This window comes from Perna viridis, chromosome 2 (assembly GCF_037379345.1).
Source record: "Perna viridis isolate PV_CMFRI_1.1 ecotype Kerala chromosome 2, ASM3737934v1, whole genome shotgun sequence".
In the NCBI taxonomy this organism is placed as follows: domain Eukaryota; kingdom Metazoa; phylum Mollusca; class Bivalvia; order Mytilida; family Mytilidae; genus Perna; species Perna viridis.
The window spans coordinates 29,577,128-29,632,063 of NC_142446.1; the positions used below are offsets into that span (position 1 = coordinate 29,577,128).

The following is a 54,936-nucleotide window of genomic DNA, read 5'->3' on the forward strand; positions in this document are numbered from 1 at the left end:
GAGTATAGAAGTTAAAAGTTTTGAAAGAGGTTTGGTGGTACATTTTGCAGATAAGAAAACGTGTTCTATATCTTTATCACATTGTATCAGAACATATAATATAGATAGTTTTGGTTTACATTTAAAAATTACAAAACTGTTGTAATGAACAATAAATTGATATCCTAAAAGAAAAAAAATATTGTCTTTTAATGGGGCAGGGGAATTGGTATGTTTTCATTACATTCCATTAGCATCATACCACAAATACTAAAAACAGGAAAAAAACCAAAGAATTAATAACAAAATTTTGAACAAAAGCTGATGTGTTTTGAGATGGTAAACCATGATGTGATGTAAAAAGTGAAGGCAGTTTTTAAGACATGTACAAGAGAAACTCTTTCTCAAGATATTTTGAACTTTGTACCTGTGGTAGATTTTATGCGATATGACAGTTGAAAGCATCACGGCGTTCAAGTTTTAAAGGATATAATAAACTTTGAAAATAATCGATTTTTCACATTTCAAGTTCAAAAACAAAATTTTCACTGATAACTTTTGGAGTTATTATAGGTTCCTATCACAGATTCCCAAGAGTATTAAGATTTTTGTTAAAAAGTACTGCAATAAGGATACTTTTGTTAATTTTCTGTAATTGGCACATTTCTTGAACAGCTTCTTCAAGTTAAAAAAAATAAGTTTTAATACAGTCATCTTATTAGAACCATATTTTGTCAGCCAGTAGAAAAATTGAAATGGGAAGAACTGTGAATCAGAAACTGTAGACTGTCAAAAATACTACATTTTAACAAAAACATGTTGTTCTGAGAGTTATGTAAGAAGTTTTCAATACAAAATACTGCATCGTATTATTCCTACAAATTCCTTCTTACACAGCATCAAACTAAAGCCAAGTAATCTGGGTTTTTTTTGGGAGTTTTTTTTTTGTAAACTAGATGAAGAAACCATCGAACATTTATTTTATGATTGTCATATCACAACAAAATTTGGTCATCATTTTTGCATCAAAAACTTTAGTACAACAGAGACTTTGCTTTTACTAAGCAGCAAGTACTATTAGGGTTTCCTTCAGAAGATTTATTTTTCTAATTTGTTGTTTATAATTGCAAAAAAAATATCTATAAAGATGTAAATTAAAGGTAATTTTACCAAATATGTTTGGCATCTGCTACTGCATTAGACAGTACCAATCTCTTGAAAGTTATGTCGCAAACAAAATTGCATATTTGACAGATTTGAAAGATATTGAGCTCCTTTACAAGCTATTTTTCCATCATAATTTTACTACACTGACATTTTTTTATTTATCAATTTCTCTTTTCTTTTTTTTTTCTTGATCTTTATTCCAATTGAATTTCTGTCCTTTAGGTACGTTGCAGTCAAAACTCATATATTATAATGAATGAGTGGTAGGTGAATGATGTGAGAAAATATAGAAATAAAATATATTTACTTTTTTTCATGTTATTTTGTAAATATGTTATATGTATCTATAAAATGTTTGTATGTTAGTGATTATTTCTGCATTAAGAACTCCCTGTACACCAAAGTCAGGTGGTGATGCAAGGTAATTGGGTAAAATCATGACTACTAAAATAAATAAATAAATAAATAAATATAAACATTTGGATTTTATTTTCTTGTTCTACGTTGAAGGATGGGTGGTTCTTTCTTGTTTTTTTGGTCCAAATTAATTGTCTGTAGTCTCATTTGATTCTCCTACCATCTTTATTTTGTTATAAAACTTGCGTAAAAACGTCGCAAAATTCAAAAAATTAAATGTGTTCTATAATTTGTACACGTATTTTTAAATACCTTATATTTACTTAATTCAAATAATCAACCCTTTTCGACAAAGTCTAAATAATGGCATATGTATTTCTTCTTTGAGACTCCCTCCTTCTACAGGAATGTTCTACAACTATAAAAAGTGCAGCTACGGGAAACCAAAAGTGGGATGGAAAAAAGACGGAGACAAAACCAATAAAAGTAGACAGAAGAACACATAAATAAAGATTAAAGAAATCACTGAGAAAATTACAATAAATTAACTGAACTCGGACTCCGTAAATATAACAATGTAAAAAGTTCGATGATGTCTTAAATTGTAGGGCAGTGTGTTCTCGTTTTAATACTTTTTGCGTACAACAGTCTAGGGTCGATTTGTGTAATATAAACGAGTTCTGAGCTGACGGATTGCATATGTATTTTAGAGGAATTTCGTAAAACTGGTTTGAAATAATAATTTGTCATTAACTCACAAAGATAGACTTCTTCTGAGTCGATATAACTGTTAAGAGTTATTATTAAGCGTCTTTCGTGTCATGTTTGTATGATTTTCAGAGTTATTGTGCAACCTCAAAATAAATAAAGAGTTCAATGCGATTCATTATACAGTCAATTAGTAAAGCTGATACACCTGTATAACGTCTAATGAATTACATCACTGTTGGACTCTATAAAAACCATTAAGATTTCAAAGTAAGCAAAATCATTATTCATTCAGGAAATAATTTCTTCGCTCATTTGTCGAGGACACTTGACTATCAAGGAGAAAATCTCATTGATAGGGGGACAACTGCGTGCAAGAACGGAAAATATATCGGAACCAAACCACGGGACACCTCAGTCACTCTATTAATTTCAATATGGCATAACGTACACATATACTTTTATGCAATTATCTCTGAATAAAAAGACGATAAAAGCGAATTTGATGTGTTTAAATATCTTCTTGTGGGTTCACAGAAATCAAATTAGCCCTTACACAAGCAAGAATTCTTTGATTATGGGAATGAAAACTGATGTTCATTGAGGTAGCGATTTGCTAAAATGATGTTTTATGATCTGTTTACCATTTCTGTATCAGAAAGGTATAGATACAAGTAGTATAATATCACTTGCGTCGTTTAGGGAGTGCTGAAAAGTGTATTAAAGTTAAATTGATAACAACTACAACATATATTTAGCAATGAATGGCAGAGCAGTAACTCTGAAAAGCGAGAAGTTAAAAAAATCATTAAAACACGATTTGTTTTCATTCAGTCGGTTACAAAGCAACAGAACGTAAGCACAACATAGGTAAAGTCTCAATGAATTTACACATGTCATCATTTGTATGATAACTTGTGAAACAGGGATAATCAAGCCGAAGTGAGAGAACTACTATCTACGTAAATAAATATGTTATATAAAAATTTGAATTTACAAATAACAAATATACCAATTTTTCACCGTAAATACATGTAATAAAATTATTACTAAAGGTTTTAATTGGAATCTGTAAGTTATGGTACTTTTGTTATTTCACAATTATTTCCCTTTCTTTCAAACTGAAAACGGTACAATGTATTTGAATATTTGGTCTGGACAAAAAAAAATTAATATCATAATATTTAGTAAAAAAAATATACCTCCGTTACAAATATTAGAGTGTCAATTTTGACCATGGTTGGTTTTTTTTTTCGTGTACTGTTAGACTATGCAGCATGACGGAAGAGGAAGAGACTGAAGTACCACCAATTATTCCTTTTTTTTAAATTTCAATTTTCGAATTAGGGTCGTCATTTATTACTCCAAGATGAGTCATATCAACCGTGTTTTGTATAATTATAAAACAGGCAGTAATTTTCTAAGGATTGTACTGTTTCCCTTAGTCAGATTTCAAGAAAGAAAAAATGGATTTAACATTTTTAATTATCTTATTTGTGACAAATAATTAAACTCTGCATGCTTATCTGTCTTTTGTAAGCATTCATCCTCTCGTCTTAAAATCCATTTAAACAGTAAATTATTGGTTTTTGTGTAAATCAGAATTCTTCTTCAACAGCTCTTTCTTTTTATAAACAATGATGTTGTAAAGTTAAACCGTTCTCCAATTTTCTTTTGCGTCAACAAGAAAACTTAGAAAAGACAAAGTATTTATCAAAAGATATTTGTTTGAGAAACCATATATTATAATGTGATTAGTTCATGTATTATCTTCCCACGACTTGTAAGTCTTTCTTTCTCTCATAAAATTCTATCACATCCAAATTAAAAAGAACACGATTGTTCCTTCTGATTAAAATCTGAGGAAGCGAGAGATTTAGTACAAAACTGATTAATTTAGGAAAAGAGCCCCTTATTAAATATAACAATCAGTGTCTTATTATGTGCCTCTTTGGGAAATAAGAATATTATATCCCTAAACAAATTTGGATCAAATAGAACCATTGTCAGACTTCAGTTTGGTTTTGGTTATTTGCTTTCAGTTGTTGTAATATGGCATCAAATTTCTATTAGACACAATTCTATCATTAATCCTTTTACTTACTGTAAACCCCATCTGATGTGCGGAAATGAAATACGGAGCGAAAAAGAAAATAATTCCTTTCCCTAAATGCGACTTAAAACCGCGGATGCAAATACCGGAGAAACCCAAGGCAATCCGTATTGTGTTGGCTTTTATTACAAATTGAAAGGGGATAGAGACAAAACTATTAATGAAACAAATTAGGAAACGCATTCTGATACTCTGAAGAGAATCAGGTGTTTCTTAGACACTGTCTATAGATCAATGACTATCGCCTGAATACAACTCTAATTATCAAACGAGTTTCCACAGTACATCAATTTGTCTCATATTGTTAAGCCCCATACAGATACATTTCTTTTCAGACCTCTAAACACATTAAATTAATACGACCAGTCTTTGATTATTTCTACATGAATAGAGAATAGAAAAGGCAGAATTATTGCCAACTAAATGCGGATAAAAATAATAAGTTACTACAAAAATCGTAATGACGCTTAATATTAATAAGAAATCATAAGGCATATGATCACACAATAAACAGAATGCATAGAAACCTTCTACTCACACGACATTTGAACGGGTAAGTTGCTATACCAGATTTCTTGATCAATCTCATTGGTTTTAGTAATGACCTAGTGGCGGATCCAGGGGTGGGGTGCGGGGAGTTGGCACCCCTACTTTTGGTTGGAAGATTTGTCATTTTCATGTGTAAAATTGACAAAAATGGTAAATGGTGTCCTAGCAACCCCCTTCCTCTTAGGACCCCGACTGGCACCTCTCCTTTTCAAAGTGTTTGGATCCGCCTCTTTGACTTGAAAACGTTCAATAGTCACAAAATTCAATTATTAATTTCACTGTATATTCGGAAGACTAAGTTGCGACATATGACATTGACAAAAATAATAAATGAAAACAGCAAAAAATAAATCAGGTGCGCACAAAGGCAAGAAAAAATCACTTTGGAGAACTTAAGTAAGCAAGCAACATTTTAGTAACTCTTAACAATTGGAAGCTCATGAGATATCGACTTTGTTCCACGCCAATATAAGGCAACACTTATCAAGTTTTTATGCTGAGTTTCTTCATAGGTTATGAAACTAGCCCAAGTCGTTACGCTATAAAGCAGGAGTTTTCATGGCAATTAGTTTTAAACATAGCCTAACATAAAAAATACAAAATCAGGAAACAGACGAGCATAAAGCAACTTTTTAGAAATTAATATCAATATGCAACAACAGACATTAAAGATTAGTGAAAAAATTCGTGTTCTCCCTTCCATGTTGGTTAGCCAAACCACAACGGAGTCATTTGCAAACTGGAAGTAAAACAAGAAAAGGCAAAATTTATTCATAATGAAAACTAAAACAGAATTTTCTTGAGGGCAATACCTAAAAATCATTCATATTTTTTAAATATCCATTTTCCGCTTTGAAAGAGTAATCAAGGGAACCAAGGTTATAGCGGTAATCAAAAGAATGTAATCCAGGGACAAAGACCAGACATGGAAAACAGACATACACAACAAAGAACATAAAGTAACTAAAATCATACATACAAAGTAACAAAAGTAAATGAGCAACTCGGACTCCACAAAAAACTGGGAGCACGGACCAGGTGCACCGGTAGGGTAAGCGTCCTCTGCTTTTCTAGAAACACCCGCCGAGTTGCTCATAAAAAGTCAAGTCCGGGGTAGACAAACGAGGAAAGGAAAACTATGACCCGTTGAATAAATCCGTTTTCATGGTGCTGATGGATACACCATAACGATCCACGAGTTCATGATGACCATTAAACTTCTGTAGTGATGACTTCAATCTTGTAGCAACATAACCCTGTTCCAGAAGCCAATTTGTTAGAGTTCTAGCGCGATACAAAAAGTCGTAGTTTTGGCAAGCTCTGGCATAACATATGAGTTGTGATATGAACACCCCATACGCAGGAGCCGAAGGGATGTTGCCACAGATGAAAGGGAAGTTGACAATTCTGAATGAAAAGTCATCACGTTTGTCGCAAAGTTTGGTCAATAGTTTTCCTTTACCATTGATTTCTAAGTGTAGGTCAAGATATGAGGCTGACTTCACAGTGTCTGTAGTATCTTTTATCTCAAGTTTTTTTGGGTAGATGCGATGCATCAAATCCCCGAAATTAGGATTGTTTAAAGAAAACACGTCATCAATATAGCGGAAACTGAGATTGAAGGATCTAGCCAAACAATATTCTTTCTTTCGGATCAGATCAGCTATAAAGTCAGCCTCATAAGAGTGAAGGAATAGGTCAGCAAGTAAAGGAGCACAATTTGTTCCCATTGGAATGCCGACCGTTTGTTGAAAAACACGTCCACCACACTGGACAAATATGTCGTCGATTAAAAATTCCAACATTTTGTAAACATCTTCCTCTTTATATTTGGAAGATGATTTGGAATTATTTCTTACAAAGTATGAGGAATCTCTACCAAGAACTATATATTTGTATCTAGGTGTACCATCTTTTTTGGAAAAACAACGATGTATAATGTTTTTAAGTTGGGATTTTAACTGAGTATGGGGAATAGAAGTATACAGTGTTGAAAAATCATAGGTTTTAATGCTATTATATTCAGATAATAGTCTTGAACTGATTGTCTCCAAAAGATCTTTTGAATTTTTCAGGATGAAAGAAATGTACAGACAAAATGTGTACCCCTACTGTCCATTTGAGTTAATGGCAAAGTTCATGTTATGCTAAGTACAAAAATACCAACTATATCAATACTGCGAATATTGATAACATGTGGTTATGTTTTAAAGATTTCACCAGCAACATTAGAATCAAATACATAAAGAAATCCAAATTCAAAGATGAATTTTATAATAGAAGTACTCAAAACCAAAGGATTAGAAAAAGAATATCCCAAATTTATTAAAATCAAAACCAAAATTACAGGCACACGATGGAATTACCTGAAAATTTAGAAAAAATCCAAAAGCAGCTACCAGCACATATCTGTTTCCAAGTCAGGACATAGCATACACAATCGATACTGTGAACAAACGTATCTCTGCTGCCAAATCAGGACATATCATACACAACCCATACTGTGAACAAACATATCCCTGCTGATAAGTCAGGACAAATCATACACATTCCAAACTGTGAACAAACATATCTATGGTGCCAAGTCAGGACAGCATACACATTCCATAATGTGAACAAACATATCTCTGTTGCCAAGTCAAGACAAATCACATACATTTTTTAATGTGAACAAACATATATCTGTTGCCAAGTCAGGACAAATCATTTACATTCCTTAATGTGAAAAAACATATTTCTGCTACCAAGTCAGGATAAATCATACATATTCCATACTGTGAACATATTTCTGTTGCAAGTCAGGACAAAGCATACATATTGCATACTGTGAACAAACTATCTCTGCTGCCAAGTCAGGACATAGCATACACATTCTTTATTGTAAACAAACATATCCCTGCTGCCGTCAGGACAAATCGTACACATTCCATACTGTGAACAAACATATCTCTGCTGCCAAGTCAGGACAAATCATACACATTCCATACTGTGAACAAACATATCTCTGTTGCCAAGTCAGGACATAGCACACACATTCTTTACCGTGAACAAACATATCCCTGCTGCCGTCAGGACAAATCATATACATTCCATACTGTGAACAAACATATCTCTGCTGCCAAGTCACGCCAAATCATACACATTCCATACTGTGAACAAACATATCTCTGTTACCAAGTCAGGACATAGCACACACATTCTTTACTGTGAACAAACGTATCTCTGCTGCAAAGTCAAGACAAATCATACACATTCCTTAATGTGAACAAACGTATCTCTGCTACTAAGTCAGGACACAGCAAACACTTTCCTTATGGCAAGCCAACAAATACCCAAGACAAATCATACATCTTCCTCAGAGCGAACCAATGAATATGTTGCTTCCTTAAGAGTAAACCAACAAATATTTGTTGCTGAGTCAGGACAAAACACATCTTTTTTAGAAACAAAACATATCAGTTGCCAAATCAGGATCAAACATACATCTTCCTTAGAGTAAACCGAACCAACATAAAATGTACATATGTTGCTAAGTCAGGACAAAACACACATCTTACATAAAGTGAACCAAAATTTATATATTGCGAAGTTAGAACAAATCATATATCTTCTTTAAAGTGAACCAAAATTTATATATTGCAAAGTTAGAACAAATCATATATCTTCTTTAAAGTGAACCAATATATATCTGTTGCCATTTCAAGCCAAAAATACATCTTCCTAAGAGTGAATCAAAATTTATCTGTTGCCAAGTCAGGACAAAACAGACGTCGTCTTTAAAGTGAACCAACAAATACCTGTTGCCAAGTAAAGAAAAAATACATCTTCTGTAGAGAACCAACATTTGTATGTTGCCAGTCAGGACAAAGCATATGTTTTCCTTAGAATTAACACATATCAGTTGTTCAATAAGACAAAGCACACATCATCCTTTAAAGAGTGAACCAAAATATATGTATTGCCAATTCAGGACGAAGTGTACATTTTCCTAAGAGTGAACCAAAATTTTTCTGTTGTAAAGTTAGGACAAAGCATACATTTTCAGGTGAATGAACCAAAAAATATATGTTGGTAGATCAGGACAAAGCACATACCCTCCTTAGAATTAGCAATCAAATATCTTTTCCTAAGACAGGACAAAACATTCTCCATAGAGTGAAACCAACATATATATGGTGCTAAGTCAAAACAAATCATACATCTAAATTAGAGCACACAAACACTCATCTATCCCTTAGGAAGAGTAAAGCTATATTTCTTACATGCTAATGCATCCTAAATTGTAAAAAAAAACATAACTCCTATCAATCACAACAATGCATACACATTCATAAAAATTGTGAACATTTTACATTGACAAGAAACATAAAGTATGAACAAGGCATGTTTGAGTGTATGAGCACATACGAATCACTATGGTATGAACAAATGTAATGAGAATAAATATATAGTGAATATTTTGAAGAGACAACAACCCAACCGGGATGAAAAATGTCAGCTCTAAGTCACCAACTAAAAGCAAAATTTGTAAGAGGCTAGTATGGATAATCTGATGTGTAACAGGCTAGCAGGGATAATCCAATGTGTAACAGGCTAGTAAGGATAATCCAATGAGTAACAGGCTAGTAGAAATAATCCAATGTGTAACAGACTAGTAGAGATAATCCAATGTGTAACAGGCTAGTAAGGATAATCCAATTAATAACTGGTTGCCTTGTTGTCATTATCAAAGTCAATCAAGATATTCAAGCATAAAAACTCATGTCAATTTATTTGATATTTATTAATTATAATAAAAATAAATTAAACAAATCATTAAATTAAATACATGTATGACCTTATAAAAACTGAAAATGCATGATCAAGGTAAAAATATATGAGAAACTTTGAGAAAATTCACTATTTTTACAAGATAACTTTACTTCTGTTAACATTAGTAACTTCTTAGCCAGATGTCACTCTAATTTTTTTCTTCAATATATTGACTATTCTTTCTATACCATTATGTTAAACCTTAAGATTTAAATATGCATTACATGTACCACTTTCTTCACAGTTTTTTAAAAATATCACAATTACATAATAATTTTCTACATGGAGTTTTTTTTATTTCACAGGTCATGCTGTATGTAAGAGTCACTGAAGGTACACAGATTTTTGTACTGTGATAAATTTCTTACATATAAGTTATTGGATTAAGGTTATGTTGCTACAAGACTACAAATAATCATCACATGAAGTGTTTTTTTATGATCAACATCATGAAATCAGTAATCATTTGGTGTGGCCATCTTAACTCCTCAACACTGGGTTTTTCTAGAAAAGCAGAGGGTACTACCCTACTGATGCACCTGGTACATGCTCCTAGATTTAGTGGAGTCCAGGTTGCCAATTTATTCTTTAGTTTCTCTATGAATTCTTTTCATTAATTAGAGTTCTCAATAAAGTTTTGTCTGTTTTTCTAAGTCTAGACTTTCTCTCCAGAACATGAATATCCTGCTCCTTATTCTAATCAATCTCATGGCTTTTTAAAGAAATTTCTAGTTTTTCCCAAACTTGCATTTAATCTAAACATAGGGTAAAACAATAATGTCAGCAACATCTTTTAAGTTGGTTTCTTACAAAAAAATTGAACAAAGAAAATTATACACTGTGTATAAAACTGATGCAATTCAATGGATTAAGTTTTATAACATGACACAAAATATCCCTGTTGTATATACTGGTCAATTCCCATGGCCTTAAATTCAATGGGACTAAAACCAAAACAACAGAAGTACACTGGGCCTATCATTATAATCATTCTTAAGAAAATGTCATAAATATCCACCTGGATTTCTCATGCTATGTTCTACTTAGATTTTGGTAATTATTACCAACCATTTTGAAACATTTTTTTTTAAATAAAAAATAAGGCTTATATATATATTAGACAGTATGTTTATACATTTTTTCCTTTTTTTTTTTGACTGACTGGCCAAACTGCTTTTGTTAAAAAATCAATAATACAACAGGTAAAACAAGATTCATAATTTGTCTGACTGTATCACCATCGTGTATTTGTCAGCTCATACATATTTTCAAAATGTATAAAGACACTAAGAAAGTTAAAAACTACAGCATGGGTTACCAAGTATGTACTAACAATAGCATATACTGTATAGAATAATGAATGAGTTTAATAGGTAAAATTTCATGTTAAAAATTACAACTTTGTCATTCTTCAGTATGAATATAAACACACTGTGCAAATTTAAATACTACCCACTAAATCCTTTTTGAACTATCAAAGACGAATTAAGCAAGCATTCAAAATTAACTTATACAAATGCATAACTCAAGAACATAAATTGAAGCTTCTTTCAACTTTTGTGTTTCAAATATAACAACTAGGCACAGGTTTGTCTTTGAGCCATACCTTCCATAATATTCTGGGCAAAATTACCTCCCCTTGATGAAACAAAATTTTCATATCTGAAAATAAAAGAGTACATATTTTTAATTATAAATTAAATAATAAAAGTGAAGACAGCAGAGACTTATTCAAGATCTGTTTTCTTCAATGTCATAGAAGTAAAGGGTATCTGGTGAGACACTGAAATAAGGTTTAATTTTAATTTGGAATTATTTGGGAATTTAGAAAATGACCCAAAAATAATTGGTAAAACTAACCCTTACTAAGTAAAAGTTTCAACCTTACAAAACTGAACAATTCAAAGAGTAATGTAAACTGATTTAAGTAGGGAAGCATTTTCATCAACTGATCAATGACTGTTTTCATAAAACAGCTGGGTTTGTTTATCCTCTATAGAAGTAATCTCTTCTGTAATTTTCTAATTTTTTGGCCTGTTTTTAAAGGTTTTCATTGTTAAATTGATCTCTTATTCATATTCCTCTCCACAAATTACAATCCAGTCATTCTGCAATGTCATCTGATGTTGAATTTCCTTGTTTTCCTAACAGATTAATTCAATGGTATATTGTATTAGGACAATGAAAGGCGACATTGAAAATGACATCAAATTAGATTTCATTGTTTGAGATGACACTTGAGTCAAAGACATCATTGTTCAGATGATGAATGGTTTTGTCAGTTGTGGTTTTGTTTAATATATTACCATGATTACAGCATCAAAATATCAGGAATAATTTTGTCTTATTGTATATTTTATCTAGTTTCCTGGAAAATTGGAAGAATATTTGCTGCCATGTTATGCATCACTTTAATAAGAAAGCATAATTTTTATTTACAAATAGAAATAATTATAATTAAAGTACAGAAAGTCAAGAACAGGATGGTTTAGATAATGACTTTAGAAAACTGTGGTTAATTTCACAAAAAGTCATAAATTTAAAATTGATTGTCCCTAGTGATGTCACAATGCTATTTCCTTCTATGATGTCATTACTTATGATCATATTTAAGTGAAATCAACAACTGAATAGTATGGATAATGACCTTAGAAAACAGATTAACTGCACTTGGTTAATTCTAGTTGCAAAGAAATGGAAATTGATAATGTGTTAAAAATTCAAACAATTGCATACATCATTTCCGACATATTATTCATGACATGTTTTATATACAGCCAGGCAACTTGTGTATGTGTTTTCCACTTCTTTTCATTAAGCCCTTAGGTAAAATTCTAAAATGACAATGTTATGGACAACAAAAATCATAAAGGATTCAAGTATGGTCTAACAAGTGAGACATAAAGAAGACCATCGACTGTACTTTAAATATTTGATGAGTCTCCCCTATTAATTGGTATATATCACTGTAAAGTACAAGATGAATTATAATATCTAAATTAAAAAACTTATTTCAGAAATTAAATAAAATTCAAGCCTAGAAAACTGGCTTTTGACATAAATAATAGAAACCAAAATTTTAGTCTATACTAAAATTCAATTAAACGCCCAATAAAATAGGCTTTGGTCCAATGCACAATTCAACCATGGTTTTATTTTGACATTCTGCGTATATATCAATTGTCTTCCCATGTCAAAAAGCATATCTCCTGTGATACTGCTACACCCTAAAGTGTCCAATTTCTCAAAAGACAAACTCAAATTACAGTTTATCATAGAAATTACTATCAATGGTGCTTGTGTCACTTTTGTTCCCTCTCAGAAAATCACAACAATAGAGTAACAGAAAAATTTGTTTGGTCATTAAATACTTCAATACAAGTTAACAAAACTGATTTCTATTAATTTTTTCTAGCTGCTTTTCTATACTGTAGGACAAACATTGGCGAGGTCCTGCAATACCAAACCAGTAATCAGAGAAACACTCAGGCTTTATTTAATTTCCAATTCAACAAAAGACTGTTGTGATTTTGAATTCATGAACTATTGTGTAACTCTGAATAGCATCGTTTTACCATTTGTCGACTGATGCCTGATATCAATAGAATTTTACAGTTAATTTTTGACTCTATTTGACATTGCCATTCAGCATCGCGGCAGGGTGTCAATATTTACCAAACCTAATCAAAAGATCTGAATTAAATTCTTTTGTGTTCATTTTTTCAAATAAGTTTAGTCAAAATCTAAACCTATTCATCTAGGAATACGCATTGATATTACAGAAAATTAGCCCTATTTGTGAAATTTACCAATTCAAACTAATCAGATATAAACCTTTAGAAATAATAAAATTCCTTTTTGTTAGCTTTGCTGATCAAATAGAATTGTACCAATTTTGACAAATTGATTTTTTAAATGAGTATTACAAATCCTTTATGTTTATCAATGGTTTGTGAAATGCATCAGTCAAACTTTATAATTACCTTCAATGATGATTATGTAAAATAAAATTGAGCACTGTTTCGGAGAAAAAAATAACCCTAAATTTAAACTATGTAAATTATCCCATCAAAAAGTCGGAACAAAACACATCATCTTAGCAGGAAACTATTCAAACACACCACATTCTAATACTACATTTCTTTAAACTGCCTCTCAAGTGATACAATTTATAATGCACAGATTGTGCTTGAATAATGTTGATCATTTTTAGGGAAAATGTCTTGCTACTTGAAAAAGTGAAAATAAATGTAACATTTAACGTGTTTGAACTGTGAACAGGAATGATATTCCTCTTTTAATACAAAAGTATGTGAAGATGTTTGCAACTAAGACTGGTCAACAAACTCCTGATATATAAAGACCGTGCTTGTCCTCAGTACCAATATTTCTTGAAGTCTTAGCAACAGTAAGTGCCAACTGAACTAAATTGGACTTACTGAATCTTTCTTTCAATCATTGTATATAAGATCTAACAACACTCTATTCATCTTTCAGTTCAGATTACCTTTCTGGGAAGCTGATCAGTTTTCAGCTTTCATGATTATGAAAGTATTTTCAAAGGGAAAAACACTAGAATTCAGGAAAGTTCAAATGAACACTGTTTTGATAAAAAGCAAAATGGAGTGTTGTTAAATCCTCTATGAAGTGTGTGAACGGAACATTTATTTTTCACAGAAAATTCAGGACTTGAGTGTCCAAAAATAAGGGTATGTTAGATATGTGAATGTGATCAAAATCACTTCAACTTTTGCCAAATCTGTATGAAGCAACATAACACATCTGAAATCAATCCATTCATTGGAAGTTAAGAAAATCAGGATAAAATTCAGAATGACAAAGAATGGATGGACAAGGTCATTCTAATATCCATCAACTCTTTAAGTGGAGATATAATAAATTTATCAATTATGGACCATATATGAGGTCCATATTTAGCATACTGACAGATTAAAAAATCCTGAATTGTTATATTACATATGTAAAATATAATAAAACAATTTTTAGTTACATATTTTGAATATATGTAAAAAAAAATGATGAAATATACGTAAAATGGAAAAAGAAAACCGAGTTCATTGCTATAAGCAAAAATACATAAAATATTCTGATATTTATGTGACTAGTTGAGCCAATGAAAAACAACATACTACATACCATATGTAATATTTACACATATTTTAAAATTCTTCCTATGCTCACTGTAAATCATGATAAAATTAAGAATGGTCAGTGCTTGGGCACTGTATTAATTCCCCAATTGGAATGAGGGAATTTTCAATTTTTCAGACAATTTCTCATTTCCATAGAAAGAATGCTAAATGATGATGTCAGACTATCTAGACAGGTGAAGTGGATTTTAATTGCAAATTTGGCTCAACTGCTCGTTAAACAGGCACATATATGTTTAGTTTCAATGCCAAATTAAACAGGACCTTACTGGGTTCTTTTCACTTACTAAATCTGAATTTTATGAATTTAAGTCAAAAGTACAAATAAAATCAAAAGGATTAGGGTACACTACATACATGTATTGTCTTCTATTTTAAAGAAACTTATGGACAGATTTCAGAAGGCTACAAAGCAACTATGTATGATAGTGATAACCAACAGGAACAAATAAGTGTGTCAGTATATCTGTCTTTTTTTTAAAAAGCAACATATATTCAATATTAGACACTGATTAAGTTTTATAAAAGGTTTGAAAGTTTAGTATACTGGAGGAAGAAAAAAAAACTTACAATAAAAGCATTACTCTTTTACATGTGTACATTATCAACAGTGAACAAATCGTTCCGAACAAAATATGTGAGTATTTATTTTTATTATATTTTACTGCTTATTCTGCATCCAATACTGGTACACAGCTACTGATCAAAGGTAGATAACTTGATTTCAAAAAGAAGTCAGGGAAAAGTATGGTACATTCAATCATGTCCAGCTTCCAACAAAGCTTTAAAGCTTATTTACAAAGTAAATGTCAGTATGGTCATTAATTTTGTCTGCCTGAATATCACTAAGCATTGAACTTTTGATTTAATTGCATTTATGTTTTATTTTTAATCTAGAAGCCTACATATATTAAAAAACAAACCATTGTTTCCCATTTTACATTTTTTTTTAATCAAAGGCAGCTGAATAAAAACAAATGTTGTAGAGAGTAAAAAATAAATATAGTGCTACAAAATGTTATTGATAAAATCTTGCTACTACAGATTTTGCATCAATTTAAAGAACACCTGTATAGTGAGAGAAAAAAACATGAAATGATTCTTTTTATAACCAAGTGAGATACATACATTATTTGATATTTAAATCTCTCCTCAGCAGGGACTGATGGCCTGGTTTTAGACAAAGCTTTCATTATATCCTCCTCGGTAATAAGAATGGCAGGATTTTTAGCTGAAGCCACTGCAGGAGAGAAAAGACTTTCGGCAGTAGTCACATTCTCTGTTTTCTGGCGGACTTTCAATCTTGATCTTATTTGTTGAACCTGTAAAAATGTAAGGCTTAAACTTAAACTTAAACTTCATCTTCAGCAGGCAACTGCCTAAGCTTTTATAAAGAACTCATCTTTATTTAAATTTAGTGATGGCGTAATTACATGAAACTGTTAAAAGTTACAGGGTTATTGAACATTGTCATACAGTGAAATTATTACTTCCACAATAGTATAATATACAAATCACTTCTGAATATTTTTGCAACCATCAGTTTAATTCTAAATATGCTGTCAACATCTTCCTAATATAAATTTGATGTTTGTATGCTAACCAGATAAAAATAAAATAATCAGTCATTTTCAATACACATCCAATTCTTTTTTAAAGATGATTCCAGCTTCCATGCAAATACAAGGATATATTGCATTGTAGATTTTTCTGGCTTTTATATCAAAATAAACAAGAAAATATTTCTAACAATCATCTTTTCTTTTTGATGAACATTTTAAATCAAAGTGCTGTTAGCACTTGATGTTTTTGATTTTTGTGAAATTGTAGCATGAACAACATTACTGCAAGAACTAAATTCTCTGAAGGCAAATTTATTACTTAACATCTTTCATGGCCAAAAAGGAGTCCCTCAAATCTTCAGTTGATATGAAGACTAGATCTTAATTTTATTTGCAGAAATAATAGAATATTATCGAGCTGAATAAATGCAAGAAACATATTTACTGGTTACAAAAGAGGTATTGAATGATATAAAAGGAATTACATTTGGACTATATTTTTGTGTAGTGTTCAGAAATAGTAGGGAAGTCCCAGTGATTGACCGGCAACATACGGTATTTTGATCCTGAGGATCAAGAACCCAAAAAGCTCTATTACAGTCTTGTTTTTATTGCAGTAACATAGAACTCAGAAGAAATGTAATCATAGGACATAGATGCTTCAAAATCACTAAATATCACCAACAAAAACTGGAGTTGGAGGTGGCACTGAGCAGTAAGTCTCCCTAAAAATACCAAGTCTCAAATGGTACTCACTTTTTTGTGCAAAAGCAAAAAAATTTATGGGAATGACATATCGGTACATACTTACATATAGATAGAAGTAAAACTTGGTGCTTGGGCAGGGCATAAAAACAACAGATAACAACAAACATCACAATGATAGTATCATTCTTGACTAGAATTTCCCTCTGTTGTCATACTTCAAATATGAGAGTGATTTTATACCACTCTGTAGGTATAAATATAATAAATATTCACAAGGACCGCCCCTTTGGTGAGGGCGATCTATCATAAAGTGAAGGCCAGTGGCCATGGGATTGAATGATATTTTTTTCCATTTTAGTGAAATTTAAAAGATATTTCATTTTTGCACTTCAGAATATGCCACTTCCTTATTTTGCTTTTCAGATTTTTTTCACAGCACTTTAATAAGTGGTGGGGGCTAGTGTAAAAATTTAGCACATTTTCACATTGTTTGTAAACAAGTGATGGAAAAGGCAAAAAAAAACTGCATGACCCTTTGCTTCGAAAGTTGTAAAAGATAACTTGGCATATGAACCTGAAAGAGTACCATAATACATAAAACTTCTTGATTTCTAAAGTTTATTCACAAGGGGCATAACTTAAAACATGGGTTTGTATTGGAAGCAATGGGAGTTTTTTACTGAATTTATTCCTGTAATGTTTTTCTTTTTAATGTACATATTACTGAAAAAATAAAAAGCTTCACCGAGGGCAGCCAGTTGAACTTGGGGCAAATGTGGACACAATATTAGTTTCTAACACATTTAAACAGGGATTTATAGTTCCTTATGGACACGACAAATGGTTTGGATTAATATTGCTCAATATTTTGAAATTCAAATTCAGTAAAAGATTCTCCTTTCACGGTGCTTTCAAAGAAATTAACAATACAGCAAATTTGGAAGCACACTTTTTAAAATCCTTGTAATTTATAACAAAAAAAAAAACAGATGAAAAAATTAAAAAATACAGTCTTCCAAAAAGTGATTGTTTTGACTCCTTTGATCCCTTGTTACTGAAAATCAGTAAGAAATATTAAACTGCTGATTGAAAAATACAGGTAGTGGTTTCATTGAGAAGTCCAATGAAAAAAATTCAAAATTGGACCAGAAAATAAAAAAATTAAATTTTAGAGTAAGGCTCTACTTTGACCCTCTATAGACAGAAAATGTGAAAATGCTATTTAAAATCTCTTAAATATTCTAAAAACGGAATTATATAGGAAACAAATTAAAAAAAAAGAACTGTTAAAACTGAATGATAAACAAACATTCAACAATTTTAAATAAACACCTATTTTAGCCTGATTATTTTGCAGACCGATAGGGGCCAGTGACCCCATTTTAAATAGCACAATTCCTCCAGCAGCAACTAACAATATGGTCTCGGAAGGTTGTCAAAGCCAAGGGGTGGTGTTGGGAATGGGCTCTCAATATCATTTTAAATGCCCCTTTCCGCGTGCGTCTCAAACAGCCTCTGACAACTGAAGACCAACTCCAACCTTCACGACGGGTTTACCAACTGGTGGACCTGGTCCGGCCGTTTTGACTGACTGGAGAAGGGGCAAAGGGAAGTCACTGGCGCCTTAAAACCAGATAGCCTCGGGTAGATGGGGCTCATAAACCTTGGAGGATAGCCCATCTAGGACAAGGAAAACTCTGATCTAAAACCTCCGCTGCCTTGCGGCTACACCCTTCCACAGGGAAAAACTTCAGGAGACAACCTCGAGGAAAATCCAGAACTAGGAATCTGTAACTTCCTTCCTGTACTTCCAGGATCAGAACTTCTGTTCAGAAGCTAAGGGTGAGGTAACCCGACAGAAAACCTAGAGTGCTGAAGACGGAGGTGTTGGGCGATATATAGCGCACTCAAACAGACCACAACACCACGCACAAACAGCCAAAATGACACTTGAAACCATGATCAAACGATTTGGTGCTCGCCCTGTGGGGACCCACCAGGCAGGTGCAGTGCCGGGCTCTCTGTCTCGAAGGAGCCCAACCAATGCTACTGGATGTACCTTAGTTTCGTCTTGTGGAGTAAGGGGGCAAACAAGGAGAGCTACTGACTATAGAAAGATCAAACCGAAAAGAGCAACCACATATAAACATCGTGCAGTGGAATGCAGAAGGGGTGTCAAACAAGAGAGAAGAACTTACTTCATGACAACAATGTGAACATCTGCTGTATTGGGGAAAAACATCTGCAAGAGGACAAACCTTTTAAGATCAGAGGATACCAAGTCTTCAGGAGTGATAGAAAACCACCTTATCCTTGTCAACGATGCCACTGACACGCCTACTTTTTATTCTCGTCAATGGCATACAACCAGTACACCAAATCTAGCTTTCTGTACTGACGATATACACCAAAAAACCAGTAGAAAGGTATGTGACCAGCTAGGAGGCAGTGATCATCCACCTGTCATAATATCCATTGCAGAATCAACAACATCTGAGTATGCTCAGCTACCAAGATGGAATTACAAGAAGGCAAATTGGAGTATGTTTCAAGCTAGAATAGATGAACTTACAAGGGACACAGAAATAGAGGGAAAGAATATTAACAATGCGGTGAAAGCATTCAACACTGTTGTATTAAAGACAGCAAAGGAAACTATACCGAGAGGTGTGAGAAAGGACTACAAGCCATACTCGTCCAGTGAGATACAGGCAACACATGAGGCACTCACAAGGGCAAGGGATGATGCAGAATTCAATCCCAGTCAGGAAAATAACATCAAACTCCAAAAGTGCAAGGCCAAACATCTAAGAACAAAGATTTAATGTCAAACGAAAAGGTAGAGAGAGAAAACATCATCTATGGATATGGAAAAAGATACAAAAAAGCTTTGGAAATTGACAAAAGCACTGAATGATGAGGGAAGCAAAGGGGAAAAGATCACGCTAGAAGTTGAAGGAGAAACAACCATAGGGAAAGTGGCAGCAGATGAATTTGCTAAAGGCTATGAGAAAGAAAGCAACATTGATATACCACCATCATGGAAAAAAGAAGTAAGAACTGAATTGAAAGATCAAAGGTGCCAACACGTGAACTTATGCAGAGAGATATCTCCATGTTTGAGATGAAGGAAGCCATCAGAAAAATGAAAATGAAGAAGGCACCAAGTCCAGATAACATCACCTATGAAATGCTTCAACACCTTAGCACCTTAGCATTAACAACTTTGCTAGAGATTCTCAACCTGAGCTGGAGACAAGGTCAAGTCCTTCAATATTGGAAAGAAGCCATAATGATGCCAATACTGAAGAGGGGAAAGAACAAGTCGAAAGCCTCAAGCTACTGCCCAATTAGCCTAACAAGCAGTTGCTGCAAATTAATGGAGCGTATAATCAACAAGTGCCTACAGACATACTTGGGAGTCGGAGAACATTCTTGGTCATGAACAAGCTGGTTTTAGACAGTACAAGGGCACAGAAGATCAGACAACACATCTACTTCAAGTAGTCGAGGATGCATTTCAATCAAAGAAAGTAACGCTAGCTGTCTTTGTAGATCTTCAGAGAGCATTTGACAAAGTCTGGAAAGATGGCCTTCTTGTGAAACTTCTTAGATATGGAGTAAGTGGAAGAATGTACAAATGGACCAACTCATATCTGTACAATAGAAGGGCAAGAGTACTTGTAGATGGGAAGCACGGCCAAAAATACTTCTAAACAATGGTGTTTCACAGGCAGGATTATTGCCACCAACTCTCTTCATACTATATATGAATGACCTAGTTCCAGGGCTACCAAATGGTGTACAATCAGCACTCTACGCAGATGATCTTGTCCTCTGGTGCTCTGAAGAGTATGCAACTACTGCAAGGTACAGGATACAAACAGCATTAGATATAGTAGTCAAATGGGCCTATGAGTGGTGTGTTACCATCAATAGAGAGAAAACAACAGCAACCCTCTTTACACTCTCACCTAAAACCCAATCTGTCAAACTGACCATGGATGACATCCATATCACAATGGAAGATCAGCAAACATACCTTGGTGTAACCTTCGATAAGACTTACATGGAAACAGCATATAATGACAGCAGAAGCCAAAGCCAGATGAAAACTAAACATCATGAGAAAACTTGCTGGTACAAACTGGGGTCCTAATGAGAAAGTTTTGAAATCTGTCTACGAAGGAAATGTGTGCCCACATCTAGAATATGGCTCTAGTGCTTGGATGACAGCAGCTAAGTCTCACCATCAGACTCTAGATAAAGTCCAGAATCAGGCACTCTGCATCATCGCAGGAGCCATGAAATCAACACCTATTGCTAGTATGGAGGAAATAACAAACATACAACCATTAAGTAAGAGAAGAGAAAGTAAAGCTATGATACAGGCCACCAAATATCAATGCTTACCAAACCACCCAATGAATGAGAGACTGAAACAACCATCCTCAGGCAGACTCAAAAGATCCAGCTTCAGTCTAGAAACAAAAGCATCGCAAAGAAAACACCAAGAACATCTACCTAAGCATGTCAAACCTATAGATTTTAAAATGAATGATAATCTATGTGCAGAGAAGGAGGACAATGTAACCATTCAAACAACAGTTCCGTTACTCAGTAAGCAGTGCCAAAGATGAACAATCAAACATCGTCAGAAAAACCGTAACAATGAACATGCTGGAAGAAGAGTATCCATCAGAATTGTGGTCAAGAGTTTACACAGACAGTTCAGCCACAAATGCAACAACAAAAGGAGGGGCCGGTATCTACATAGAATACCAAAATGGAGTACAACAGTCAATGGCAATACCAACAAGATTACATTGCTCCAACTACAAGGCTGAAGAAGCACTGAAGAAGCAAATTACACCAAGGAAAGTGCAGCAAATATGCAAGTAGTATTCCCAACAGATGTCCTCTCCGTAATACAAGCACTGACCAACAACAAACTACCACAACTTGAAAGAGCTATTTATTCCATCAAGAGCCTTAAAACTTTTAAGTTATTCTTTACATATTCCATTTTATATTTAAATGAACACTCATTACCTGTTGATTTAATTGATCTTCCAAATCTTCTGTCATTTCCTGTACCCCGTCGGTTAAATTTTGCACATACATAAAATCAGATTTGAACTGTTTAGTCTCTCTTTCCATATCAGCAGTTTTTGCCAACATTCCATAACTACTACTTCTCCTCCTTGTCCTGAGATAGCTAGGACTTTTTTGAGAGGAGTAATCAAATCTGTCCATTTTTGAAGCACCAGTAACAGTATGGATTGCCTCTAATTGGGCATTGTATAACAAAGCTTTAAAGTCAGCACCGGTAAAATTCTCACAACTTTCAGCAAATTTATCAAGATTGACATCAAAAGCAACCTGGACCTTTCTTGTTAATGCTTTAAGTATGGATTTCCTCTCCTCCTACAAAATAACAATTTTGCTTCAACAACCAATGGGTTAGAAAACTGGAAAAAAAGAAGATATTCTATCAACCCAAGTAATGCTAATTTTATTAAACATAAACTACTAGTAAGAATATGACTAAAAAATTAACACTCATTAAAACTGAGATAATTAAACAAGTTGGCTTTCTAAATCACATTGTAAAGTATCTACTATTTTTATATGTATGTTATCCTGAACACAGGCTGTCCAGCACCTCTTGGCCAAAGAAATAAGGGTTAATTTTAGGGCTAATTTAAGGCTAAAATTAGTAATTTTACAACATAAAAGTAACTAACTCTGAGAAAGTCTTCCAACTTTCCTTCATTCTTTTGTGAATTTCTGATAGAAGAGCACCTGATTACAATAAAGAAAACATTTATAGACAATTAGGATGCACTCTCTTTATTACAAAACAAGGTGTCATTGAAATAAAAACTGCAAGGATAATTTTCGAAACTTTTTAGACAGCAGTGAAGTAACATGAAAATTTAAAAATTTACTTAAAAAAAATAAGGGCTCTTTTAGGAACTCCATTAGAATTTCAAGTTTTTTAAAGAAATTTTAAAGGATTTTAGGGCTGCTGGACAGCCTGTGGACAGTGATTTCTTGAAAAACTTGAAACTAAAGTGTTGGTCACATCCAACATGTCAAACATAATTTTTGTTGGCTAAGGTGATAAAAATGAACAAAAAACTTACTACATATAGTATCATCAATTAAAAGTTGAGGTGATATAGCCTGATTTCAGGTTGTTACTAGAAATACTGTGAGCAAGATCATAACAAACATATCCTCAACTTCACTTTGACTTACATCATTATGTTAAATTATTTCCCCTTTCAGACATCTCACAATAATTATCTTTCTTCATGCATATCTACACTGAAATCAAATCTTATAAAATGTCACCAAACTTCTTGGACTAGTTCAAGAGGTGCTTCCTGTACAAGATGTACACACATTAAAAACTTTAGTTGAATTATTTGGACTATAAATATCTTCCTCTATGCACATCTACATGTATTGCCAAAACTTCCTATACAGTTTCATTAAAAATCATCAAACAGTTTAGGAGGAACTGTGCTTATGAGATTTGAAAATGCATAACCCTCTAAATCGATCATCTCCCTTTCCAGAGACAAAAATATGATTATTTTCCTTCAGGTACTTCTACATATAATGACTTATTTTCCTTTAAAGTTTCATAAAATTATGTCATATGTGGATTAGGAAAGTTGCAACCTTAAAATAGAATATCTCCCCTTGCAGTTATCTGCATCTCTGTAAATCTACATTTAATATGCCTAAACATTCTATAAAGTTTCATCTAAATCAGTCATTCAGATTAGGAAGAGTTGGGCCTACATTGTGTGTTGACAGACAAATGAACAGACAGACAGAAAAAAATGAAGATATCATCAAAGAAAGCAAGCAATAACTAACTGTCAAACTGAATTGGCATGGATATATTGGTAACCTACCAATGAAGGTAAATTGCAGCGTAAACATTTATCTAATCGTCCAGGTCTCAACAAAGCAGGATCTATCAAATCTGGTCGACTGGTGGCCGCCAAGACGTATACACCTTAATAAAAATCTTGAATTAAATTTTCTCCTAGTGGACAATTATAAGATAAAAAAATTGTGAATTTAGGCCCTTTAGATATTGACACCATATAAGATTTAAGTACTGCGATACTGAGTCAGTTGAGATTGAATATAAAACTAAATACATCACATACAGATGTTTGATATTTCAACAAACTGACAAAATTGAAATTGTTAGGGTACAAGGTGAAAAAGTATGACTACTTTAAATATTCTGATATTTCACAAATCTTTCAAAATATTTCTTTCCCAAAACTAGCTACCGTATTTAAGTCAAATTGCCTAATTTTGACCAAAATCGATGAAAAAAACATAGATAAGTCAAATTCGGCAGAAAAGTCATGGGTAAGACGTGTGCATTTTTATCATACATGTCAGTGGAGATCCAAGTTGAGCGGTTTGTTTTCAACAGTGTATTATTCCAGCAATGTTACTAAGTATAAGATTTCTGAATTAAATAAATATCTGCGTTTTTGTTAAAGTGTAATTTGTCTGTGAGTTCAATTATTTCTATTGAATGGAATGTCAATGGCTCTCTGAAGCCAAAGATCATCAAGAGTACGAAATCATAAACATGTCAAATGTGGGCAGCCATGTGTGAAATAAGCGGGAAATTCGTTTGATGAATTGGTCATATTTATGTGCAGTAATTAGTAAACAATATTACCTGGTATTACAAAATACAATAAAAAATAATTGTCACCTGCAAATTTGGTTGCAATTAGCCATTTCGATATAACCTTAACTAATTATAATTTGAGCCACCTGTGACTGTGTTACGACATACCATAAATGGGTATAAATTTGCATATTAAAGGACTGATAACTCCAAAACACTTGATGTTTTCCAAGTTAAAAAAAGAGTTTTGTTAACATAGCTTCTAGAGTTTATTTATATATTTTAACAGTTTCAAAGTTTCAGAATTTTTATTAACATCATCGTTATCATTCACAAAGGATAGTGGCAATGATCAATAATATTCAAATTGAATCGTCAATTTGACTGTTTGAGTGACAGCTTTTGTTGATTGCAGTTTATCCAAAATGTTTATTTAAAGCAATCAAATCTGAACTAAACAAATCTAATGCATTGTTGATGAACATTTTTCTTGAAAAATCCTTATATAAGTGGACAATAAGTCGAGGCTGACACTTTGGTGAAAAAAAATATTGACTTATAGTCCTGAAAATACGGTAATTCTATAATATATATTTTCATAGATACTCTACTCTTTTAAAAATAATTGCTAACCTTCCAAACCCTCTACACCGTCTAACTGTGTCAACAGCTGGTTCACTACCCTGTCTGTTACACCAGTATTGTCGTGGCCACGCCTACAAAGCATTTTAAATTTGATACAAGTAAAATACAAAAAGAATTATGCCTAAGAGGCATGGATGCTCCTGCAACTCATACATAACAAAATAGACAGTGCAAAGAAATGGAAATTACAAATAAACATATTTTTAAAAATTCTAATCATAATCTACAGTTGCTGGCAGTTATGAAAGTATGTGATAAATTTAGAGTGGTGTAAGTTAAGCAATAATTTTCAAACACATTTTTGCGTGCAAATAGGGCCTGTACTTTTTCTGCTAAGAACCACAAAATAGACTTATTTTTTGAACATCGCAAAAATCAAAAGCAAAACCATGAAATTCAATTTTGTACTGTTACTGTGTACCTGTGATTTAAACCAAAATCCACAATTTAAGTTTACCCGTATGTCTTAACTTCCTCAAATTGTCACGTCTATCAAGTGCTTCATCTTAAGTTTTGACACATGTTAACTGTTTTGTTTACACATTGAAAAAATAACTATTACTTAAACATGATTACAGAAGAAAAATGAATAAATTACATGTATGCTCATCATGAGAATCACGGAAACATCAATAACAGGACAAATTTTGAAAATTGGTATACTCCACCTGAACACAAAGACTTTCAAATTTCTCTGAAAACAGATTTTGTTTTCCTTCTTCTTTTTCTAGTCCAAAGATACATATCATAAATATATAGTTATATATAATAGGTGGAGTGTAACTTGAACAGAAGGATAAAGTCATCTTCAACCAGTCACTAGAAGATCAACCAATGCAACTTTAATTCTAGAATAGGAACAGACAAACTATGGACAGCTTCTTCTGCCCAGTACATGTTTTTTTTGTGTAACAAGAAAGGCCGAGTAGTTCAGATTGTTTACCGTTTATGTTTTAGATCCTGAACTTTAGACAATGATCATTAAGTCAAATTCAGAGTTCACCTTTCTTGACAAAATAAGCATGATATGTTTTTTTTAACAAATAATCAGTTACATCTTACCTTGGAGCTATAGAGTCAAATTCATCAAAGAACAGTATACAAGGTTTTGCACTCTGTGCCCTGAAATAAATGTGAAAAAAAGAATGACTACACAAAATATATGTATATACAGAGTCTAAATAGTGAATATAATATTGTTCTTCAATTAAACATCTAATCTTACATTATACAGGGATCAATCAAAACCAGAGACAATATCTTTTATATAATTACAATTAACCAAGAATCATGAATCCTGTTTTTTTTATATCACAGGGCACAAGTTTTTATTCTATGGGGAAAAGAAGTTAAGTTTTGCTACTAGATAACAACAGAAATAAGGTACATGTATATATATAATCACATACAAATCTCCAAAACAACTATGAATCTATTTTTCTACAGTACCTGATAAATGTATCTCTAACAGCTTGCTCGCTAGCGCCTATATATTTATTTAGCAGTTCTGGACCCTGAAACATTAATTTAAATTCAGTAATGCAAAAATCTGTCAACAAGCGTATATAAAATTATGGATACATGATGCTATGAGATGGCAAAACTATGGAACTGTAGCACTATCTAACAATGTCATCTCTAGCTGTGAAACCAAATATAAAAATGTGGACATGGCATTTAAATGCAGCAAAACCATGTCATTCTGGTAAAAAAATAGGATTCATGATGGCATCTGAAACAATTTCTCAATTTTACATCTGATCATCATTTTTCATTCAATGTATAAATTTTATGTGTCAATTTACAGCATTACTACATACCTTAATACTTATGAAGTTAAGACCACACTCCTTAGCAACCACACCAGCCAATAATGTTTTCCCTGTCCCTGGTGCTCCATATAACAGCAACCCAGATCTAAGTCTGAGAGGACATTTACTAAAGAGTTTTGGGTACTAAAATAAACAAATATGAACCAGATAAACTTCAGCCTTGTTTGCAGGAAATATTATCCAATCTATAATTTTTCCCAGGTATTTGAAAATTATTGAAGCATGCTATAGTCCTATAACATACTGAAAACTAACAGTAAATGAGCGTCTAAGACATTACCTCAAAATTGGGAGGGTATAACCAAGATCTGTTTATCAAGACTTCTATCTCTGGGAAAGTATAACCAAGAACTGTTTATCAAAACTTCTGTCTGTGTAAATCTGACCATAATTTTATATCTGCCTATAATAATCTTGAATCATGTGCTTCTCCACATGTTATATATGCAGCTTACTTATATATTAAGATTCAAAATAGCATTCTATTTTATGTAATGTGCTGTGATAATCAATACAGTTTACTATTAATCTTTTTAAAGTAAACACCTCTTAATGACATTCTCATTGAAGTTACACACTTTCCTATTTCTTTTTATTGAAACCTGTCAGCAAAAATTTAGAGGACAATTCAATTTTTGAAATCGGACCACGACAGGATCATTCGCAACTGTTTTTTTCCAAAGCATGTCTCATGTTCAATTGAAATGGATAATTTACTGTTCAAACATGAAAGAAGACGATTAAGTTAAATGTTTTGTGTTTTCTTTTAAAAAGTCATTTGAGATAAATTTACCACATCAAGAAACAGTAGGAATTTTCAGTTATGTTACAAAGTATTAAGGATAAGACATTCAATTCATAAATTAGCATGATCTGGAGTGACGAATGTTTTTTCCATAGTCTATCTTGAACATTTGATATGAAAATCTGATTAAAATACTTGCTTGTAACCGAATATTCCATAGATTTTCAGAGATTTTGACATTTTTTCTTCTAGAACTGGCACCATTTTTGTTTGAATAGATATTAGAAGAACACAGGTCAAATCACCAGTATTCACCACTACAAGGAGGAGTACATTCTAATTTTCAGGAGATGTCTTAAAACAAAGAGGGCAACTTCACTTCACTTTTGGTGTCTATGGTGTGAAGTGAACGACACCAGAGTGACTATTTTTTTCCAAAATCACCTAACTGCCTGAGCCCTGAGTCCAAGACTTGGTTGGTGTAAGGATATGCCTATTCTATCCTGTACAAGACATGATTTGGTGTAAGGATATGCCTATTCTATCTAGTACAAGACATGATATGCCTATTCTGTCCTGTACAAGATTTGGTTTGGTGTAAGGATATGCCTATTCTATCTTGCACAAGACCCGATTTAGTGTAGCGATGTGCCTATTCTATCCTGCACAAGACTCGATTTAGTGTAAGGATGTGCCTATTCTATCCTGCACAAGACTCGATTTAGTGTAAGGATGTGCCTATTCTATCCTGCACAAGACTCGATTTAGTGTAAGGATGTGCCTATTCTATCCTGCACAAGACTCGATTTAGTGTAAGGATGTGCCTATTCTATCCTGCACAAGACTCGATTTAGTGTAAGGATGTGTCTATTCTATCCTGCACAAGACTCGATTTAGTGTAGCGATGTGCCTATTCTATCCTGTACAAGACATGGTTTGGTTCAAGAATATGCCTATTCTATCCTGCACAAGACCCGATTTGGTGTAAGGATGTGCCAATTCTATCCTGTATAAGACATGGTTTGGTTCAAGGATTTGCCTATTCTATCCTGCACAAGACCGGATTTGGTGTAAGGATGTGCCTATTCTATCCTGCACAAGACCCGATTTAGTGTAGCGATGTGCCTATTCTTTCCTGCACAAGACTCGATTTAGTGTAAGGATGTGTCTATTCTATCCTGCACAAGACCCGATTTGGTGTAAGGATGTGCCTATTCTATCCTGTACAAGACATGGTTTGGTTCAAGGATTTGCCTATTCTATCCTGCACAAGACCCGATTTGGTGTAAGGATGTGCCTATTCTATCCTGCACAAGACCCGATTTAGTGTAGCGATGTACCTATTCTTTCCTGCACAAGACTCGATTTGGTGTAAGGATGTGTCTATTCTATCCTGCACAAGACCCGATTTGGTGTAAGGATGTGCCTATTCTATCCTGTACAAGACATGGTTTGGTTCAAGGATATGCCTATTCTATCCTGCACAAGACATGGTTTGGTTCAAGGATTTGCCTATTCTATCCTGCACAAGACCCGATTTGGTGTAAGGATGTGCCTATTCTATCCTGCACAAGACCCAATTTAGTGTAGCGATGTGCCTATTCTTTCCTGCACAAGACTCGATTTAGTGTAAGGATGTGTCTATTCTATCCTGCACAAGACTCGATTTAGTGTAAGGATGTGCCTATTCTATCCTGTACAAGACTTGGTTTGCTGTAAGGATATGCCTATTCTATCTTGCACAAGACATGAATTGGTGTAAGGATGTGCCTATTCTATCCTATACAAGACATGGTTTGGTTCAAGGATATGCCTATTCTATCCTGCACAAGACCCGATTTGGTGTAAGGATGTGCCTATTCTATCCTGCACAAGACTCGATTTAGTGTAAGGATGTGCCTATTCTATCCTGTACAAGACATGGTTTCATGGTTTAGTTTAAGGATATGCCTATTCTATCCTGTACAAGACATGGTTTGGTGTAAGGATACGCCTATTCTATCTTGCACAAGACATGAATTGGTGTAAGGATGTGCCTATTCTATCCTGTACAAGACATGGTTTGGTTCAAGGATATGCCTATTCTATCCTGCACAAGACCCGATTTGGTGTAAGGATGTGCCTATTCTATCCTGCACAAGACTCGATTTAGTGTAGCGATGTGCATATTCTATCCTGTACAAGACATGGTTTCATGGTTTAGTTTAAGGATATGCCTATTCTATCCTGTACAAGACATGGTTTGGTTCAAGGATATGCCTATTCTATCCTGCACAAGACCCGATTTGGTGTAAGGATGTGCCTATTCTATCCTGCAGAAGACTCGATTTAGTGTAGGAATGTGCCTATTCTATCCTGTACAAGACATGGTTTGGTTCAAGGATATGCCTATTCTATCCTGCACAAGACCCGATTTGGTGTAAGGATGTGCCTATTCTATCCTGCAGAAGACTCGATTTAGTGTAGGAATGTGCCTATTCTATCCTGTACAAGACATGGTTTGGTTCAAGGATATGCCTATTCTATCCTGCACAAGACCCGATTTGGTGTAAGGATGTGCCTATTCTATCCTGTACAAGACATGGTTTGGTTCAAGGATTTGCCTATTCTATCCTGCACAAGACCCGATTTGGTGTAAGGATGTGCCTATTCTATTCTGCACAAGACTCGATTTAGTGTAAGGATGTGCCTATTCTATCCTGCACAAGACTCGATTTAGTGTAGCAATGTGCCTATTCTATCCTGTACAAGACATGGTTTCATGGTTTAGTTTAAGGATATGCCTATTCTATCCTGTACAAGACATGGTTTGATGTAAGAATATGCCTATTCTATCCTGTACAAGACACGGTTTGGTGTAAGGATATGTTAATTCTATCCTGCACTAAACATGGTTTGGTGTAAGGATATGCCTATTCTACCCTGCACAAGACATGGTTTGGTGTAAGGATATACAGTAGTACTGCCATATATCTATTGGACTCATCATGTATTCAAGTTTTACCTTACTAGGCCACTGCAAAGTTTCTATGAGAACACTTTTCACCTCATCCAAGCCACCAACATCATCCCAACCTAACTCCCCTGCTGTATGTAATGGTACATTCCTAATTGAAGCTGGAGTGAACCCTCCTATAGCTTCTTTGAACTCTTCTGTATGGAGAATTATACCATTTTCATCAGAACCTGTTTGATAAGAATATATAAAGAACAACATAAATACATGAAATGAACATTATTTTTACTTTTTTTGTTTACCCAAAACTTAGATTTTAAGTTCATGCAGGTGGAAATCATTAGTCACCTGCTTATAAGGTAATTCATTGTTTAGGAAAAACACAAAATTGTTCATTTGATTAAATAGTTCAATTAAAGTATTTCAAAAGAAATAATATATATGTGGACAGCCATGTCAGAAACAAACTAAAGGGATTCCATAAGAATAATTGTAAAGCCAAAAAGCAATAGGACAGGATTTTAAATTACATTGTTTTATTGAGATAGGATTCAGAAGCACAGGCAACAGCTGGTTTATACCAACCATAAATATAATTTTAGATTACTTATATGAAAGAAGCATTGGCCATTAACATTATATTTCAATCTATGTAATCTTGTGTCTTTAATTGTACTTACTATGCCCATACTTCAGCCAGTTAGCATGTAAAGCCCTGCTGACTAAATTCATCAGGTCACTAGCAACATAACCCTCTGTTTTACACTGTAACCAGTCAAGGTCGATGTTCTCCAAGGTCAAACGATTTATCACAGGTCTACATTTAATGATGGATTCTAGGATTTTTCTCCTTCTTTTCTTTAACATAATAAAAAATGAATAACTGCTCTTCTTGTTCAAAACAGTCATTACAGGAAATACAAAGTAGATTAAAACTGAGGAAAGATGCAACCAGTATATGAAATTATAATGAAATACTGTAAGCATATTAATTTTCAGAGATTCTGTCAAGTGAACATATTTATGGGTACATTTTTTCTCGTTTTTTTTTAAAAAAAGATTAGAGTTATATAGTTATCAATTTTGTAGGTACTATTTTCCTAGGTTTTCTGTCCAATGTAAAAAACCGCGAAATAAGTACATCCTGTAAATAGTGGGTTTACAGCACTCCTAGAGGTATCTATCAAAACTTGCTCTTTTGACTGAAAGCTATTCAAAATGATCATTATTTAAAACCACAATTTTCATCTACTATAATGTCTATAGTATCTGTTATGTATACAATAGTATTTCTATTGTATAACAAGGCATATCAATGAATTTGTAACAACCTACAAAATTACATGAGAATTATTTTTAAGATTATAAATTGGCATATAACTTATTTGGAGGATTATAACCTATGGAGATTATGCTTAATCTAGAGGATTATACCCTATAAAGACTATACATCATCTGGAGGATTATACCTTATAGAGACTATACCTAATCAGGAGGATTATATCCTATAAAGACTATACCTGATCTGGAGGATTATACTCTATAAAGACTATATCTTATTTGGAGATTTAACTGGAGGATTATACCCTATAGAGACTATACCTCATCTGGAGGATTATACCCTATAAAGACTATACCTCACCTGGAGGATTATACCCTATAGAGACTTTACCTTATCTGGAGGATTTATGGCTAATGTTGTCTGTACAAAGTGAGTTCCTCTGGAGTTCACTAATAATGGATGGATAGCATTTCTTGTAACTGTGGTAGCAACAACAGCTATCCTAGTCCCATCACATACTTCTCTTCTTAATAGATCTCTTAAAACTGAAAGTAGCAAGAAAAAAATTAGCAACTTCACCAATCAACACTTAATGGTACCAAAAGCTGATATCAAACTCTAAAATTCTGGGGTTTTTTTTCAGTTACATTAGGGACTTCTTTTATATTAAATGAGTCTTTAGACCATTTAATTCTTTTCTCTTTTTTTCTGAATACTGGAATATTACTCTTTTATAAATGAAGTTCACTTATCACTCTGACACACATTTGAAATTCTGTCAAATATAATAAATATACTGTTGGAAGAGCACATGACATGTCTATCTTCTCTTCCTCGTTTTTAGAAAACAATGAAAAATAAATGGAAGTTTCTTTTCCAGAACTAGATACATCAACATTGTTTATATTACTGGTATCCTACAACATTTAATCAAACAAACAACGGTAGGTGTCTTGTGTTAGCAATAACACATTTGTGTAGATGGGTGTATTAAAAGGGAGGTAACTACATAATATTTCAATAATTGTGAACTTTGGTAATGTTCTCTTTTATAAAACTGCATAGAGATATTGCCCTTAACAGGACTATTACCCCCACAGCCTGTTGAACCCTATACAATTGGGGAACAAAGTGGACACACAATTCATACTGAAACCAATTTTTATGGGGGATAGACTACGCACTAACACCAAACCCCAAACAGAAATCAGTTCTTTTTTTTTTAGGACAACACAATAACATAATATGACTGCAAATTTACTTTAAACATAAATCCCTGACAATATGCATACATTCCTATGGTAATCTAATACTCCATTGAGTTTCATTACAATCCTGCAAGTCATTAAGGAGGAGGGCATCAAACCAAGATTTGCCGAAAAATGCACAAGTCTAACAGATCTCATTTGTACAATTTTTGCCCAAACATAAATTCCTGACAATATGAACATTCCAATATGGTAATTTAACATGCCACAAAGTTTCATAACAATCCTGCAAGTCGTTGAGGAGGAGTGCGTCAACCAAGATTTGCTGAAAAACACTAAGTACAACAGCTGTCATGTCTACAATTTTTGTCCAAATATAAATTCCTGACAAAATGCACATTCCAATATGGTAATCTAGCATGCCACCAAATTTCATAACAATCCTGCAAGTTGTTGAGTGGGAGTTGTGGACAATGCATCAGACCAAATATTGATGAAAAACTTCAATAAGCCATCATTTCTACAATTTTTGCCCAAACTTAAATTGCTAACAGTATGCACATCTCCATGTGGTTATATTACATCCTACAAAGTTTCATAGCAATGCTTCAAGCTACTAAGAAAATTGTTGCAGACAGATGGACATACAGACAGGGTAAAACCTATATATCCCTCCAAACTTTGGTTGCAGGAGTTAAAAAAATGGTTCATAGGGACAAGATTTTCTTTATTCTTTGACTTGTTTTAATGGTTGCTTTAGTAAATGTATTCAAACTGCATTTTTCATATGAAAATTACTAACACTAGATTTTATTTAATACAGAAAATTAGCATGATTCAAATGTTTTCTAATACTGAATTTAAAAAAAATGTTTTTTTATAATTATTTCATCCTGATCAGTGTATTCAAAACTGAATAATGCAATGACAAAGACCTCACTTGATTAAAGCCTACAATTAAAACTTTGTAGAAACATCAATTTGCTCATGCATGCCCCCACTGGTACAGAAAGGTGATATCACACAGCACCAAAAATAACTTCTAATATACACCCCACCATCCATTGATGAGCTGAGATAATTGTGACGAAATATGGATGGACAGATGAATGACGGAATGATGAACAAAGTGATTTCAATATACCACTCACTTGTTGAGTGGGGGTATAATATTGTACACAATCTTTTGGCATGAATTATTATAAAGAAATTTTATTGAAGCCTTAACAGCACAAGTGTAGTGTACCTTCAGCAACCCTAGCTCCATATATAGCTTCTCCACTCATTTCTGCTTCAGGCCCAGATGGAGCTGGCATCACTTGTTCTAAATCATCCAAAAGAATCACAGATGGCTGCCTCCATGCTGCCTCATCAAATGCTATTTGTAACATTTTTAAAATTGTATCTGGTCTTTTACCTGAAATGGAACAACCTAAATTGACAGAATTTCAGGCAAACATATTAAAGGGTTACATGGATTTCACTTACCATATAGTTAGTAATTTTCCCTGGTGCCAAATTTTCAATTTGTTTTATTAATTTTATTTGTATTAAGTTTTCGAGGTCTTTTATTTTCACATTGATAGATAAGATTGTAAATTATCTAAACTTCGATTTGACAAGCATTTTTAAATTTCCTGCTATACGATAGAACATTGACAAAAAATACTAATAAACAACCCTTCATCCCAATGATTCACAGTCTTAGCTTTATACAAAGTTAACATTCAAAACCTTCGATAGTTTTGCTTGTAAGAAAAACAGATTGTCATTGCTTACCATGGTAAAACACTATGATCATATTTTTATCTCGTAATTGAATTGTTAAGTTCAATGGAGAAAAAAACTAGAAAAACTGTGAGCGAGCTCAAAAAAATAATAAAAACCTCTTCATATGAATTTAAATTATGCAAAACCCTTAGTTGGATGATCTCCCTTTGTAATGACTTGTTATTAGTTATCTGTTTAATGCAAATCTACATATGATCCCTAACTTTTCTATAATCAAAGTGCTGTTATAGCACTGGAGGTTTTTGATCCTCTTGAAAATTGTAACATGAACAAAATTTCAAAGAATACATGATGTAATACGAACTGTGATCATACATTGCATTTTTCATATCAGTTAGAACTGTTTTTTTCCTAATACATATAAACTGAATGTCAATCAATACTGCAGATTTCTGAAATATAAACTGTAACCAGTAGTTAAACAGAATCCAACTTCACACACATTTATAAATTTTGTTAAATCTCATCTTTTTCCCAAATTTTTAAACCTGTCCAAAAGTTAGTTAGCATTTACATTCATTTACTATATTAAAAGTGTATTTATCTTACACTGTAATTAAACTTAAATAAAACCAAATTCAGCTCAAGAAAATAATTTACTTGATGAACATAAGATTTAAACAGATTTGACACTTTTTACCAATTTGAATTTTTCCACCCATTTTATTTGGTCCAAACCACTGCTATTCACTTCCTGTTTTTTGGGAAATATTAATGATAGAATGAAGATTTTAAATGATTGATGTGTTAAAAGGAACATGCTCAAGACAATTAACACTTCTTGACACAGTAATGCAAGAACTAAATTCCCTTAATGTAAAATTATTACTTATTATCTTTCAGGGCCAAAAAGGAGTCCCTAAAATCTTCAGTTGATTTGAAGACTAGATCTTAATTTTATTTGCAAAAATAATAGAATATTATTGAGCTGAATAAATGCAAGAAACATATTTACTGGATATTAAAGAGGTATTGAATGATATAAAAGGAATTACATTTGGACTATATTTTTGTGTAATGTTCAGAAATGGTTAGGAATTCCAGTGGTGAACCAGCAACATCAGGTATTTTGATCCCGAAGGATCAAAAACCAAAAACTGTGTGACCATGAAGTTTTTCTTCAAGTTATGCCTAACCTTCATACAAAATGTCACCAAAATCAAATGAATAGTATAGGAGATTTATAGACAAAAGAATAGGCGGGCAGATGTAAGGATTTTTGAATATTCAACCACTCAGAAAAACAAATGCTTCAATGATTTAAAAATATCTTTACCTCTCAATGGTTTACAGTCTATATGTAAAACATAGGCCAAATTAGGTAACTCTGCATGTTTCCTGCAAAGAGCCTGAGCAAACATGGTCTTGCCAGAACCCTTTGGGCCTGTTATCAATATCATTCCATTTCTGAGTCCTGGCGTGATCTTCCTAAACATGGACTCTCCTAATGGTTTAGAAGCAAGGCAAATTTCTACACAATTAATTGCTTGCTCAGACAACTCTTCAACGCCCCTATAAGAAACAATCTTACATTAAAAAAAATCACACGAACAGTTAAACTAATATGCAGCCAATGCCCCCATGAAAAAACAGAATCTTATAATCTTAAATATTGGTCAATATAACAAAGTATGCATGATGCTTTATAATCTTATGAACCACGATTAAAATCAAGATTAGAAGTACCTTCAGCTTTTACTTGCAGCAGAGAACAAAATGCCTTGAAAATTAATCAAATAAATATAATCTTAATGGGAATCCAATTCTTTTTTTACTGTAGATAAACATTACCCCATTTCAGCAAACTGGGACTTTGGGACTGATGGGTCTATGCTTTTCACATCCATGTAAGCCAACATTGGAAGTATGGGCCATTTTGAATTATCAAGACTAACAGGATTTCTAATGTAGAAAGATAATTCATCAACATTATCTTTGTGAAGAAAAGAAAAAGTAGGTGTCTCTTTCTCATTATATTTCTGTTCATGGTACAATACTTGCAGCTCTATACTGATATCTGGAAAATATAAAGATTTTTATAAATTACACCTTAAATGAAACCTTTAGTACAATTTCATAGAAATCCATACGATTTAACTAGTTATTGCCCTAAAACCAGGAAATTGTTTGTTGTATGTCCTTTTGAACCATTAGGCCCCTAATTATTAATCCTGAAACCAACCAAGTCTGAATTCAGTGGTATGAAACCTTGTCATACAATGTCATAGAGATTCATACATTTAGATAGAAGTTACATACCTAGTTGTGCTTTGTAAAGGACTTGCTACTAGGCTTTTTTTGCCCTGATTCCTAAAAAGTTCCTGATTCCTGAAAAGGTCATAACCCCAAAAAGCAATCAAATCCTTCCTATTCTGGCCACAAATTCCTACAAGAAAAGGTCTATTGCCCTTTAAATCTGCCCTGCTATCAAAACCACTCTTTTAAGGTAGGACTCTTGTAGTATGATTTTAAAAAGGTCCAATACATTTTTACTCAAGCTACTGTATGGAAACTAGAAACAAATCTTTTTGTTACCCTTTTCAGACTTGGATTCCTGAATGGTTCAGGTTATAACCTCTAAAGTCAAACCTTGTCTGACCTCTAAGCATTACATACATGTACACTTTAGTTAGATTTTATGAAATGCTTGTCTTTATGCCTTAAATTCCTAAGCTGTTGTGGCCATAATCCTCCAAATCTTTCTTTAAGGGTATGAAACCTTGCTATAAAGTTTTCATCAACTAACATTCAAGATATTAAATGAAATCCAAGTGTGGACATTTACCAGACCATGTACTACAGTGCCAAACTGTAAAACAACTGTATTTTTTTTCCACAACTATATAAAAATGAGTTGTTATTAGATAAGACAAATTACCATTAAATAAATGTACTTTAATCATAACTCCAGGAAACATCACAAAAGGTACATCCTGACAGCAAATCTCCCTCACCCACTTCTTAAATGCCTCCTGAACATGGTAATTCCCGAAATTCTTTGGCTGAAATATTCACATTGGTTGTTCCAATATTACACATGTATAGCAAACAATAACATTTGTATCATAAAAATCACTGCATATTAATGAAAGTTATAACTAAATCAATTAGTATTTACCCATGTTGCTGGAAAGAACAAAACATGTCTGTTTTGTTCATATGATTTTATTGTTAATACTGCAAGTTAAGCCTGAAAATTAGAACTACTACCAGTATATAAGGCAGTTTAATCATTGCAAGATCTTTAATGAAAAAAGAACTGTTGCAAAAACACTTTTCATCACAGAAATTTATACTATTATTTGACCAGTGCTCATGAATACAAAACTGCAAGAAGATTAGTTTTAAAAATAGCAAAAAAAAAGGACGTGCCCAATTTTCTTGATTAAGAAGTTATTTAGTTATTTATCATTTGATTTGAGCAAATATATAACATACAAACCACACTTGTAACAGGTTGAAGGTCAAAGGCCAAGGCTGGATAAGATTGAACATCAACACATTTTAACCATACACTGCGAGTTACATCTAAATTCATCAATCTTCTCAATAGATCTGGGACTATCACATGACCTCTTAAACATGGCTGCTCATCTAAAACATGCTCTATCATACTGATAAACTTTGGATGAGAATGTAAACCTTTCTTGGTAAGAATTACAACTCTAACAATACAGTTCAACTGTTTTTCTTTTTTATCATTTTTGCTTGTTTTTAAGGATGTAGAATCTGATGATGATTCCAGTTTATCTGCTTTTTCCTTTTTTTGATTGGCTAATGCCTCTTCAGCTCTGGCATAGATATCTTTAGGTGAGGAAAGTCTTGTTAATTTTGCTAAGAAAACATCTGGAACTTCTACATAAGCATTACTTATCTGTTCTTGAATGTCTTCACTATTTACAAACACAATATTTGGCTGTTTAAGGTAGCTTTTAGAAAATATGTCATCTTCTGATAGGCCATCAAGTTCACATTCATCTGAATTAAAATGTACTTTCAAAGATTGTACTCTGAATTTGAAGTTCAGTCCATGAATACTTCTTTGAGAACGTGTAAATTCCCGTTCAGGAGAAACTGATGGACTCCTATCTGCACCATCATGAAAATTGTCAACTGGTGATCCTGGCACATAAAACTGTGACTGATTTTCAATAGAAGAAAGATTTGTTGCCGCTATAAATCCAGATACAATTTTAAATGGGTTCCAGCTGGAACGTTTTTTAGGTTTTATATCATTAGATAAAGTACTGTTAATAGGGACTCCAATGTTAGTTGGTCTAGATTGTAGTGATGTAGTCCTTTGTTTAACTATTGGTGAAATACTTCTCTCTTTTCCTCTGGATGTCTCTTGATTTTGTCTTGTGTAGTTAATATTCATGCCTTGTGAACTTTTTCTTATCTTAGGTGATATTATTACTTCTGTGTCATCATTTAATATCACACAGTTACTGGTGGGTTCAATAGAACCTAAAAGATTATCAACAAATCTAAATAATGTAAAGAGTCTAATACAAGTAAATTTAGAGGAGAGTGTTTTGTAACATGTGTATAGATGATTAGATTAACATTGTCTTACTTTAAATTCAAAAGTGTGTTCATGCTTAGTATCCAGTCATTTGCCTATATTTACCTCTTTGCCCTTGGTAGTTTCACCCTGTGGTTCTATTTTTTTTTCTAACATTATGCAATTTTCTGTTATTCTAATAGAATGACATGAAGATAATGATAAAATATGACATTAAATGCATTAATCGTAGTAAAAATAAAACAAAATGGAAAAAAACTACTCTTATAGGGCAAATGAAATAAAAATGAAACCAAATCTGTACTTGAATGAACAAATGAACAAACAAGGTAATTGAGTGGGGTACAAAAACTGTATAAAATTACTTTTTAAGTACCACTTTAATGAAGGAGGTATGTCACATATTATTTATATTTATACATGGCACACCCACAATGAAGTGGACTACACCATGTACTTTTATTGATCAATGTGTATTGCCTACTATTTATGTATATCTTCTATATACATGTAATAGAAAAAGAATATGAGAAACACATGAAACATTATTATATGAATTGAATGCCTCACTTTTTCATGTTTTACTGGCATGTAGAAGTGTTGGCCTTTCAAACATTTTGAACATAAAGTGCAACGTTCAACGCTTTTACATGCAAATAAAACATTAAGCATGAGACATTCTGTTCTTAAATAAAATATATGTACCAGGTATATTCATTCAGATTATTCAATATTTTAATGTTTACCTACATGTTCATAGAAAATAGAGAAACCTTAAAATATTGATGAATACAAATAGAGGTACTTACTGATTTTTAAAAACAAAACAGTAGAATCAACCCAGAAAGGAAAGATTTGATCCTTCCATACCACTCTTATCTGGTCCATCAAATGTGACTCTACAAACTCTGAATGCCTCTCCTGTAAAATATTATGTCAAATCTGTAATCAATCATTATCACAGAAAATATATCCACCTGTAAATGAAACAGTACATACAAAAATAAGGGTTGTCGTTTGACACAAAACTGAGGAAGTAACCAAATTAATTTAGGCTACATTTTAATTTTTCATACACATATGTTTTCAACAACTGAACTCCAAAAGAGTGGGGGGGGGCTTACAAAACATGTAAACTGAGTGTCACACTGAGGATACATGTAAGTGTAGTGCCATGTAAACTTACAAGTCACACTGAGCCTAAGTATATAGCCATGTGAACTTACAAGTCACAATGAGCATACATGAAAGTGTAGTGCCATGTAAACTTACAAGTCACACTGAGCCTAAGTATATAGCCATGTGAACTTACAAGTCACACTGAGCCTACATGCAAGTGTAGTGCCATGTAAACTTACAAGTCACACTGAGCCTAAGTATATAGCCATGTGAACTTACAAGTCACAATGAGCATACATGAAAGTGTAGTGCCATGTGAAATTACAAGTCACACTGAGCCTACATAGTACATGTAAGTAGAGTGCTATGTAAACTTACAAATTACACTGAGCATACAAGTAAGTAAAGTGTCATGTAAACTTACAAGTCACATTGAGCATACATGAAAGTGTAGTGCATGTTAACTTGAGCGTATGTGTGTAAAATCTTTCACCAAAGTTTTGGAGTTTGATATTTTAATTCATTTTGTCAATATTTAAACACCATTGTTCAGTTCACATGAAATCAATGGTCATTATCAATCATGGTATCAAGTTGCTTCATCACAACAAGATTAAGAACACCTCAACACAGCCATTAAGGGTAAACAGGAAAAAGATAAGCGAGGAACCTGGAAAGGGGAGGCAATGTACAAGTCATCATGCAAAAGCAATACACCAAATATCTAAGCATTCCCTGCTATAGAATATGAGAAATCTATTACAAAATTTTCCAATACACATCACCTAAAAAATTACTAAGTTGTAAGGTAAACAGGAAGAAGAAAAGCAATAAACCTGAAAAGGCAGAACAGGGTACATGTTATCATGCACAAGCAGTTTACCAAATATCTAAGCATTTCTTCCAAAAGAAGCTGAGACATTGTAACAGAAAGTGTAACAGACAGAAGGTTGCAATATAGTCCCAGCCCCAACCGTAATGAGTGGGGGCATAATGATGGAGATATTTTTTCATTTGTTATTAATTAAATAAAGGGTGCATTTTTTTTCAGTAAATTGAAAATTGATTGATATCTTTATTGATATACCCTACATCTGCACTACTGATAAAGAAAGGACTAATTGTGAGGTGTACTTAATGCAAAAAATAGATTTATCACATTTACTATTGGACCTGCCTGATAGGTATATAAATCTGTACTTAATTATCTGTCCATATAAAATTCAGACACTGACAACGGTAGCAGTGATTTATGGTATAGAAAAACACAACTGAACAAACAATGCTTTATTGGTCTCCGTATGCTATATTATACACATACTGCCTGCAACTGAGGGTGGTATACCGGATTACGACACGAAGGAAGAATATCGCCCTAGACGTAGTCGATGACGATATTCTTTCCTGAGTGTGGTGATCAAGTATACCACCCTCAACTGCAGGCAGTATGTGTTATATTATACTGAATATCTTTTTAACCAGTATACCACCCTTCTATTGATAAACAAATATCAAAAGATCCATTGACGTAATATTTCTCATTGTGAAGTGTTTTTTTTTCCTCTGCAAAATTATCGTCTGGTGTTTTTGTTTTGGGGGGAAATTAGTAAAATGTACAGTAATACCAAACTGCGCAACGGTAAGGTCAAGACACATTTCTGGTCGGAGCGGGTGGTATACTGGAATACCACTTATTGTTTTATCCAATCAAAATTCTAGAATTTAATATGAAGTATAATATTTTTACAAAATGATTATCCTTTCTGTATTCAGATCTGTATTTTTAAGAAAATTATACATTCATCTCCCAGTCAAATCAACCAAATCAAGAAAGATAACTCTTGCAAAGTGCAAATTTTATGTACAATCATTATAAATGAATAAAACACTTCTTGGAGCACAGCTAGATACACAAGCAGAGGTCAAACCCTGAATAGATGGGGCAAATACGGACACAAAATTCAAGCTTGATACAGCTCTAAATTTTGATTGTGATTAAATGTATGAAATGGGACAATGTTTTCCCCAGAATAAATATGGTCAAATAACTTAAATATGTAATAAGCCTTTAAAAAGATAACATAAACAGAAGGATCTACAGATTCCAGAAATAAAAATCAAAAAGGAGCTTACACTAATAGAAATGAACAATGAAAAACCTGAGATTTATAAAAAGTGAAAAGGAGCTCTTGCCAATCAAAGGAAACAATTCACTTAAGTTTCATGAAAACAGACTACTTGCAATAGCTACTGAAAACTGAAAAAATACATGAATAAAGTCCCATAACTCTAAATGGTCAAATCACAAATTCAAAAAAATAAATGGGAGCTTTCTTCAATATGAAAAGTTCTATTGAAATTAGGGCACACAAGTTTTTGAGTTGTAGTCCGAGAACAGAAAATCTCCCCCATTTTTCAACAAATAACTTATAAATGAAAAATTGGAATCTTATTACTATCAAAGAAACAATTTGCCAAAGTTTTTGAGTTATTGTGCAAAATGTGAATGATAGATGGACACCGGTATACTATAATACATCCCATCTGAAAAGACAGGCATATTAAAACTAAGAATAACTATGTGATCAGTAACTTTTTCTGAACAGGAAATAAAAGTGACTTTGATGGGTTTTGATATAAACGAGTCACCTCCTGTCTGATTTTTATAAAGACTGCTACTTAAAACCTAATGCAGTATTATTTTTTTAATACAAAGCACAAAGAAAATTTAATGTGGTAAGTTACAACTCAGTTGTATTTTTGCAATAATATATATCTATGACAATCTACTCATTTACAATTACAGTATCAAGATATTAATAATACTCACCAAAATTTCCCAATCATCAACAGACTGAGGCTCAATATGAATTTTCTGAGAGTATGGGATGCTTGACACTTTTCTAATAATAACCTGAAATACGTAAATAAAAAAATCTTCAAGTTACTATAAAGTTTTACAGAATAGGTCTGCATAATTAAGGAGGAATTCTACTGTAAATGTACAGGTATATATTGAGAAATACTAAAAAAAACTGGAAGCAAAGCTCTATAAAAGATACCCCTGCTCCCTCCCCAGAGATCATGTGTACCTTGGTATGATAAAAAAAAAGTCCTCAAACAGGAAGTTTAATGATACTCGAGTTAGAAATTTATTCCATATTATGGCATCCTTGGTCGACAAATGACAATGCCTTAGATCATGGAAACCAAAATATTATTCTGATGGAAATGCATAATAGGAAATACACAATGTCAAAGACGTTTTCAAAATGCTGGAATTTTTTATCTACAACATATTTGTCCAGTGTGGTGGACATGTTTTTTCAACAAACGGCCGACATTCCTAATTTGTGCTCCTCTACTTACTGACCTATTCTTTCACTGTTACAAGGCTGACTTTATAGCTGATCTGATTCAAAAGAAGGAACAAAGTTTAGCTAGATCCTTTAATCTCAGTTTCTGCTATATAGATGATATACTAATGTTAAAAAATCCTAGTTTCATGGATTTTATACATCTCATCTACCCCAAAGAACTTGAGATAAAGGATACTACATACACTGTGAAGTCAGTCTCATATCTTGACCTTCACTTAGAGATCGATGGTAAAAAAAAAACTATTGACAAAACTATATGAAAAAAGCAATGACTTTTCATTCCAAATTGTCAACTTCCCTTTCATCTTTGGCAACATCCCTTCAGCACCTGCATATGGAGTTTTCATACCACAACTTATACATTATGCCAGAGCTTGCCATAACTACAAAGACTTTTTCTATCAAACTAGACTTCTTCCTATTTGGCTTCTGGAACAGGATTATGTTGCTACAAGATTGAAGTCATCACTACAGAAATTTTATGGTCGTAATCATGAACTGGCGGACTGTTACGGTGTATCAATCTGCGCCATGAAAACTGATTTGTTCAATGTATCATAGTTTTCCTTTCCTCTTTCATCTACCTCGGACTTGACTTTTTATGAGCAACTCGGCAAGTGTTTCTAGAAAAGCAGAGGGTGCTTACCCTACTGGTGCACCTGGTCCATGCTCCCAGTTTTTTAGTGGAGTCCGAGTTGCTTATTTACTTTTGTTACTTTGTATGTATTATTTTGGTTATTTTATGTTCTTTGTTGTATGTGTCTCTTTTCTATGACTGGTCTTTGTCCCTGGATTACATTCTTTTGATTTTTGCTAGAATCTTTGATTACTCTTTCAAATGTCTATTTAGTGCTTTTATGTCCAGTACTATAATTTAGCTAAGTGATATTGGATATTGAGAGAAAAAGATTTGTCATTTAAATTAAATATTAATTCATTCTCCTTGTCAAAATATAAACCAAATACCATTGGAATCAAAGCAAGTGTACAAATTAGCGGGAAAATGGCAGCCATTTTGAAAATAGTCACCTAGAGCAAATTTTCATAATCAACATTTGAATACCATGTTTCCTGAAGAAACCAAAAACCACTGAAATCAAATCAACTTGTAAAATGGCCACAAATTGGCAGTAGTTTTGAAAATGGTCGCCTAATTTTGCCAGTCATGTTTATCTTAAATAAAAAAAAAGCAAAAAAAGCATTTTGACCCCTATGTTCTATTTTAAGTAATGACGGCAATGTTTTTCAACCGATAAAAAATTTAAAGCAATCAGTTAGTGCAGGATATCCTCTGGAACAATTATGCCAACTTTTAATTAAATTTGAATGCATGGTTTCAGAGAAGAAGATTCATGTGAAAAAAAAAAAAAATCTTTTTCAGGGGCCTCAACTCCTACATCAGGTGACAAATCATTTTGAAAATTTCAGCATAGATCCATCTTCTGTAGTGAACATTATTACCCAGTCAAAATTTTGCTAAATTTAACTGTTTTTGAGTTATTTGCAAAAAAACTGTATTTTGACCCCTATGTTCTATTTTTAGCAACAACAGCCATGTTTTTAAACATTTCAAAAATTTCAATCGATCAGTTTGTGCAGGATACCCTAAGGAAAAATTATGCCAAGATTCGTTCCAACTGGTCAAGCAGTTTCAGATGTTGGAAAAAAGCTAACAACAACAGAAGACAACAGACTATGACAGACAACAACATAATATGACGGATGAGGGGTGAAAAGAATAATCAAGGGAACCAAGGTTATAGCGTGATGACAATAGCTCACATGGCCTTTAGGCCTGACGAGCTAATAAAATGTCAGACTACAAACCTCATTTTCATCTAATCCAAGCTTACTAGCATAAACACCATTAATTAGTACTAATTCCTCCTTCAGTCCTGTATGCCCATTACTGCTAAAATAAGCCTGCTGGATTCCATTATAATCTATTTGATATACCTGTAACTGTAAAAATGAGAATAGAATTTAAATAATAACTAGAGGCTCTAGAGAGCCTGAATTGCTCACCTTATCAAAAATAGTCTTTTAAGCTTTCTAAAGCTGGACTCTAGACCTTACTTAGTTTTCCACCAGGTTTTCATATTATAAAATAAATCTCTCATAGTCAATTTTGGACTCTTCAAGCGCAACATCAATCAACAGATCTTCATGAAAATTTTGGCATAGGTCCTTCTCACCATGTTGATCAATTTTATCTATGAAAACTTTGCTAAATCCATTTGTTTCCAAACTATTTCAACAAATCCCTAATTTTTAGTAATGGTAACAAGATCAAAAATCTCCTCACACAATTTGTTAAGGATATCCTATCAAACATTCATGCCATGTTTGGTTACAGCCCATCATACTAGTAGTTTCAGAGGAGATGATTTTCAAAATTGGAAATGTAAAATTCGGGTAAAAACCCATTTCAGGACCCACTACTTGTTCATCTGTCTACGGATCTCTCTGAAAATTTTGGCATAGATCCAACTCATCATGCTGAACAAGTTTACCATTACCACCCTGCCAGATTTCAGCTAAACCCTACTGTTTTTGAGTTATTCGCATAATTCTGCATTTTGACCCCAGTGGTCTATCTTTAGTAACAACAGCCATGTTTTTTGCAAGATCAAAAACCCCCACACATATGGCAGATTGTTAAAGATGTTGTACATTACATTTTATGCTAAGTTTGGTTTCAATCCATCCACTTGTTTCAGAGGAGAAGTTGGAAATGAAAAATTGAGTAAAAAAAAATCCATTTCAGGACTTGTAACTTATTCATTCCTCCACAAGACTTTCTTAAAATTTCAGCATGGTTCCAGCTCCTCATGCAGAACAATTTTACTCCCTGCCAGATTTTAGCTAAATCCAACTGCTTTTGAGTTATGTGCAAAACTCATCACTTTGACCACTATGGTCTATTTTTTAGCAACAGTGACCATGTTTTTCGCAAGATCAAAAATCCCAATCAACAATTTGTTAAAGATATTCTACATAACATTATTGCTAAGTTTTGTTTCAATCCATCAAGTAATTTCAGACGAGAAGATTTTCAAAGTTGGAAATGTAAAATTCAGGGAAAAAATCCATTTCAGGACCAATAACTTATTCATTCATCAATGGATCTTTCTGAAAATTTTGGAGTAAGTCCATCCCATGGTATTGAACAATTTTACCCAACCAGATTTTAGCTTAACCCGACTCTTATTGAGTTATTTTTAAAATTCTGCAATTTGATTCCTATGGTCTATTTTTGGTAATTGCTGCCATGTTTTTTACCAGATAACAAATCCCCATAAACTGATTGTTAAAAATACCCTAAGAAACATTCATGCAAAGTTTGGTTACATTTTGTCAAATAGTTTCAGAGCAGATTGTTGATAAAGTGAACGGATAACAAGGACTGACAACAACATCAACGGACACATTGTGATGGCAATAGAATTGGAATTATTTGTCTCATTTACAAGTCTTTATGTTTAGTGTTGTTTATTTTTTTTTCTTCAAAATTTAACATCCTCTCTGAAGTCAATGAACTGCCGAGGTCCATCATTATAATCAAACCTAACATTACATCCATGAAATTATTCATTTTTTTTTTATATGTAATTTTAAAAACATGTATCAATAGATTCTAAAAATTGACTTGCGCCAAATGTTGTGACATATAACTTATTTCATAAAATCCAAGTATTCAATAGACAATGGAAATTCTTTTGGATTTTACTCCTGAAATGTTCATGTCATTGAATGTGTCAGTGGAGTTAAACATCAGTTTTTTCTAAAATTTATTGCAGTTAAGTGTTATCTATAGAAAGAATAAATGCTACTGTATTTCCATCCCATCCATCCCTTGAAATCAAGCCTTCTCATGACAATTTTTTCGTTAAAGTTACTATTTCCGATTAGTTCAAGTTCAGTAATTACAATGTATATGGTATTACTGTATCAAGTGAACTTCTTAATAAATGTTTACAAGGAGACATACATGTAACACAAGATATATCTCTTCAATGATAAAGTCCTAATGCGTTAATTTAGAAGTACATGTGTATGTTTAACCTATGCTCACTAAGTTAACACTTAATTAACTGTATTGCATGACAGACTACATTTAAGTAACAAACTGACTGCCGTTACTCGGATTTACCTGAAAAAGTAACAAACTGACTACGGTTACTCGGATTTACCTGGAAAAGTAACAATAAGTTACTTGTTGCTTGGGAGGCTAATGGAGACTAATTACCTGAATGAATTGCCAGTTGCGAACCTGATTAATTTGAAGCAACAATAATTGATTTCCTCATTGTTACTTGGCATTATTATTACTGGAAAATGTTTTGTATTTTAAGACTGCATAAGCGAAAGACTAATTTATTGAAAATAAACATCATGGATATAGTAAAAATAAACACACAAATAGAAAGTGTTCTGTTCATAAATAAAGCTAATTTTGGTTGCATTTTTGGCATATTCAATAGGTTGATTTTGGTGAATTTTAGTCCAGCACATTGAAGATGATACCATTCTAAACATCCATCCCAAACAATTGAAGAACCGGAGTTGACATCCTTGTCACACACTAAACTACTCCATTCAGCTTCCACTTGCTAAATGATATATTCTTCTTTAATTTTTGCCAAGCTTTCTGGTTAAAATACTTTTTGATACGTTTGATGTTTATATTTTCGTCCAGTATATTGGTTGGGAGACTCTCGACCAGCCAAAAATTTTCAGGGAGAACGATCAACGTCCTATCAAGCACTAACAGAATACTTGCATCTGTTGATAGTAACAAACTTAACATTGTTGAAATCATAATAAAAAACTGCATTAAGTGAACATTATGCTGAGATGTTCACTTGTACAGTTGTTAAAAAAGAATATGAAGTTTTTGTTTTAAAACTTTGTTTTGTTTTATTATATCATTTTTTAAGGCATTCTGTTATGTGGGTGTTTTTTACCATGCTTTGTATACATTTGTACGTCCATTCCTTTTTGAGTTGGTTTAAGGTTTCAATCTTGGCTGCTACGAAACTACGAAAACTACGCAGACTTTTTGTATCGTGCTAGAACTCTAACAAATAGGCTTCTGGAACAGGGTTATGTTGCTACAAGATTGAAGTCATCACTACAGAATTTTTATGGTCGTCATCATGAACTCGTGGATCGTTATGGTGTATCCATCTGCACCATGAAAACTGATTTATTCAACGGGTCATAGTTTTCCTTTCCTTGTTTGTCTACCCCAGACTTGACATTTTATGAGCAACTCGGCGGGTGTTTCTAGAAAAGCAGAGGACGCTTACCCTACCTGTGCACCTGGTCCATGCTCCCAGTTTTTAGTGGAGTCCGAGTTGCTCATTTGTTTTTAGTTACTTTATGTTCTTTGTTGTGTATGTCTGTTTTCCATGTCTGGTCTTTGTCCCTGGATTACATTCTTTTGATTACCGCTATAACCTTGGTTCCCTTGATTACGCTTTCAAATTTGTTTTGTTTTATTATATCATTTTTTCAAAGTCACAATTGTAGGGAAAAAATACAAGGCAGCCAAGATTGAAACCTTAGACCAACTCAAAAAGCAATGGACGTACGAATGTATACAAAGCATGGAAAAAAACACCCACATAACAGAATGCCTTAAATAAAACCTACTCTTTTCTTTTTCCTTTAGCAGTCTTTTAAAAAAAGGGTAGTATACCCTTCTTCCTGTATGGCAAGCCAATTACTGTGGTCTCTGTCCTTTTCAATCTACCCCTCCATACCATATTAATAGGAAATTTGAATGATACATCGGGAATAAGAAGCATTTCATGACAGTAAAACAATACATAATAAATAACATTACGCATCAAAACAAAAAAAAAATATATAACACAATACACATAATATTCACACTGAACATAATTATTCACACCGACATTCATAATATTCAATATAAATAAATAAATGAAGAATAACAAATATATACATAATAGTATTAGTATATACAATGTCAAGTAAAAATAAGAAAAGTAACTATTATTTGATTAAAACATGTCCACAATTGGTAACCAGTCCGAATATTAGTCTCCATTAGCCTCTTAAGAAACAATTATTATTTTTCTTATTGATACTCTGCGAGTTACTTCATTCAGTGCCTTTAAGAAAAGGACCAGTTTCAATAGCAGGGGTGTAGCTGCCATTAGGCACTGTAAGCACGTGCCTACACATAATTTTCACAAAGAATTTGGTTCAGTAAGAGCAAAATTTGGCCTCAAAAACAAAGTCTACATGAAGAAAATTTTATGTTGTTTCTCAAGCTTTGATGTGTTTCACAGTTAATTTGATTGATTTATGGTAATAATTCGAACACATATGGTCATATATGCCCTTCAAACATGGCTGAGATTGGGAAAATCTGTTAAAAAAGCTGGAAAAAAACCTAATTTTGTGCAGTTTTGCACTCTTTTAACAATGGTTACATTCGTGTTGAATCTCACACTTCATATATTTTGTGTATAATCGCCAGTTACAAATCATGTAAAAATATCTTGAGTAAAAAGATGTGTGGCCACTTCTGTTCCACACAGAAACCATCTTAAAAATTGTAGAAATGTTAAAATTTAAAGGTTTTTGCAAAAGTTACATAAATGCATACTGTTATTTCTGGAATAACATCATAAACCTTGTCAAAAACATCTTATATTCAGTATTTGCAACCATTTTACTATTCTATTACTATCTAGAATTCAGCTTTAATCATATTTTCAAAACTGCCCAAATTATGAGGCCAAAAGAAGTCCTTACTGAACTTTCTCCTTTTTAATGTGGAAGAGAGAGATAAATAATCAGGACCAACATATATAACAGGGTCTTAATATTGCAATTATATACACCCCTTGCATATACAAGCCATATCTGTCATGTTCGTTACAATTGACAACAATATTCCAGTTTGAATAAATGAATGATTATCTATGATTTTTCAACCCTTTATACTATTATTCCCTATACTCAGTTGAAATACCAACTCATAAATGTTCTACACCTTTGTTACTCCAAAAACACCTAAATACAAATATGTAGTACATGGTAGAGAGTCTCTATACTTTGTAAAAAAAAATGAATCCAAATCTGGAATTTCTGATTGACAACACATTTGTCCAGTGTGGAGGATGTTTTTCAACAGATGGTTGGCAATTTGTGCCCCGCTACTCACTAACCTATTCCTTCACTCCTATGAAGCTTACTTAATGATGATTTGATTTAAAAAAAAAAAAAAAAAAGGAACATTGTTGGCCAGATCTCAGTTGTCACTGTATGGCTGACGCAAAGTTTCCGGCAGGGATTACACACATCTTATCTACCCCAAAGAACTTGATATAAAGGCTACTACAGACACTGTGTCTTAACATAAACTTAGAGATCGCCGTATTGTCAACTTTCCTTCCTTCTGCAGCAACATTCTTTCAGCACCTGCGTATGGAGTCTTCATATCACAATTTATACATTATGTCAGAGCTTTCCAAAAAAACACTGACTATTTAGTATTTATCATTGGAACATTCGCTTGAATCTTGTCTAGCTCCCTTGATTCTACTTTCTGGTACGTCATCACGTGATATTAAACATTAATAAAGTTTATCGCTCAAGTTAATACACATAGCAAGTGCTGCTGTCATTTCGACCAGACGGGAGTTATGACTCAATCAAAGTGGAAAGTGAGGACACTGGGTCAGATGTAGATGTCTAAAACTGACAACATAACTGAGAGTGCAACTGTTCAGTCTGAAAACGAATAATAAACAAATAATAAACAAAGCACTGAAAATCCAAGAGAAACTATATCTCTCTGAATTATCAGTTTCTCCGCAAAATATCAACTGCAAACTTTCTTATGTTGTCGGAGATTGGGTTTCAATTGGGGCGGTAGCCACCTTTTCAAGCTCTTAGAAGGCAAATCATACCTGTTAACCTAGTCAAACCTAATTGTGGGAGATCTCCTGCAGACCATCATAAAATTGCGGGAGATTTTGCATGACAACATTATCGACATATTTTGTTATGTTATAAATTAAATAAAACATATTTTTTTCAAAACTATAAATACATGATATGTACAAATGAACTATACATGTTTTCACAGAAGTGATGCTTGGTATGGCATAAAATAGATTTTGCCCTGTTCCAATGTTCACCACTGGCATGTCAATGAATCTGGATTTGATGGACCTGCTGCCATCTTTAAAAATGCGAACAAGAGTAGCAAAGAACTCTTTGGAACCACTACCATTGTTTTATCACATAAAATACTGAACGGTTTGTGTTTACAGTTTTCATTCACTGTACATTTGTATCCTCAAGACTTGGTACAATAACATGCTTCATGATTTGGGTGCATTTAGTCCTTTAACTTTAAAATTTCTCTGCAATTTTATTGTCAGGGAATGTTTTTTTTTTTTTTTCAGTTCCACAAAGTCAGTAAAATGATCAGCCACAAGGATGGCAAGTTGTGTTCAGCCACAAAGTTGGTAAAATCTTGACCTAACTACCCATTGGAAATTGTAAATCATGCTATTTGTCGATATGAATGATGATAATTCTAGAGAGACTTGTATGTTGATCAGCTGTTCCAAGCATTTTGACGATAAGGTGCTTTCGCAACCCACATGGTAGTTGACATAAACATAAATGGCAGACAAAATTGACAACAATTTGATAAATTCAATTATGGGAGGTTTTTACGGGAGGTATCTTGAAAGTGGGAGATCAATACCTTCCACGCCGGAGACCTTTTTTTGCATGTCAACAGGTAAAATTACTGAAGACTCCCACAAAAAAAAAACAGGAGGGTTAACAACTTTTTTTTGGGGGGGGGCTTGCCCCTGAACCCCTATCAGGCCTCTGCCCAGAACCTGCTGGGGTTCGCTTTTGACCCCCAGACCCTTCACCGTAAATGTGCCTACACTGTTTCATGCCTAGCTACGCCCATGACTAGACCGTTGGAATGTGATTTTTTCAAGGAATTTTTGGGGGAGTGGAGGAAAATAAGAGTAAAATAGAGGATGTTAAAGAATAACATCTTATTTTAAAGTTAGTTCTGCTCCCCAACTTTAGACCAAGATATAATTACAATGTGAAAGTGAAAGTGAAAGTAGAACTGTGCAAGATTAATATATTGTACCCTATCAGATTCTGTATTTGTTATTGTAAGTTCTTTAGGTGGACTTATAAAGCAGTTCCTTTCACTTCTATAATGAATTTTAGAGGCAATAAAACTCATTTTTTCGGGACTTAGCTGTCATATCACAGAACCGTACACAAACTCGTACACCGTCGTGAGTTTTACCACTTCCGGTGATTTATGAAGAATAAAAGAAAGATATGTGATAATCAAGTACTTATATTTACCTGCTGGTCGGTTAAATGTTTGAATTGTTTGCAATTAATTTTTTGTGTTGGAAAAAATCACGTACGAAACATATATCATTAAATTAAACCACAGGTGGGCTTGCTCCCACTAACAAATATGCAGCCCACTAGTAGTCTAATGAGGCTGCATATTTTATAGTGGGAGCAAGTCCCTGTGGCCTGACTTTTAAATAAAACAATTATGAACATTTTAACACAATTACTAGTAAGTATAATCATTAAAAACAGATAAAATGAAATTACAAATTATTATTTTTAAAAGAAAACGAGTATTAGTTTGAGCGAGGATTTAGATATATTTAACTCCTTTGTTTGAGCAGCAATGTTGGCGACAGCTTGCGAAAATGTAAAATCAACCGCACTGAGTAACAATACTGTCTATTAGTCTGGCTAGTTTCAAATTATGTAGACAAGCGATTTTCTGTATCCTGCGCGTCCTTTATATTAAATGACAACAGAGCATGATCAATAATAAAAAAAATAATAATAATATAATGATGATGATGATGATGATGTCAATGATAAACATATCATTATTATCAGGGAGTGTATAATACAAAGTCCCTGCTATTATTAATATTATTTAAAATATCTTTATTTAGCTCTTTAACCCAAAACCTAATATAGAATATATATGTTTAATCTGATTATTTTTGTAACAAAGCTTATGAAAAAAAAGTGAAATCGAGGAGCTAAATATATCTTTATTTAACTCATTGGTGGAATTAACTATTTTTGGAGTGTTAAAAACTCGCTTGAAGTGCTTGATAAATTACATGCCCATGTCGGATCTTTCGTATCCGTCCATATTTTTGATTTTTCAACTTCATACACTACACTTCATATTAAACTCATAAACCAAAAATTCACAAATTCTTACCAAATGGTCATATGATAAATCGGGTTGTGAATATATTTGTTTTAAGATTGTGTTTTTTTTTTTGTAGCGAAAAACATAAAAACTACGTTTATTGGACTTCTTTTGATATACTATGGGGACCAATTGTGCACTACTTATTGCGGTCCTCTTTCTGCACTGTTACGAGTCACAGCTTATGGCTAGAATAAATAAAAACCCTTCCAAACAACAGTTAGTAGAAAAATTTAATAACATCTTTAGATATTTGGACGATATTTTGGCTCTAAACAAGATGACTTCAATATTTATGGTAAAGATATGTATCTTGTAGAACTGTCTTTGGACAAAGCAAATATTGATAATAAAGAATGTC

The 54,936-nt window shown here is 33.1% G+C and overlaps 1 protein-coding gene across 1 annotated transcript; it reads right to left on the bottom strand.

Moving 5' to 3' along the window:
• Window positions 1–11,027: 11,027 nt before the first annotated feature.
• On the bottom strand, window positions 11,028–53,626 carry LOC148624543 (peroxisomal ATPase PEX1-like). Its single transcript, XM_088567209.1, has 20 exons — window positions 53,457–53,626; window positions 46,115–46,249; window positions 43,738–43,821; window positions 40,598–40,709; window positions 38,706–39,730; window positions 38,142–38,265; window positions 37,055–37,280; window positions 36,540–36,775; window positions 34,719–34,889; window positions 32,655–32,809; window positions 31,663–31,840; window positions 31,031–31,212; window positions 27,270–27,404; window positions 26,899–26,963; window positions 26,512–26,571; window positions 25,438–25,520; window positions 24,059–24,162; window positions 22,179–22,553; window positions 15,985–16,178; window positions 11,028–11,347 (listed from the first exon to the last, which is right to left on the bottom strand). Exons 1-20 carry the CDS (start codon window positions 53,553–53,555, stop codon window positions 11,263–11,265), a joined length of 3,828 nt encoding a protein of 1,275 aa, XP_088423335.1. The 5' UTR covers window positions 53,556–53,626; the 3' UTR covers window positions 11,028–11,262.
• Between the last annotated feature and the right edge of the window lie 1,310 nt (window positions 53,627–54,936).

Bases quoted from the DNA above. Each gene is read 5' to 3' on its own strand.
- LOC148624543 (XM_088567209.1), bottom strand. From the start codon at position 53,555: ATGAGTTTTATTGCCTCTAAAATTCATTATAGAAGTGAAAGGAACTGC. The intron at 31,841-32,654 runs GTAAAGTCTCTA...ATTATGTTAAAG, and splicing joins CCATAAATCCTCCAGATAAG to AAAAGAAGGAGAAAAATCCT. The intron at 31,213-31,662 runs GTAAGTACAATT...CTTATCAAACAG, and splicing joins CTGGCTGAAGTATGGGCATA to GTTCTGATGAAAATGGTATA.